The sequence below is a fragment of the Aulonocara stuartgranti genome (assembly GCF_965226115.1).
Source record: "Aulonocara stuartgranti genome assembly, chromosome: 17".
In the NCBI taxonomy this organism is placed as follows: Eukaryota; Metazoa; Chordata; class Actinopteri; order Cichliformes; family Cichlidae; genus Aulonocara; species Aulonocara stuartgranti.
The window spans coordinates 1957684-2029331 of record NC_138953.1 but is presented as its reverse complement, the minus strand read 5'-3'; the positions used below and the strand labels follow the sequence as shown (position 1 = coordinate 2029331).

The following is a 71648-nucleotide window of genomic DNA, read 5'->3' as shown; positions in this document are numbered from 1 at the left end:
AGTCAGTAATGCATGTAGTAAGGCTGTCGATGTCCTCTCCATGGTCGTCACAGATCACCTCCCACACAGTCGACTCAAAACAGTCCTTAAGAGCCTCCTCGCTCTCCTCTGACCATCTCTGCACTGTGCGGGTGGCTGGTGGCACCCTGCGCACTAAGGGCTCATACACAGGGACAAGGTGCACCAGGTTGTGGTCAGATTTGCCCAGTGGAGGGAGAGGTGATGAACTGTATGCCTCTTCAGCATTGGCATACAGTAAGTCCAGTGTTTTATTGTCTCTGGTTGAGCAGGTCACATACTGGGTGAAGGTGAGCAGTGTGGAGTCCAAAGAGGCATGATTGAAGTCCCCTGATATTATGAGAAGGGCTCTCGGAGATTGTGTTTGCAGTCTGCTGACCACTGAGTGGAGAGTGTTACAGGCTGCATCCGCGTTGGCCGAGGGGGGGACATACGCTGTTATTGCGATAACATGCGAGAATTCCCGGGGCAGATAGTACGGACGCATGCTAACGGCTAACAGCTCAATGTCTCTGCTGCATAGTTGTTCTTTCACAGTGATGTGCCCAGGGTTACACCGTCTGTCGTTCACAAAAACTGCCAGTCCCCCTCCTTTCCTCTTACCGCTCTCTCTCGTCCTGTCCGCTCGCAGCATCTGAAATCCCGGTAGTGTCACGCTTGTGTCCGGAGTTAGCGGTGTTAGCCACGACTCCGTTAGCATCATGATGCTACATTGCCGGTACTCCCTCTGTGACCAGGTTAGCGACGTGAGCTCATCCATCTTATTGGGCAAAGATCTTACGTTTCCAATGATTACAGAAGGAAGAGATGGTCGATAACGTCTCCTTCTCGGGCGACGGCGCTCCTTCCCAGCACGACACCCCCGTCTTTTCCTCCTCAGCTCGCTGGGAATGTCGGGTCTGTCCGCCGGCAGTACCGCTGCGGGACGCAGCGCTAACAGCTGATCCTTACTGTAAACAAAGGATCCCTGCTCTGGGTCCCCAGACACGTGTGAAAAAAGTAGAAATAAACGAAGAAAAACGACCAGAACTAGCACAAAACGGTAGAACATGGTTGCAGAGTCTAATTACTGATACGTTAGTTATAAAAAATTACGAGAAGAAAAGATAAGAAAGAAAGAAACTCAGAATGAGCAGAGCTGCTGTAACAGGCTGCCGCACACGGGGGGCGCCGGAGTGTGTGTGAAGGCGGTCTTCCACTCATCGCCCTCACGGATGCGAACCAGATGGTATGCGTTTCGCAAATCCAGTTTGGTGAAAACAGTAGCCCCCTGGAGGAGCTCGAAGGCCGAACTGAGGAGCGGCAGAGGGTATTTATTTTTTACTGTGATGTTGTTTAATCCGCGATAGTCAATGCATGGCCGGAGGGTTTTATCCTTCTTTTCGACAAAGAAGAAGCCTGCCGCGACTGGAGAGGTGGAGGCCCGAATGAGGCCGGCAGCCAGGGATTCCGTGATGTACTTGTCCATAGCGTCTCGTTCTGGAAGTGAGATGCTATAGAGCCGACTGGTGGGTAAAGGAGCTCCCGGGAGCAGTTCGATAGCACAGTCATAGGGCCTATGCGGAGGAAGTGACTGGGCGCGGGCCTTTTGAAACACCTCAGCTAGGTCGTGATAAACAGAGGGCACATTAGTTAAATCAGCTGATTTCAATTCCCCAGGAGAGGGCGTTTCAGTGCTTGGAGGCGAGGCAGCTTTAAGGCAGGTCATGTGGCAGTCCTCCCCCCACCCAGTGACACGCCCCTTTAGCCAATCTATGTGAGGGTTGTGCTGTTGTAGCCAAGGATGGCCGAGAACTAGTGGAGTGCGAGTTGCTTTAAACACCAAAAAACAGATTTCTTCAGAATGATTGCCAGAGAGGGTGAGCTCGACAGGCTCCGTCACCAGAGTGATGTCTGGAAGGCGTTGACCTGACAGACAACGCCGTAACACGTAATGCATGAGGCAGGGGCTCCAATAGTAACCCAAGTTGCCGGGCTAACTGACAGTCAATAAAGTTTTGTTCCGCCCCAGAGTCGATTAACACCGATAGGGAGCGGCTCTTAGAGTGAATGGAAAGCATGGTCGGTAGTGTTAAACGGGTAGGAGCTTCTTCCTGGCTCAGCTCGCCCACCAGTACTCCTACCATCACTGGCGGGCGCGCCCTTTTGCCCGCGAAGGGCAGGTAGCCACAACATGTCCCCTGTGACCACAATAGAGGCACTCACCGGCCGTAATCCTGCGCTGACGCTCCGCCGCGGTGAGATGGGAGCCGCCCAGCTGCATGGGTTCCTCTCCGTCCCCGCTCTCGTGAGTCCGGGAGGGGCCGGCATCCGCCATGGCGCCGGTGCCAGAGACTCCCGCAGCCTCATGGAAGTTGTAGTTCCGCTGCGACCGGTGAGCCCGTAGCCGCTCATCCACCTTAATGCACAGGGACATTAGCTCATTAAAGGAGGCAGGGAGATCACGCATGATTAGCTCGTCCCTTAATTCTTCTCTGATATTGTTCAGCAACGTGCTCCGTAGCGCCTCCTGATTCCACCCTGCCTCTTCTGCCAGAATCCAGAAGTCGATAGCGTATTCAGACATGCTTCTCCTACCTTGTTTGAAGTTGAGGAGACGGAGAGCAGCGGCCTCTGCCCCGGTGCCTGGGTTAAACACACTCTTAAATTTGGAGAGAAAGTCAGCGTAGGTGATGACAGGATCAGAGTTCAACACAACCTGGGCCCATTTTAGTGCGCGGCCCCTCAGAAGTTGAACTAAATAAGTGATCTTTGCCCCATCGTTGCTATGAAAACGCTGCAGCTCGCGAAACGTCAGAGACACCTGAGCCAAAAATCCGGCACATTTGTCAGACTCACCCGAGAATGGTTCCGGTGTGGGTAAAGGTCCGTCAGACGGCGTACCGACCCGCGGTGAGCTACCTGACGCTACGGCGGGCGGTGCCGCCTGGGGAGCCGGGCTGGGTGGCTGGGGATTCCCTGGTTGCGCATTTCCCTCCAGCGGTATTAACTGCGCCACCGCCAGGGTCAATGCGGCGACATCCTGCCGTAGCTGCCCGAGCATTTGTTCATGGCGGGCCAGCGCGGCTTCCTGGGCGGCTAGAGCCCGGCCCACGGGGTCCTGTCCTGCTGAGTCCATAATGGCTGGATCGTTCTGATAAGGTTTCCGAAAGAGACTCAGGCGCAGGCCAGGGTTTTCCTTTAAGCGAAGGACAGTGCGTTTATTTACAGTGAACACATACACCAAGTGGCTATATACAACATGCAGGGGAAACGGGTCCGGGTCGCCAGGGTCCGTGGGAAACAGGGTTGGGAGAAGGGTGTTCCACACTTTCTGTACAAAAACGTTCCCCCTCAATCACTCCTCTCCGCATCGGGTTCCAAAAACGATCTACACACAAAACGTCGGGTTAGCAGGATAATTATAAGAAATTCTCAAAGTACAGGTTAGCAGAAACACAAGTCTAACTGACACTGATAGCTCAACGATCCAGCGAAGACTAGTGCAGACTCGCCATCTAAGTAGTGCAGTAATCAGCTGGGATCAGCGGCCGGTGTGGTGATGAGCAGGTGTGTGGGCCAGCAGCGGGAGCCTGCAGTGAGCATCGCCGTGGCGAGAGAGAGAGAGAGTGAGAGAGAGAGGGCGAGAGCGAGAGAGCAAACAAACCACAAACATATTGCCCAATAGAGGATTGACCAGCGGGGCACAGGGACCATGACATTTAATATCGCTAAGACAGTCAAGCAGTGATTGACATGGGGAGGTATCCAAATGACTAAAAGGTAAGTAAAGCTGACAGTCATCGGCATACAACTTCTTGCTAGCAAGGGCAGCCTCCAGCACTGAGGCTCGCACTGAGAAACTGCCCTGGTCTTTATTTATACTTCAGTGAGCGTTTGTTCCTTACATTGGAATGTGTGTGTGTGTGTGTGTGTGTGTGTGTGTGCGCGTGTGTGTGCGTGCGTGTGTGCGTGTGTGTGGGGTCAGAGTGTGGCCCCATAAACGACTTCCTTTCACCTGCTGGTCTGGAAAATCCAACAGTTCATCTATATGTAAAGAAGCACTTAAACTAAAACTGACATAGTCCTACCGTAAAACAATAAGACAAGGTACGACCTCTCCCATGCTCCCAGAATGTGGGGGTGAACACCCTGGAATGTTACAGACCTCCTAGGATGAGACATTCTTTCAATATGCCACCAACTATATACTTCTAAACACAAATGATTACATGCAGCATTCTACCATATGCAAACTTATATCATTAAAAGATTATACTGACTACTAAGTACAATTTTCCATTGACATGGAGAAATAAAGGGAGAGTGGAGAATTATGGAGAAGCAGAGAGAGGAATGTGTTGTGAGAGTGCAGTTTGCGCTGTAAAGGTGGGCGTGTTGCCTGCTTGTCTGTTTAACAGTGATGAAAATGAAAGAAAGAAATCTCTTAGTGTGTTAATACAGGAGGCTACAGACCTGGACCAACCGCCCACCACAAGCACAGTGGCCGAAGCAAAATGATAGCAATGGGAGCCACACCCAGCAAGAATCAGCAGCTGTGGAAGAGACTGCAGTGAGGAGAGAATTAAAGGAGAAACTAAAGCTTTAAGAGTACACAAAATTGGGTTGGATTTTGGGCCAACGGACTTGTGGAGGTTGGGAAAGCGTCCGGAGCATCGCAACAAAAGGTGAAACAAAAACACACACAAGCAGAGAAATGTGAGAGAAAAGCACCTTTTAAGGAAACGCCTTGTTGGAGAAAAAGTTAAAAGTAACCCGCCTACAAATGCACACACACGCAATGAAAAAGCAGCTTACACTCATGGACACGTGAAGATTTTTTCAGCAAGATTAAAGCAGGGAAACTTAACATACACCTGTGGTTAAAGGATGAACTGTAAAGTCTCTGGGTTGCAGGACAACAACTTAACTTCAAAGAAAACAAAGAGACTGGTATGACCAACCAGTGTGTGTGTGTGTGTGTGTGTGTGTGTGTGTGTGTGTGTGTGTGTGTGTGTGTGCGTGTGCTGTGCTCACAGAAGGAAGGTCATAGCTCCTGCTTTTTTGAGTGCATTTCCAATCAGTTTTTCTTTTTACAAGAAGTGTAGCTCATACAATGGTATAAATGTATTCTTTTCAATACTTTAAAAATATGAAACTCTGAAGATTTTGAGTTCATGCACATTGTGAAACAAGAATATAAATATTTGTGTCACAATGATTTCTATAAAAACATGTTGTTTATGGGCATAATATGACGAATCTTTTGTGTCCCTATTAATGATCAAAGATAATTGAAGAGGAAGCTTGAACCCTGGCTCTGGACATTTGAGCCAGGGTTCAAGTGACAGCACAGACATTTGCTAACACGAAAGCATGTTTTGTCATCATAAAGACTGTGAAATGAAGCATTGTTAAAGTGTGACTTCAGTAATGGACGACTTAAAACACCAAACTCTAATTTCAATGGTTTATTTTAAGTTTACAGAATATAACAACTGGTAAGACGATGAGATTTACTTTTCACTGTCCGTGTTATGTGTATCCATTATCATGTGTGCTACTTTGCTCTGTGGACTGTAAAATGTTTCATTGTATTCATGAAATAAACCAGACTCTCACTGTCTGCAGCAGGGGCGATTCTAGGATCAGAGCTTTGGGGGTGCTGAGCACCCAGAGAGCTGCCCAGCCAGGTAAGATAAACTTTACTCATCACGATGAGATGTCTTCCCCGTCTCTGTCAGTCCCTGCATCCTTAAATGTCTCCAGTTGTCCCAAGTTGTCTCTGAATGTCTCCTTGGTGCATTTAAACCCCTGTTCCTCCCTGTCCTTGTCGTCTGTTATCTTCGTCTCTGCTATCAGTCATCATAATTTTACCATCTCTGTGCAAGTCTGCAAATTTCTTTATTAAATCATAAGATTCTTAAATTCATCAAGTCTCTCTGTGCCTGGGTCCTCGTCACAAAACATGACATCACTGTTTTGTACATTTTAACACAATTTAATCCCACATTTGTGAAAGAAAAGAAAAACACTTTTTTGAAAAGTCTGTAACAAAACCATCAAATCTGATAAAGGTTATTTAAATGCTGCAAAAGAAGAATGGATTGGAATAGAAAAATACACATCCTGACCTTAATTACTGGGAGAGAATAATGAACGATGCTCACAGTGAGTAAGAAGTAAACTGAGTGCATTTTTGGATACATACAAAAACACTCCCAAAACAGCATAAATTATTACAAATAAATTATTACAAAATATTAATTTAAAAAAACTATAAAAATGGAGGCAACTTTGCCTGTGGTAGAATGTCTACAATGTATGAAAAAATCGTTACTGCAGATGCTAATTTTACTAATTTAATAATACTAATTTTGTGTTGCAAGATTTATGAGTTTCATGCTTTGGTGCTTGAGAGAGCTTGACATTGTTATCAGGTGGCCCACACTGTAAAAAGTGTGAGAAACACTGATAAGTGTCTGTGTGCTTTTGGAAAACATTTAAAGCTGCTGTACAGAATCTTTGAAACAAGCTTAAAACACTTTTAGAAACAGAGCATCTGCTTCTCTTTACAGCTGCTCACTCCACCAGGGCTGTTTGGCTCTTTCTGATAGTGAGCACATGTGATGCACGTACTGCGGCAGTCATACAGACAACTGGACGGTCCAAAGGTTGGCCGACCTATTACTGGCTGAGGTTTCAGTAGAGTTGTGGCTGAACCCCATAAAAATATATCATTAATTTTAATCTCCCCAATCAGTGATAATGTTATGTTGGAATGTTGTTAAAGAGGGTCAAAATGCTTCAACCCAGTTTGTTTAGCAGATTCTGTATAGCAGCTTTAATATAGGGAGGACACAACTTCCAGACTGTGAGTAAAATCAGGTTTTTTCTCTTTGTCAGTTTAACAGTTTGTGTTGTGCCTGTCACTGCTCCCTGTCTGTTTGCTTACCTGGTTCTTCCTGACCTTGTACTTTCTCCTCACGTTCCCTCTTTCCTCTCTCCCTCTTTGGACTGACAATCATACACAAATAGATTGTATTCAATTAGATGAAAAATTACATTAATATGAAAAAATTCTATTACAGTTTTTTCTGATTGCGTAAGCACATTTTTTGTAACTATTGGCTAATTTTGCAAAACTCTTCACACAAATAAGAAAACCTGTCACCCAATCATCAAAACATTGTAGTTCTCTTGCAAAAGCAAACACAGCTAGATTAACTCTTCACACCTTCGTAAAAATGGTGTTTCCGTATCAAACAGTACACACAAGCCATCATCTACTAAGCACACAATGCGCCAACTGCACACTGATGGTATGAATACAAAACACATCTGGCTTTTGCTTTCTCTGTGCACAAGGTAGGCTATGTCAGTGTGAGCTCATACTTCTGTCATAGATCCATAAGCATAGAGGGATCCAAACTTCAAGTACTGCTGTTTATTCACACACATCAAAACAAACACAAGTGTTTATTTCCAAGTATAGGATTATTTGCAATCGCCATAATGACTCTATGGGTTACTTGGTCTGCAGTGAACATGCTTCCTCTGCCCCAGCATCTGGTCATCTAGCAATTCTGTAAAGTAACAATTTCCGTATTTTTACATCAATGGTATTGGTGTGTTTCTCATTGGCATACGGCAGTGCTACAAATCTTTGTGCGAAGTGACTGTACTCACCGATTCTCATTTCAAGATGTCCTTATGATGCTTGCTACAGTGTAGCGGCTCGAGTTAGGCTGGACCCGTTGGCCAGCTACCCTCAGGGTCATTCCACGGTTGATTACATGGTCCACTATTGTAGCTCTGATGTCATCAGCAATTCTATTTCTTACTCTTCCTACCCTTCCTCTCCCCCCTCCTCATCTTCCTCTCCCCCCTCCTCGTCTTCCTCTTGCTCCTCCTTGTCCTTGTCGTCCTCTTCATCCTACTTCTTCACCTCCACGTCCTCTTCCTCGGCCTCCTCTACTTCTCACTCTTTCTGCTCCCTCCATTGTACTCCGCACACACAGCTTACCTGTATTATAGTGCTTAGGCTGATTGCAAAGTGAACTAATTATCTAAAAAAGTTTTCACATGTGAAAGTGTGCCAGACAGTTGGCAAATTAGTGTTAATGATAGCCATACATGTGTATACTTTTGCTAGGAGTGTGTTGGAAATTTGGTAATTGAGTGTTGTGCAGTGAATTGTGCCTACAGTTTTGCAAAGTGTGTGTTACAAAATTGCAAACTGAGTGCAAAGCAGTTTTTGTGCTTTTAGTTTTGCAAACTCAGTGAGTGGTTTTGCTATAAGTCTGAATAGTTTTAGAGATTGTCCTACAAGAATCACAGTTAGGGTTTAAGCATTCAGAAAAAACTGTAAGATCACTAACAAAAAGTCCTCTCTCAGTGTACTTTCAACCAAAAGGAAAATAACCAAACCACACGAACATCTAATAAAAGATATAAATATTGAAACACTGATCCAACATTATTCCTGAATCACAGGTCATTTGATTTTACACTTTTACCTGAATGTGGCTCCTTTTTTGAAAAAACTTCCTTATATCCATTATGAACCTGTCTCTCTGTACACACAAACAAACACACACACACACACACACACACACACACACACACACACACACACACACTCAACACTGCAGGTTACCTGGTGTAATGTTTTTCAGCTAAAAAGAAACATGGTCTGATAACTACCTAACTATATAAAGAGTAACTGAATGTTAAATGCAGCTAATATGTCCTGTTTTAAGCCAGACACTCACACCTCCGCTGCGCTGCATCTCAGCCACTCGAGCGCTAGAATCACAGTAGGGGAGAGGCGAGCTGGAAGAAACCATTTTGGATTTCTATACTTTTGTTGTTAAAATGTTACGTCCCTCACACCAAAAAGCAATCGGGGCGATCGTGGCTCAAGAGTTGGGAGTTCGCCTATAATCGGAAGGTTGCCGGTTCGAGCCCCGGCTTGGACAGTCTCGGTCGTTGTGTCCTTGGGCAAGACACCTCACCCGTTGCCTACTGGTGGTGGTCAGAGGGCCCGGTGGCGCCAGTGTCCGGCAGCCTCGCCTCTGTCAGTGCGCCCCAGGGTGGCTGTGGCTACAATGTAGCTACCATCACCAGTGTGTGAATGTGTGGGTGGATGACTGGATATGTAAAGCGCTTTGGGGTCCTTAGGGACTAGTAAAGCGCTATATAAATACAGGCCATTTACCATTTATAAATATAAAAAATGAAATCTCCAAGAATATCACAAAAATAGCATTGAGGGGGTGTTACAGTGAAAAAAAAAAAGCAACCAAATTTTAATCTGAAGATGCTGAATTTTAGTAAAAACAATGCTCTGTAGGTTGATGCCGTCGTTACAGACAAAGCACATGTTTAAAGCCTTTGGATGTTATAATCTAACCAAAGGTTCTTTGCAGTTTTACATTGATAAACATTATCCTTAACATATTTGGTCCACATAAAGTACCATGGCCATCACACTGTCATTTATAATTGTTTAAATAACTCGTGTCTTAAGTCCTTCCATGACACAGAAAATAAAAAAAGCCACGTGGTTCACTTTTACATCACAAAATGTTAGAAATATAAGCCGTTCATAACAACCTGAAAGGCTGGGAGTTTAAAATGCAAACCATTCGAAGCAGAAGTAGAAGACATTTCCGAAAGAATGCAAAAGCATTGACATATATCTTTCCTTCCTATTATAGCCCGACGGGCAGGGCAGAGATAGATTTTGGTAGCCCGACTGGAAAAATCGCTAGCCCCGGGACGTCGGGCTAGCGATTTTGCGAGCCCTGCATCTTTTCCTTCCCTTCGCTTCTCTATTAATGTGCTTGGAGACAGAGCTCTGTGAATAGCCAGCCTCTTTTGCAACGACCTTTTGTGTCTTGCCATCCTTGTGCAAGGTGTCAATGGTCGTCTTTTGGACAACTATCTTCCCCATGATTGTGTAGCCTGTGTAGACTGAGATACAATCTAAAGGCTTCTGCAAGTGTTTTGAGTTAATAAGCTGATTCAATATTGAACCTTTTCAGTCATTCAATAATTTAATTCATAAAGGCACTAGAGAAAATGTATTGATATTCACCTTACAGTTTTACGGGTCAGGGTCACACATAACACAAAGCATTATGCAGGAAGTAATAAATGTTTTCACGCAGCAACAGTTGTTGTACAACCGTTTTTAGTTTTCTAATAAAGTTTTATTATTATGTTATCCATCCAGTCACTTCTGCTTATCCCTTTCAGGGTCGCGGGGGGCGCTGGAGCCTATCCCAGCTGTCATAGGGCGAGAGGCGGGGTACACCCTGGACAGGTCGCCAGTCTATCGCAGAGCCAACACACAGGGACAGACAACCATTCGCACCTAGTGACAATTTGGATTATCCAATTAACCTATCCCCACAAGCTGCATGTCTTTGGACGGTGGGAGGAAGCCGGAGTACCCGGAGGGAACCCACGCAAACACGGGGAGAACATGCAAACTCCACACAGAAAGACCTAATGGTAGAATTGAACTCAGGACCTTCTTGCTGTGTGGCAACAGTGCTAACCACTGTGCCATTATTATTTTACACATTGATCATCTAACTATGATGCACAATTCTATAATTCATAATCTTAGTTATACATTTGCAGTATTTAACTTAATTTTTTGCACACCTCAAGGTCTTCTCAACCTTCAGACACTTGTCAGAGATCCCAAATAGGGATGAGAAATAGGGAGAGAACTGGAAAGTACCAAATTTTCTGAATCCGGCAGGGCGAGAAGGTCACCATTTGGGCAACTCGGTATGCTTCTCAGAAAATTGGACAGCCTTAACATATTTTGTCTATGCTTTTGAGTTTAGTGAAAATGTATTTCGAGGAACTATTTTTCTGCAAATTTGAAGTTGCATGTCCAATGTTCATTTAGTTTGGTTTTGACTGAAGTAGCAATAGTCTACAGCTTCAGTTTTTGCTTTTCTCCAGAGGTTCTACAGTTGGGTCAAAGTTTATTGCAGTTCTACGAAAAAGTGCCCACAGGGTGTAGACAAATAAAGCATTATATTTACCACATAACCTGGTCATGTGCAGGTTACGGTGCAAGTTTTGATTTTCCGATGCTGACGGTGGATCAAGGAGACCAGCGCACAGGCTGCAGGCCCGGATGTCCTGTCTACATTGGCTGTCTCTCACCCTTTACCCCCCCTGTTGCTTGTCATGTGCTTCTTTGGTGTATTAAGAGTTTTTTCATGTGCAGAGGTGTTTTTTTTCTGTTCTCAAACTGATCTCCCTGTTGGAGCTCAGTCTGGGGGGAGTTATTTTTTTCTCCTTATCTTTCCTCATGTGGTGCATTTTCCATTGTTGTACCTCTCTGACCTGTCTTCCCCTTGTGATGTTTTTGTGTAACGTATGTATGGTCGGAGGGTAAGATGGCACCGCGTGCAATAGGTCGGCAGCCTTAACATGAAATTTCTCACTCGTGGGACTAATAAAGGTATCTTATCTTAAAATGGGCTGGAACCGCTTCCTTTGCACCTGTCGTTTTTATTTTTTCTCCTTCTGGACTTGACAACTGGCCTGCAGAGTATGACCTCAAATTACATTACAGCAAAGCGCAGACATGGAAACACGCTTTGGGGCTGTTTTCCTGTCTATCGCTATGTCCATGTCTATGGATTTTACATCTGTATTCTCTGCGATTATGCAAAGAATCTGCTATATTTTTCAGATATCCCCTCTCACTATTAAAATAAAACTACAATAAAAATAAGAGACTTTTCAGTTCTTTGTACGTGAGCAAACTAACAAATTCAGCAACAGATCAAGTACTTATTTCCCCAACCACAGGTGAGCAATACATGATGAAATAACAATCACGCAAATAACAGCGCCCATGTTTTTCTAGCAGAACATTGTACCAACTTTTATTCATTTCACCTGTCAGCGGTTTGAAACCTTCTGATGGGTTTAGGACTCACACAGGCACTGGGGAACATCACTTAAACAGAGTGAGCATAATACTGCATTTAAAATCCCGTGAAACAGACATTCAAACAATTGTGAATCTATTAGCACTTCTTGTAATAAGGCTTTTTTTTTTTTTATATGCAGCTATTTTAAGTGGTGCATAGAATTTTCTGAGTAAGAAAAAAAGCTTATAAATGAATAGATAAAAAAATTCAACAAACTATTTACAAAGTTTCAAGTATGAACAGTATTCAGAGAAAATACAGTAAACAGCTGCATGTTGGGTTTTCATACAGGCACTTCTGTTTCCAAAGAAAACAAAGAATAATGTTTGTATACTGCTCAGAAAATACGGGAACAAGTCAGTGTTTGCTTAGAATTAGAATGGACCCATCAAAACGTTGATGACTTTAGTTTCCATCCCATTTCCAACTTTCATTTTCAAGATTGTCTGGTGTGCAACTTCAGTGCTCCTGTATTTTTTGAGTGTATATAATATAGCAAGTACAACACATAAAATGCTGAACTTCTTATAGTTTTATATGTAACGTCACTTGTTTTACACAAGTGCTTTATTAAATCAAACACAGAACCAGTCATAACAAAAACAACAGAATGCCTCTTTGGCAGAGCGTTTTTCCCTTCAGTGGTGAGGTCTTGGAGAGCTGAACCTTTTCCTTGGTCTGCACACAGTGAAACACAGGACACACCTCAGAAAACCTGGTCATACTGTACACTGCATTGCTTTGACTTTAAAAACAAAACAGCAAGTTATCAATGACTCTTTACTCAAGCTCTGTTGTGAAGCCTCAAGCTAAGCATATTCACGTGTTATCTTAGCTATTTAAAACCAGACATAACAAGCCCAGACCACAATTTTCACATTATCTTTGACATGGCCTCATTCAACCTGTAAACTGACCAATACTAGTGATTTTACACAGACGTTAAATTGGTTAAATAAACCTTTTGGACTTGAGCATGAGTTAAAAAAGCAGATTCAAATTCAGCAGCAGATCAAATACTCAGAGTCCGGAGCCAAGGCAGTTTTCCCACATGTCGAAACAACTACAAGTTAGGGCTGCTCGATATAACGATATATATCGGATGACGATATAAAAACGTCTGTCGTTTCATTTTACGCTGTCGATTGTTTCGTGGTGTCGCAAAATAAACTGTTTACAGCGATATTTTTTCATTATCATTATTATGGTCACTGTAGCGGCTATATTCATTTCTTCTTTCTCTTATATTTAATATAACCACACTACGGACGGACAAGCGCCTGTTTTTATGCGTTGTCGTTAGCAACAACAACGGTAAAACCACCGCGTGTCCGCTTGTTTATTTTCCACATAAACCTTTCACAATAAAGCTCAAGATCCTGTTGAGACTTTTCAAAATAAACTGAATCACGTGAAAGAGCAGATTGTTTATGGATGAGAAGTAAAAAAGAGCCGCCAGGTGCTAAAAAATAAACCTTAGACTCAAACGTTAGAACAGGCTTTTCCCCGCAGCACGCCGTGTAATAAATACTCACAAAGAAAACTGCGGCCGTTACAACTTATGTCTAAAAATGTATCGTTTCATGCATCGGCTAAAACACTGGACTCCAGGTACACGACGCGCAGCTGGAAACACTTCACGCAAGTCGAGCTGCCCGAGATTCACAGAATTTACAGAAAATGTTACATTTTTGTGATTTATATCGTTATCGGACGATAGATGTCTTAATATCGGGATATTAAGACATCTATATATATGAGATTTTGGTCATATCGCACAGCCCTACACAAGTTACTTCTCTCTGCTGGCCAAAGGAAAGTTAGAGGGATCTCCGTATTGGTTTTACTGCTCATACCCGGAGGCTTGACCACTCTTTTATATGCAGTCGATATTAAATGTTGAGCATCACCTTTTGTCGGCCATGACGCTCGTTTCATTCTTCCACTTGTAGCCTTGTCTCAGAGGAAATCCTACATTTAGAAACATGCAGTCAAGATCAAACACATTTAAAATAACAATTTGGAACTTGACTATTATTAATATATGAATCAAATCAATTAAAACATTTTAGAGACTTCAAAAGTACACACTTCGCACTAATGGAGCGTCCTGATGTCTGGCCTTCGTTATCTGTATGGCTTCATCCTTGGGCCTCTTCATCAGAGGAGGTACAGACTCATAGGAGCTGTGTCTCCGTTTGTGTGGCTTGTCACATTGACTTGGTCCAGCTCTGGCTTCTCTTAGCGACTCGTAATTGTGCCTTGGTCTCAGGTTACTCTCCAGACTACTCTTTCGGTCTCTCCTGGTTGGGACAAAGCTCTTTCGCCAGTCACTGAACACTTGTTCCTTTGCTGATGACTGCATGGATGTGGAAGATGACGGGCCCTCTGTAGGAGTGCGAGACTGATGTAATGTTGAAGAGTTTCTGTCAGAGTGAGATCGCTGTAGTTTGGATGAGGACGAGCAGTGCCTGGAACTAGATGAGCTATCCGCAGACCTAGACAACGGTTCTGTATGGTGTGCATCACTTATAGGCTTTGGGTTGGATACAAGCTTTCCTTTAGCCCCTTGTTGTTTCTTCTTTTTAGAGTCAGTCTTGCTGGTTTCTGTGGGGGTCTCTGGAGTTGGCTGGGATTCATTTTTGCCTCGCCTTTGGACTGTAGACTGTTTTAGAAGTTTAAGGGAATCACTAGATGAAGAAGACTTCTGAACAACAAAGCGAGGAATCACGGGAGTCATAGTGGAGTCATCCTCGCTATCAGAACAGGATGGACTAGTTTGTGCATAAATTAAGGTATCATCGCTGTCCTCAGTTTGAGATGAGAGAACTCTAGTCTTTCTCTTCTGCTTCTTCAAGGCTTGTTTAACCTTCCTGTCCATTGTTTTTGATGTCATATGTTCACTGGCCTTTTGTTCAACATGCTGATGGCAAATGGAGCCCATTCCCTTGTCCGCAGACTGGGGGTTCTTGTGTTGGTAGTTCATGAACGGTGGACTGGTTTGTATATAAATCAAGGTATCATCGCTGTCCTCCGTTTCTGACGAGAGAACTCTAGTCTCTCTTTCCTTGTTGTTAAGGTGTTTTTCTACTTCTCTTTGCACCATTTCTGAGGTTTGCCTTTGTGCCTTTTGTTGAACGTGGTGATAGTGAGCTTTAGTGATGTCTACCTCCGTGTCCACAGACTGCTTCTCACAGCGGTTCTTTGATGATAAATTGATTTGGGTGTTTTGGCTGACATGAAGACTATTTTGTGCATCATCACGATGTTGTTCCATGATTTTTGAAGTAGTCTGTCTGTTGTCGTTTTGTTGAACACGCTCAGGACGCACTTTAACTTTAATCAGTTTTCTCTTCTTTATACTATCTGATTGGCTAAAGGTTACATCCTGTTTCTTTTCTTTTATCTGTGTTTGCTGAGGTTTGGACTGATGCTGTGACTTTGGTGAATCTGCACAAGGCATACTCGGCTTTCTGCTGTTTGCTTTAGGACTTCCCTTCTTTTCAATATCCCTCACTTGTTCTCCACATGAAGTACTGCCTCCACTCATTGACTCAGAGAATGCACCTTTCCTCTTTACCCGTCTGCTGCTTTGTTTTTCTTCATCATCACTGTCAAATATTACTATAACAGCAGGATCATCTGAAATGCTTCGTGCTTTTCTACCATGGTGAGATCCAGTATTATTACACTTTTCTGTCCTTTGTGAAAGGTCAGGGTTCCCACTCTGGATCACTTCATTACAACATCTGGATAAATCTATAGATGTACGTCCATTGGTTTGACAGTTTCCTTCCACAGTTTCAGGAGAAGGTTTCTTCAGTTGATTAAGGCTGGCAGCTCCACTGTTCTCTGTGCGCGTAGAGAATAATCTCTTTGTTTTTGTCTCTGGACAGCTTTGGACACCTTCATCCTCGGTGTCAGAATCAAGGTTGATGATGTCATCCTTTTCTGAAGACTTGCTTCTGTTCCCCGTTTGACTTGGTTGTAAGTTTGCCATCTCATGGTCTTCATTTTCTTTTACAGAACCAGAGTCATTTTTCTCTGCTGACGCAGGCGCTGACAGGTTACTTAACCACTGTTTGGACACGGTCAGATAGTTACGTCCTGAATCAGCAGAGTAATCGGAACTATCGTCAGTTTCACAACTGTCATCAGGAGCACTATGTGACTCCCTATTTTGTGGTCTCTGAGCTTTAGTCTCAGTTGTGCCCCAGGAAGAAGGCACCATGAAGGACTGTTGCATTGTCTCTCTAGATTGTATGACTTTTGCTAGATGAGAAGGTGTTTCAAAAACCTCCATCATGGAAAAAGCAGAAGCTGGCACATGGTTTGGAACAGATCCGGGTACCTCACAGACAGCTGGATTTGTGTCACTTTGTTTTACCTGGTCTTCATGCTCACCATCATGCTGTGAAACAGTTTCTGGGTCAGCCTGGCCTTCATCTGCTGGTTCCCATTTAACATCTAATACGCTAATAGGCATAACAAGCCAATCATCGTCCTCATCAGTCTCCTCTTGATCTTGCGCGTCAGAAAGGGGGCTCAAAGAGCAGCTTGCTTGCCAATCTAAATGTTTCTCACCGTCACATTTAGGACATAAGAAATGTTCAAACCCATCCTCAGTTTCAACAAAACATGGACAAGAGCAATCTTGTGCTATGCCAAGTGTTTGGTTCTTTGGAAGCTCGGCCTGACTCTGCACATGTCCAAACTGCGTATTACTGGCTTCAGACACGTCACATGAAGGTGAAGGCATCTCCTCGTCATTATTATCAACTTCTGGATTCTCATCTTCACTTATATCTTCATATGAAGGGTCCTCAAACCTTACTTCCTCTTGGTTTGTGTTTAAAAGATGCATGTCTGGCTTTGATGAACCCTGTTCATATTCTGGATCATTTCTAACTGCAGCAGAGAATGTATCTGCACCTTCAGGTCTAGATGGAGGTGTCTGTTCGTTTACATTTTGATCTTGATCTCCAGTGCCTTCGGTTTCTTTGACTCTCTCACGCTCTCCTTGTGAGGAACTGCAGCTGACCGTTAATCCTGGGTACTTCTCAGTCTCTTCTGGCACGGTGACTCCAGAAACTGCTGTCACAGTCACTGGATGCTCTGCTTCATTATTTATGCAAGTGGGAGCAACGCCCAAGACGACACGTTGATAATCTGTGGATGTAAAGAGATGAAAGTTACCCATGAAATGTCTTGATGCATGCTCAATCACCCAGATAAGTAAATCCCTAAAAGTTGATTCTGTCCATCGGGACGTAGCGTTTTCAGTGGAAGAAACGTTTCATCCAACTGACTTCTTCAGTCTGAGCTGACTGCAGGTTTCCCCAATCTTATAAACAGTACATTTGCATAATGACTGACACTAGCAGCACCGAAGGAACAATGGGCTAGGGGGTCAGTTCCTTGATCATTAAGATTGGGGAAACCTGCAGTCAGCTCAGACTGAAGAAGTCAGTTGGATGAAACGTTTCTCCCACTGAAAACGCTACGTCCAGATGGACAGAATCCACTTTTGGGGGTTTGCCATGAAACAAGGTCATGTTTTCATACTGGTAAAATTTACACTGGAATACTTCTCAACATTTTTATGAACATGTCTTGAGCTGTCAACAGCAGAGTTTGGTGTACCTGCTACATGTTTCTCTGATGCAGATATATCACATTTCTCTTGAGACGTGGGAGAGAACTCAGCTCCTTTGCTTTCCTTCACTTCATCTTCTTGTCCAGTTGCAGTAGTGCACTGCTCAGTAAGAACAGGGCTGAAACTTTGCCGCTTGGTAGAATATAGTAACGCAACCTCTTTCTCGATAAAGTCTAATATTTCATCATCTGTGATCCGTTTGGTTTTTTTAGCTTCCAAGACTTCACCTTCGGCTGGCTGATCCCTGAGAGAAGAAGGGGAGAGCTTCTGAGAAGGGGTGGAAACATTTCCTTCTGAATGATCTAGGATTTGTTCCTTCTGCTCACAAACTCGTGGGAGGAAACTTCCCACTTCCTGATTCTCAAAACATTTTTCCTCTGAAAAATCATCAACATTAGGTTCAATCTTGGAAGATTTGAAATGAGCAGATTCCTTTTTTGGAGAGATGCAAAATAATGGGGATGATGTGGAGGCGTTGTTCTCAGGTACAGAAGAAGACTGATCTTGTAAAGAAAACATTTGGGCTCTCTCTCTATGAAGTGGAGCAGCCCTTGCTTCAGCCCAGCATTGTATATTAGAAACTTTTAGGAAAAGTTAAAGTCTCAGTTAAAAATCCCACAAGCTGTCCACTTTTGTTAGAAGGCTGTCTTATGAAGTTCTCAAGAGAGGATATTCCTTTGTGTTAAACAAGGACATGTGCTGATGAACTCAAGCCAGTATTTCTTTTTGTTTGATTGTCACTGCTATACACACTAAATGCAAAATCCTTGGGTTTGGGGTGCTGTAATTCAGTGCACAATTGTGATTTTTGTAGACAGTGGATTCCATGGAATTTTGGTGGGATTGTGCACTGCTTTCTTGACAGCAAGTCACTTCTGATTTTTCAAGATGCAGAAAGGCTACCCTGATTTGAGTTCCAATTGTCAGGAGAACCAGGCTGTCCTGAGACTTCCTTGACTGTTGGAACATTCAGAAAGTATTGCCTGAAGAGCAGTCTTTCAAACGATGACTTCAGTTAAGTAGTCCCCTTGTCTAGGAAACAAGACAAATAAATGAAAGTGAAAATTAAAACTCTGCATATATTTAACAATAGACCATTTTTAAAAAACATTTTTGATCTATGAAGCTGAAATTTTACAGCAATCATGATACATGTCTAAACTGTACAAAATTAAATCAGAAATGACTGAGCAGAAGGTCCACAACGTTCTGAGAAGGAACAAACATGATCCAGCTGTGTGTAGCACAGACTAGTGCTGGGCAATATGGCCTAAAATCCATATCGCGATATAATTTGAAGCACGTGCGGTAACGATATATATCACGATATATTCTTTTCTTCTGTATAACGTATTTTCCACACAAAATCCTTTAATTTTCTCAAAAATCGAGTGTGCCTTATGTATGAATTCTGGTTGTGCTTACTGACCTCGAACCGATTTTGGCGTGCAGAAATCTGTTAAAAATGTTTTGATGGATTGTCAGAGCATTACGGCTGCCGTAGTGAGGAGCTTCGCGGAGTAATCTGGGTCCAAAACTCCGTCTGCTTCAGGTCCCAAAGTCAAACGAAAACTAAGAGTTAAAAACGGTCTAAATTCTTTCATCTTTAATTAAATCATCTGGTGTAACAATTAAGTTTAACATCCAGGCATCCATGAAAACAGAATTTATTAAATTTAACGGAGTTAGAAGTTAACAGGAAGTTGGCTCGCTAGTTTCCACCTAAACATTTCATACCATGTTCTGACAGAGATTTTTGAAACTAATTCAAACGTACAGCTCTGCTACCACTTCCAACATAAATGAAGACGGAAAACTAAACAGCAGTGGCGTTTGCAGGGTTACTGAAGTTGGACTACCTGGTATATAATGTTGTGCTACATGATTGCTAGCGACACAGCGATGTTAGCATAACATTAGCACAGTGAAGCTGGAGGATGAACGCCAACTTTTTTTCCACTCGATAAAAGTTAACGTGACGGATTCTGGTGGTCAAGGACAAATGCAGTCGCATAGCAGGATGCTGTACACGGGCCAAACTTCAGTCAAGAGAACAACTGAGATCATTCATCCACAATACGAGGTTAGTTATTAATATACTGCAACAACATGGGAACAGAGCAGCTGCGAGAGAATTCAACATTAATGAATCAATGTTACGGAAGTGGAGGAAGCGCAGTTTTCAGCTTTCCCCATATTCCAGAAGTGCTTCATCTCTTTGCTGTGACTGTCGCCCGCCACAATTTGCAGATGATAATGGTTGTAGCCGCTGCGATGCTTTCGACCAAAACAGGCGCAGCTTGATGACATCATCAACATGCGCTATCGCGATAGAGCGGTATAGTCAAAATCTCTATCACCCACCCCTAGCACAGACAAACCCTTTAACCCTGCATTCATCGTGTTCAGTGTGTACATCTACGATACAGGAGGCAGAGCGCTTTGTGCAGAGCGGATAAACTTGGAATCCTGGGACGTTTTCCAGCGGCAGCGAGCAAAGCACAGCACAAGCACGCCAGCGAGGAGTCCTCATGCCTGCTGACATACCTTCACACAAGTTTTGAAACTAAAACTACAGTCACCCTAAGTTCAAGCATGCAACGAAAACATTCTGTGCAGTTCAATGAACGTTATGACAGAAGTTTCCCTCCAAGCCGTTGAGTAAGTCATTCCATTCAACAGCTCTGGGGACCTTGGAAGGAAAGCAGTGTTGTGGAAACAAAGCAATCTGGTACATAACCTCTTTTTCATTAGTACCTACTTGGATCATCTCGCCACAATTTGCCACAATATTTAGAGTCAGACTGCGTGCCCCCGATTGGCTGATCAGTGGCGTCATTCAATGAGTCATGAGAAAGTCTTACTTATGCAAATCAAAACTGCCAGTTTTGAAACCTGGCAATGAGGGAAAATGGCTACAAAAAAAGCAAAAAAACAAAACACAAAACAAGGACATGGTCCCCCGAGTCTGACAAACAGCCATAGATCGAGCACCGGGTATATCGTTGCCTCGACGTCCACCTTTGTTGTAGGGTTCATGTCACATACTAATTACGTCATTGGACACTTGGCCGCATTGCTATAACAACAAACATGCATTGTAATGGAAAACCAGTCGATCTGAGTTTAGTCATGGCGAGCTGATCTTAATAAGTACTAATGAAAAAAGTAGCTATAGACCGGGCACAAAAAAACGACGTACAAGCAGAGGGCAGCAGCCAGCGCAGAGCATGCCGTGTCTTATGTGAAAGGGCCTTCAGAATTCTCAGATGATGCTATAATTCCTCCCTGCCTAAGGATAGAAACTAAAACTTTATTAAAAAATATTATAAAGACACTGAGATACTTTACTAACGCTAAACCTCCCAGAAACTCTCTGGAACTATCTGTGGTGGTCATACTGACGAATTTCCTGCAACAACAGCAGTAATGGCAAGAGAAACTAATTTTGGACAAAGTTGTTAATTCTGATGTACTTTCAATTTTATAAAATAACGATAACCAAAATTTCACAAAAAGGTATTTAAGGTTCAGTTTTAAGGTTTTGTTAGCTTAAAAATATTGATTATTCAGGGCTCGCAAAATTTCTAAATCCCTGGTAGCCCTTCGGGCAGGGACTCTTCAGTTTTTGGTAGCCCAAAATAAATTTAAGTAGCCCGAATAAAAAAAAGAGCAATTTTTTGATTGATGTTTTGTTTCCTGTTTTGTTTCCGTTACAATATTATACATTAATGTACAATATTATACATTAATGTATAATATTGTAACGGAAACAAAATATTAATCAAAAAATTGTTGAAACACAAATTACAACATTGTATAAAAATTACAATCATCAACTCAAATACTTGGTTCTGATTGAACAGACATTTCTATGAACTTGTAAGAACTGTGTAGGACATGAATCAGTCTGTGTCAGATCCTGAATTTGAAATTTCCACTGAAGTCTCGGGTAAGAGGCAAGTGGAACCAAGATCGAGGCCATTTGCTTTTTAAAGTTTGCAAAGACTGCTAAATTGTGCCAGTGGTAGTTCACTCTTTGCAACATAGTAGCTGTTTTAAACTGATTTTTCAGGTTTATTTTTAGTATGTTATTTGCAATTGGTGTTTGTTCTGGGAAAGATATTGCAGACTGAGCAATAATGCATTTCTTGCATTTCTCATGGGTTCTAATGGGGCCTTTCTTAAAATGACTGGTCCCAGTAACAAAGGCGCTTGTCGACTCAGAAATCGAGAGAAAACCAACAACACACCCGGCAGAACATTATGTTATTTACACGGGTGCACATAAGTGGTCCGCATTAGGGCTGGGACAACGCGTCGACGTAATCGATTACGTCGACGCAAAAAATACATCGACGTAAAAAAATCTGCGTCGATGCGTCGTCACTTTCAAAAAAAGACATGGCGGCAGCGAGTAGCGGAATCATGAGTGAGGCAGTTGCAGTCAACTTAAATCACTCCACCCGAACACGCAGTTCTACAGTATGGGGATATTTTAACAGAAAAGGAAGTGATTCAGTCGTTTGCCGGCTTTGTGAGGTGGAAATGGCCTATCATAAAAGCACGACGGCTATGCACCAGCACCTAAAACAACTGCATCCAGGAGCCGCTTCTGCAAAGGACAAACCACCGTAAGTTTTCAACTTGTTTACTAACGCTAGTTTTTACCCGTTAATTCATCCAGACCCCCCCCCACGTAGACGTACACTCACTCATAGACACAGAGATAAACACAGAGATAATCACACACAGCACACATCTGTGTGCTGTGTGTGATTTATGATTTCAGGAATAAACAGAGAAGTCTGGAGGACTACTGTCAGAGAAGAAGTACACCATGCACCCCCCAGGAGGTGGCTGTACTTACTGAGAGCGTCTTATCTATGATTTTAAAAGACAAGAGACCACTTGCTGTGGGTGAGGGATTCAAAGAAATGCTGACCACTTTCCAACCAGGTTACACTCTGCCATCTAAGCGTCATTTTACAAGCATGATGGAGAGAAAGTATGAAACTTCAGTGGAGAAACTAAGGAATGAACTAAAAAAAGCCACATCCAAAATCTCCCTTACCACTGATGCTTGGACAAGTCTGGTCACAGAGTCCTACTTAGGGGTAACTTGTCATTTCATTATTTGTTCAAAGACGCCATTTCTGCTGTTTGTATATTATTAATTTTTTGCTATGATTTCCTTTGTTATATTTGTTTTGCAAAACATTTAATTTTTTGTTAAAAACAGAAGATTGTAGTACAATGTTATTGTGGATTTTGTTTTGTGAATGAAGAGCACTTTTTGGCAGAAAGCAAAGTGAATGTTACATTTTGTTTGTTTAAAGACACCATTGTTGCTATTTATTTGAAATGTTTTGTTAACTTTTCCTTAATTTTATATATGTTTGCACATTTCATTTCTTGTTAAATGCTATCTCTATTGTATTGATTGTACGACCTCTACAACTTTATTTTGCAATTTTTTTTTATTAAAAGGTCTTCAAATGAATAAATTTGTGTTTTTCATTTATATACATAAATTAGTAAATGTGAAATTGCTATACAAGTCAAATAATGGGGAAAAAAAATCGTTAATCGAATCGAATCGAAATCGAATCAGATTGAAAAATGAATCGTTAGATTAATCGATTAGGAAAATAATCGTTTTGCCCAGCCCTACCTCTCACATGTTTAAGTTTGCTGCGGGAGATTTCACTTGTCATGTTTGCATAGTAAGCTAACGATTGATAAGACGACGTCAGAGGGATTGGTGCACAAATTATCATCACTCACAGATCAGTGCTGTCGCTCTCTATACACAGTTCGCGCGATTGCAAAGTGAAAGCAAAAAACAAGCGCAAATTCAAACACGATTTCAATATGTCACATATTGACAGTGGCTCACCGATGCCAATGACATAATTACCCAGCTACATTTCCGAAAGAACACAAAAGCATTGACATATATTTTTCCTTCCTATGATAGCCCGATGGGCAGGGCAGGGCCCGACTGGAAAAATCGCTAGCCCCGGGACGTCGGGCTAGAGATTTTGCGAGCCCTGTTATTTCATTACAGACTAATATTAAATATATATTCAAATTCATGAATCTGCAAAGGATGCAACAAACAACAGCTAACCCATCTAAGTAATTTAACTACAGTAGAACAACAAAGTTATGGAAAAGTTCAAAATTAACTTCAGATAATGTGTGGTATTTATTAAACTAAGATGGATCGAAGACAATCACCAGGACACTGTACAGGAAGAGACTGAGAATGCAGAGCAAGAAAAACTACACTTCTGTAGAAGAAACACCTTCAAGCCAGACTAAAGTATGCTAAGGATAACTTGGGAGAAAGATTCTACACACTGGTAGCACTTCCTTTCTCACATGAGATGAAACTAGAGCTCTTTGGACATGGAGACAGTGCTCATGTTTAAGAAGGGAGAGGCATACAACCCAAAGGCAGTTGGTAGAGATGTGGAATGAGTACCAAAAGGATCAAAGCAAAAATGCTGCACAAGATGATTCTGAATTAGCACTCTGCAGGCACCAACCGCTTTGAGTGGTAGAGACTGACGCTACAACCACACTAGCCTGGATAAATGTGAAAACGGCGTTTTCGCCTCCGCGTCCACACTAGCATTTTCAGTCGTTTTCACGGAGTTGAAACGGCTGAAAACGCTTACGTTCCAGTCCTGCGCATGCGTGAAACGCAAGAAGATTCGACCTGCCTCATTTCCGTCTGCCGTTTATTTACTTGTTGAAATGTGGCAGCAAAATGTTGAGGAAAAGCAGCGAGCTTTTTAAATGGACTAACAATGAGGTGGAGTTGTTGCTGCGAGTAACACAAAAGTACAAAGTTGCAAAAGCGAGTGAGAATTAAAGAATTTGAAGAAAAGCTCTCTGGAGCATGTACAGACTGATATTATGAACAAGCGTACAACAACAAAAGTCAGTCACATTTATTTATATAGCACATTGCTGCTGACTCAAGTGCTGCAGCAAGCAGTCAGAACAAGCAGTAAAGCAGTACAAGAACAAGTAGTCAGAACTCATTCTGCTTTAGAAGCCAAGGAATAAATGTGGGTTTTCAAACATGTTTTGAAAGTGCCTAATGTTGGGGAGGTCCTGATGTGAAGAGGCAGTTTGTTTCACAGTTTAGGAGCAGTCACAGCAAAGGCCGACCTCCTCTGTGCTTTGGTAGTCTGCAGATGATATTGAAAGATCTACCAGTTCAAAAGATCAGAAAGGTATGAGGGTGCTAACCAATGTAGCTGCAGTCAGCTAACAGACGACAAAAGTCGAGATACAATGAAAGCATGGATCGCTCTCCAAGTCTCTGAAACAGAGGAATGCTTTCCATCTACTTGCAAACGTAAAGCCAAAGACAGTAGATTTGATTACAGCCTGAAAGATTTTAAAAAAGTAGCACAGCCAGTGGCCGTAGTTACAATTTTCAATGTTTAACACTATGTCTGTGAAGGTTCTCAGTCATCCAGGTCATTGTAGTCAAACACTGTTTCTCTTAGGCCTTCTATACGTTATAACTTCCCTCTCCTCCGCAGCTGGAGCAAGAGCCGTCCACGGACCATCACAGACTTCCTACACTGCCTCCATCTGACAGCAGAGGAACAATACAGCGAACGCGCCCCCGCAGCTCTGCCATCAAAACACCAGTAAAACAACAGGGGCGGCAGGCAACGGAGCTAACTAGCAGTAGCTATCTAGCCCAGTTCAGCATAGGTGTTCTTTATTAAGGTGAAGAGTGCAAGAACTGAGGGATGATGCCATGAGCGGGAGCCACATACGTCATCGTAGCTGTGGGGTTTCAGCCAGGGCACCCGGAAGCGTGATCCCATATGGAGTGGGTCGACTGAAGGGGAACCATGAGTACGTTGGGGAACCATTTGAGTTAAACTGGTTACCAGGAACGCAGCTCTTGACTTTCGCATTTCAGATTAAGAATATGTCACATGCTCAAGAACAAAGACTTTGGCTCAACCTACCTACGCTAACGGGGCTGTGTGATTCGTTAACGTCCCGTTTCGTTGCCCTGTGCATGTGCATGTGCAATGACAATAAAGTTGAATTCTATTCTATTCCATTCTATATTTTTAACTTCTTCTTCTTCTTCTTTTTAAAGAAAACGCGCCAGTCACGCTGCGTCACATGCAAACAGAGGCGTGTTATGTCTTTTGAACGGTAATTAAAAGGTTATAAAAAACAAACACGTCGAGGTGCTCATGTCACTCATCCTTACCGCGTTTTTCACAATGCAATTCTCATCGTCTTTGAAGCGTGCACACAAAACAATGCAACGGCTGAAAGATCAAATTCAATGATGATGCTTGCTACCAGCAAACTTACGTACCACAGTAAATACGTTTTTATATCTTGGTCCCGCTGAACTGTCTTCTTCCGTTTCTTTTCGTTTTCTTCGGACGTTAATGGCGAGTGGAGAACCGACTGGCATGCGCATTAGCGCCACCTACGGGAAGGGCGTGTGGATGGAGTACAGCGTGCGGTGGGGAATATAACTAATTCTCGTCTCTCTTCCACATGCTTTGTGCAATTGGTCCATACATGTTTAACGCTTTCTGGTGTATTACGTTAAAGACAGAGACCTGTTGGGTGTTTTGCTTTTTTATGGAGTACATGGTTTAATCCTATATGTTCTCTTTTCAAGGGAGTAATAAGCATCGTGTTCTTTGAGTTCCTGCCTTATTATATTCAACTCCTTTTGGATATTGTTAGTTATATACACCAGTAATTTTCCATATATGATTCTAAATGATATTTTATCCTCAGCTCTGCTTGTTAACTTCCTATTATTTTAATGAAATGTGCATTTGCATCTCTACCTTTCCGTTCCCTTTAACAGTACATGAGCAATAATTTGGGTAAATTACATTTCTGAAACCCTGCTGTGGAATTCCAAAAGCATGTGAAAGATGTGATAATAATAATATTCAGTCTACATGATAATTTTCCAGACTGATTGAAATGTGCTGAAAAGCTATATGTATGATGGAACTTTGATTTTGGTTACTTTCTTTGACCTACTGCAGTGCAAACATTATTCCCATTACTTTTATGCTGTATCCTGAAAAAAGATCTGTTCTATTCTTCACTGCTACATATTGAGGGATATAAAAAACAGTACTTGCAGTACTCATCAGTAAATATATATTTTCTTTGAATTGCTGTTGATCTTTATACTCTTGTATTAAACCCCGATTCTTTTGTCCCCATGACAGAAGAAACACAACATAATTCCTAATTTATCCCATTAAGTTTACTTCAATTCAATCCAATTCAATTTTATTTATATAGCGCCAAATCACAACAAAAGTCGCCTCAAGGCACTTCATAGATACAGAGAAAAACCCAACAATCATATGACCCCCTATGAGCAGCACTTTGGTGACAGTGGGAAGGAAAAACTCCCTTTTAACAGGAAGAAACCTCCAGCAGAACCAGGCTCAGGGAGGGGCGGGGCCATCTGCTGTGATTGGTTGGGGTGAGATAACAGAGACTTTGAAGAGAGAGACCTAATATTTAATAATCCACATTTCACTGTTTTACTCTTTGGTTCAGATGTGGATTCTGTATTGTTCTTTCGTTGTGATTGTTTATGTTTACGTTGTTTACTGCTGGCTTTTAGTTTGTTTTTGTCTGTTTGGGAGCTGACACAGTCTCTATGGAGATGGGTTTTATTTGGGGTAGCATTAGGAGAGAAGCTGCAGAGAGGCGTGTTCCATGTTAAAAGCTAAAATATAACAAAAAAAATCATGCTAAACAAAACAAAACCTTTCAATTGCCCAACCCTATCTGTCCCCTCAACGGGTTGTATGTTTTCAATGTTTCCTTATTATTTTTGTCATAAAAATAAATCAAACAAATAAATCAAGTTGCGAGACAGCACCTTGCATTTACGCCAGGCTGTGAGCTGCCCTAAATCTACGTCCTTCACCCCCTTTTCAACTAGAATCCCAGTTTAAAACTATTCCTGACTTCCCTCAGTGTACACTGTAAACTCCAAAAGATACAATTAGCTTTTCCTGGTAAAAGGTCCTACTTTACTCTTGTCACTGGTTTGGAAACAACCTCTATAAAGTTAACCCGTTTCATCTTTAAAACTTAGTCCTGGTTTCTTCGTCCCCTTTAACGGGTAGCGCATATCCTGAACTTGACACTTATTAACCCATAAAATGACCAATAACCTATGATCCTGTGTTTTCCTAAACACACATTGGTCTCTTTTCTCTCTTACCACAACATCTCATGTTACTTTTATCTCAGTACTGTCTTTTTCTCACAGTGTCATTATCCTTACTTCAAAGCTTCACTTTATTCTCAAGAATTTAGTTTTACCACTACTGAGCCAATTTAATAGTTAAGATCATCCACTCAGCGAACAGATAATTTAGAATTCAGCCAATATGCACAAATTTGCTTTTTGAACAGGTTTGTGCCTACCTTTAAATCTCTTTAGACCGGTCTTCTGTTCGCCTCATATCAGATCCAACCTTCGGCCACATTTGTTCTCTCTGTTACACGAAGAACCGGGCGGAAACCCCGATTCTTTTGTCCCCATGACAGAACAGAGAAAACCGACTCATAGTGTGTTAAAACATTTATATTTCTTTTTATTCAATCATCTTCCGGAAGAGAGAGACCCCTGCACAGCTCAAACGCCAGTTGCAAGAGCTCTAACATTTTTAGCTCAACATGTGTCTCATATGGTGTTATTTCTGTACTTCAGACGTCACATAGTTTCAAACATTGCTTATATGGAAAGTTCCTCTTTTCTGTGTCTTAGCTATTAATATGGCTGTGCACTAAAACTTCCTGTTTTTCAGTCTGGCTGAGCACTTAGTTTGTGAGTCAAAAGTGGCCTTGCTTTACAAGCCTTCATTATTAAAGTACATAACACAATCTAATAGGAAAATAAGGATATTGATTTCATGACACTTGTATTATTGCACCTTCTGATATTCTTTTTGATTTTTTTTCAGGAACAAGAGAAAGTGGTTTAATGGTTTAACAAATTTTCAGGGAGGAATAGGTGACAATGACACAATCAGACTTAACCACCTTTGCCAAGGTCACAATGTTTTTGCTAGCGTGTGTGTGCATGTACGTCATTCTGTTTGTAAACACAATAACTAAAGCTTTGAAAAAATTGTGAAACGTTGTTATGTTGTAGAGCAGGGGTGTCAAACACATATACACAGTGGGCCAAAATTCAAAACTGGAACAAAGTCGCAGGCTAACGCTAATATTTATTGAAATATATTTATTCCTCCAGATATAAGAATGAATCTTTTCTTATGGACTCAAACACGTTTTGCTGAAAAACTGAATATGGAACAAGCAAAGCTTAATACTAAACAATATATATATATTAGCTGTATAATACCAGTAGGCCAGCTCTGATAATAATTTGGTGTGGCTTTGCGGGCCAAATGTAATTAGGCTGCTGGCCAAATTTGGCCCGCGGGCCAGAGTTTGACACCTATGTTGTAGAGTGAGATCACTGTAATAAATTTATTGGTCTAAATTTGACAGAAAGCCTTAAGTTAGACACTATGATTCTTGCAAGTGTGGTGTGTATTCTCAATATGTAGAAAGTACTTTATAAGTATATTTTAAAATATATCACCATCGTCCTTTTGTTAAGCCATAAAGAGCTGCACACACTCCCTTGTGAAATGGCATTGTCAGCTATATGTGTACTGTCCAACCAAATGAGGAAGTCCAATACCCACAATTTACCATTTACTCATAGTTTAACCTGTTCACTCCAACTTTATCATATTTGATCTATGAGTTTTTGAAACGTCTTTTTTTTCTAACTAAACCTAAATAAATTGCATTTTAAGGAATAAGTTGCAAAAAATGCATGAAATAGCAAACGTGAAACAAATTAAAACTCATATGCATTTATCAAAAAGTTTCCAGATTTTTTAAGACAAGTGCAGGCCCATTTCCAAACTTTGATTCATTTTAAAAGAATGGATTGTTAATGATTTTCGGAATTCATTTGCACTAAGGGTACATGTAAACACTCTCAAAAAGGAGACAAAAGGTGATCTGGAATCTTTTTTTAGTAATATAAAGTAATAATATAAAGAAGTAAAAAATAGCAATAATAATAAACAGAACAAGTATTATTATTAAGGTTTGTTATACACCCACAAGACAAGCTCGGGTAACAGGACAAGATGTGCTGTTCACATAAGAAAAAAAATGTTTCCCAGTCTTTTCAAATTTGTGCCCAGTACCAGATAGGGTCAGTCTGATCTTCTCCAGCTTCAGATGATAGAGCACTTCCTTAACCCAGGCCATATGAGAAGGTGGAACTGAAGAGTACCACCTCAAAAAGATCAGCCTGCTGGCCAACAAAGTTAAGGATGCTATCGAGTCTTTATGTAGATTGAGTGAAGCTCATGATACACAAATTATGCAGTCACAGCATTTAGAACAATATTTCTCCCAGTTACCTTGGACAGGGCATCAAAGACTCCAGATCAGGACACCCTCAAAGATGGAGAGTGCCAGAATATATGAGCATAATTTGCAGAAGAATGACGGAGACATTGGATTATATATTTTAGTGAGCCAGTCCTTAGTATAATGAGTACGGTGTATCATCCTAAACCGAGCAAAATAATGTTTAGCATAAATAGATGACTAAGGAGAACAGGACAATCTTTACATGAACGGTGAACAAAGTTTTGGACCTGGAAGTATCTGAAAAAAATGGCTCCTAAGTAATGCAAATTTTGCGATCAATTGTTGAAAAGATGCAAAAGATGAATCTAAATATAGATCTGCAAAAGTCCCAATGCCCAACCTGGCCCATCCAGTGAATACACTGTCTTGTAGAGATGGGGAAACAGATGGTTCCCTATTAATGGTGCTTCAATAGAGGGCCCCTGCAAACCAAAAATGTGTCTAAATTGGGTCCAGAAAGCGGAGCACTCATGACTCTGTAACCATCATTGACTGTCGGCTTGCTCTCACACGTGTGGTAATAAAGGTATTGACTTCAGCTGGCTGTGTTTGCATACTTTGTCAACAAAATCCATAACAGAAGGCTTTCATGCTACACAGTCTTTCTCTCTTTGGACCAGCTACTGGAAACCACATGTTCATCCCCTCCCTGTCAGGTGGAGGCTTTCAGGTTTTGTGTAAAAATAGTATTCTGTCAATACAGGACATTTATATAAGAAACAGTTTTCCCTCTTTCAATCAGCTGGTAAACAGGTTTTCCATACCCAAATCTATTTTTTTATGCTTACAATTACAAAACTTTGTATCCTTACATACAGATTGCTTCTTGTCAAGAGATTTATTCTAAAGACACTTCTTCAGCTGAGAATCTAAAGGTAGAAACACACAGACATTCTCTGCGACCTGCTGGAGCGGGGGGGCTAGGAGGAGGAGTTGGCCGTCCGACTGCGGTCTGGAGTGTGGGGCCTCCCTGCTGCTGCGGAGTCGGGGCGGTCTGCCTCCCCCCACCGCAGGGAAAAGGGTAACACCACCTGGGTCTGGGTGCAGTTCCCCCCTCCAGGGGCAAGGGTACCTAGACCCGGTTCGTAGAGTACGCTTGGGGAGTGTGATCGTGTGTACAGCGTCTCTTTATGTCTGTATCCACGTTGGTTGAGTGTGGAGTGAGTGCATATGAGAGCATGAGGGTGGGAATGGATGTTTGTATCTGTGTGTGCCTGTATGTCTGTGTCTATATGTCAGGTTGGGTATCAGACGCCACCTCTCTGGGGACACCTCAGGCCCTCCAAGGTTTGGAGGCCTATCTCCCCCTACCACCACTTCCCCTGCCAGTGGTGGACTCCCTCAGACATCAGTGCGTTGGTGGTTCTTTGTGTCTGGGGGTGGGCGTCCGGGTACACATCGGCTCACTCCTTGGCGGCCGCTTATCGGGGCCTGGAGCCTGGGGCTCGCTCGGGCCACTTCGGAGGTGGGGTGCCCCCGGCCTCTCGGCCTGGGGCTCGGTCACTCAGGCACGGCTGGCTGCCGGCGGAGCTCACGGGCGCGTCACTGCAACTCCCCCTGGCTTCTGCTCCGCGGCTGCTGAGTGAGCCCTCATCTGGGACTCTCCTCAGCTCTTTCTGGGACAGTGGCGCAGCTGCCCCTCTGTTGGTCTTCCTTGGTCTCTTGTGTTCTGAGGGTCTCTGGATGTCTGGAGTCTTGATCTCCTCCATACCTGCTTCATGCCCTGGAGGACGGGGCTGTGGCCCCCCCACACCCTCTAGCAGATCATTACATGAAGGAACCTTTAAAAAAAAAAACAAGCGTGTCCATGCTCACAGGTGTACACACAGGTGATCACACCCACAAACTACACCCTTTTTGGCTCCTACCTCAAAGCACACTGTGTGCTGTTGATCTTATGTGCTGCACAATAATGTTTAATATTTAGTATTTACTGTCATATTCCCATATATCATTGTGATGCTGTTTATTCTATTACTCTTGTTCTCTTCTGCTTGTTTTCTTTTTTCTTTCTCAGCAGGTGATCCAGGTGATTGATATATGCATTTTTTATTTCTTTTTTTTTTCTGCTCATTCTGTTGGTTTTTGTCTTTTGCCCTTCTCCCCCGTCCCTCTTCTCAGCTGTTTCTCTTTCCCTCTTTCTTTCTCCCCTTCTTTCCCCCAGTCAAGTCTGTCCCGTATTTAGCAAGTGAAAATAAAATAAACAATAAAAGCTGAATCAAATGGACCATTACGGCAAGGCTGGGATGGTCAATTTGGTAAAGTAAATCCGTTGGGCATCTTTCTTTGCCTTTAGACAACAATTCTGATGCAAAAGAGCCAAACGGGACAGGCAAAAAACAAAAAAAGAAAAAGAAAAAAAAGAAACACACAGACGCTGCAGCTTTTACTTGCAAGGGCGATCACAGAACGCTCACACCAGAGTGGGGGCCCTGTGATCTGCGCTCCGTTCCTGCACTTGTCTTTATTTAAATACAAAAATAATACAACAGTGAATACTTCTATTCATAGGAAGAGGAATGTTAGTGTGTATGTAGGTGTGTGTGTGTGTGTGTGTGTGTGTGTGTGTGTGTGTGTGTGTGTGTGTGTGTGTGTGTGTGATTGTGAAGGACGTGGCCCCTCTTCTTGTTAGGGAGCGCAGATAAAAGTGTCCAGCTCTCCTCTTCCTAGCAGGAGTGAAATAATAACAGCTTGTTCAGCTATTATCGCTGTGAGAAACAGTCTTGTAGTGGACAACAGTCTAAGTCATAAAAAGGTCATCATGCAGTATTCTATCATATGCAAACTTATATCATTTAAAAGCTTATACTGACTAATAAGTACAATTTTATATTGACATTTCCCCTCTCGTCCAGCTGTTTCTCTGCTAGATGATACTTTTAAAGTAGCATTTGATCAGAATTATTGGTAACATTTTAAAAAACGAATCCACAGCTCAACCACTCTTAATCACGTAAAAGTAAAGTTTGAAGTGGATTTAAATGTTGAAATCTCCAGGGAAGACTGCCTAAAATTTATAAGTAAGATTTGTTCATCATCAATTTGCCAATGTCATACTCGTCAAAGATTTGTCCCGATTTAGACCAGATCTGGATTCTACCTGTGATAAATGTAGGCAGGCTCCAGCGATCCTCCTACATATGTCCTGGACACATTCAATGCTACATCAGTTTTGGCAATTCTCTACTCTTTTTAAAATTTGATCCATGTTGCTTTGTTGCTCTATTTGGTACCACAGGGGAGGCATCTGAAAAAACACAAGCTGAAGATGCTTTTGTCCTCTGTTAGCCAGGAGACTTGTGCTGTTGCACTGAAAGACTCCTCACCCCCTTCATGTTCACAATGGATCACAGAAGTTATGGAGTATCTTAAACTGGAAAAGCATGTCTTTATCCTGTCTTCCTTCTCTAACCCCAACCAATCACAGCAGATGGCCCCGCCCCTCCCTGAGCCTGGCTCTGCCGGAGGTTTCTTCCTGTTAAAAGGGAGTTTTTCCTTCCCACTGTCACCAAAGTGCTGCTCATAAGGGGGTCATATGATTGTTGGGTTTTTCTCTGTATCTATGAAGCGCCTTGAGGCGACTTTTGTTGTGATTTGGCGCTATATAAATAAAATTGAATTGAATTGAATTGAACTAGAAGCCAAATGCAAAACTAGTGAAAACAAAATCGTCAGAAAAAATGATTCAAGATTTAAGATTCTTTATTTGTCATGTGCATAGTTATACAGGTATAACACGCAGTGAAATGTGACCTGATACGCTCCTTGACTGTGCAAAGACAAAGAGAGAGACAGAACATTATATACAGTGCATGAGTATACACAAAGGAGGAGGGAAAGGTCAGTGGCCTCCACCTGTAAAACCATTAAATTACCTCAAGAGGACTGACCGTTTGGACCCCAAGTCATCTCTATTTGGCTCTCTGGGAACAGACCACCTAGTCCATTCCTAGAGATCTCTTTCAGCCCAGCTGGTTCCGAGTACACCTGACTTTGAACTACAGTCTCTGACTGACCTGTCCTCAATCCCTGATTGGATTCCACCTTTTCTGATTTTGAAGAATCTTAAACTTCAGTGTAAAATTCCCATTTTTATTTTAGTTCTCCTTCTATTCTGCTATACCACCAGGGGTGTCTGAGACCCACAAAAACATCTCTATGCTTTCTGTATGACACAATGTGACCTTGTTTGAACCTGCTGGGAGTTGTAGGTGTGATGGTTGTGCTATATTTGTACATACTTGAATAGATGTTTTTCTTTTTAGGATTTCGGCCTTCTCTGTAGTCTAAGGAGCTTGGAAAGAAAAGCGTCTGGACTTCTTTAAGTTGCTTGAAGATGTTTCATCTGAGAAGCTTCTTCAGTTCTAGGGTTGAATGGTGGAGAGTCCCAGATTTAAATCCTGTGGGAGTGTCCCCCCAAGAGGGTCATGGACCCCTTATTGATCCTCTACCTCAGTGGTCTCCAACCTCTTTTGCGCCACGGACCGGTTTATGCCCGACAATATTCTCACAGACCGGCCTTAAATACAACAAAATAAAACTAGTACCGGTACCGAAAAAAAGAAGATTTATTCATAACACACGTGAAAAGACCCAGGAAAACCGAGTTAACGATAAAAACGATAACAAAATCACGCTGGAAACTGATAAAAACCCTGAAAACCAAACATTTCACACCTGAGCCTCAACTCTCGCGGCCCGGTACCAAACGACTCACGGACCCAGTGGACATAGATGCTTCTTTCGCTCCTCTTTCTAACCATCTGTCTTCTCTGTCCAGAATGTGAACATTGACCTTTGTCCTTCAGATGCAGATGGACAGCCGAGTCTTGCCCCGTCGAGGCAGCTCTTCTCTGTTATTCTATTCTTATAGCTAAGAACAGAATTGATCCCCTTCCAAGGGCAAATTAAAACTTTACAAAAACAACTTGTTTGTGTAGTTTATGTCATCTTATAGTTAATGAGGCAGCTTAAGATTCACCATATCAATCAATCAATCAATCAATCAAAATTTATTTATATAGCACATTTTTAAGACCGAAGTACACCAAAGTGCTTTCCATTAAAATTGCAGTACAAATAAAATCACAATAAAATATAAATTACAAATATATAAAATAAGATAATTACATCATCTAAATACAGAGCCAGATGTAAATTACCCTAATTCGCCTTAAATGCCAGATCAAACAAATACGTTTCTAAACGTGATTTAAAAGACTGAATGGAATCTGACGCGCGAATATGAAGAGGGAGAGTATTCCATAGCCTGGGTGCAGCAACGGCAAAGGCACGGCCTCCTCTGTCAACAGAACCTGTGCTTGTAGTCTAACACTGAGGTCTGCCTTTAGGTGGAGACAGCCCGGCAATTCCTCCTGTGAATATTTGAGAATAAAGGCGGGAAGGGAAAAGGGGGAAAAACAAAGAAACCAAAACCTCTGCTTTTTTGAATTTTAACACATGATTTAATTAACCCTGTCCTGTCTGGCAGCTTTTGCGATTAAGATCTGCTTGCACTGTTGTGCCAAACACATTTTGCTTTTCCTCTGTGACCATGTCCCACAGGGACCCAGGCCCAGCCACACATACCATTCACTCACTCATACATACCCACCAATGACACACAGACACACGAAGCCACACATGCAGACACAATGACCACTTGCCCCCCCAGCAAGCAGACTGTTTAGCCTAACTGTTGAACAGTAGCGCACATCCCCTGTCATTGTCTAAGATGCAGATAAAAATGAAGGGCAGATAACAGTTAAGGGGTGAACGGGGCCACTGCAGCAGTCCCACCCACAAGCCTCTGGGGGGGCCCCTCAAGGGCCTGTGAGTGTGTGTGGTAATATGTTGTGAACTGTAATGGAGGATGAAGGAACTGATACCAGTTACTGCCCCTCACACTCAGCTGGCCTATAGAAAACTTCTGGGACATTGAATATCAGACGTCAGTAGGAGAAGTCAGTCATACAGCGTTTGGACGTAGTGTTTTCTCCCACTGACAACGACAGAATCAGCTTTTTTGGATTTCCTTACCTGGATGACTGAGCAAGCATCAAGACTGTGTGTGTGTGTGTGTGTGTGTGTGTGGGGGGGGGGGGGGGGGGGGGGGGGGGTGGTGTCATACAAAGTACTGACTATCATTTTTCTACCAAAGTGGACCCTCTGCTGCAGCATCTTTCCACTTTGTTTCCATCATTCCTAACACATTAGACTCACTGCTGCTTTCTACTCTACCTGAGCACTCAAGGCATTATGCAACCCGACTTACCCTTTCATACAAGCGCTTTTTTTCTAGGCTGAAGTACTTTTAGCTAACATGCATTAGTAGATGCTGCTCTGCCTCCTGAGCTACAACCAACTCTACCCCTCACATTTCAGGATAGCCTGGACTCAAACCAGGCCTGTTCAGAATGTGTACATCCTCATCACTGAAAGACTGGCCACTGAGTGTAGGTGTAAACACTGCAGAGTCCTGGCCTGATGAGTTAGCTCTTCTGTGGTGTGTCATCCTCTTAGCCAGAGGCTGTTTGGTTCCCCCAATGAATAAAACACAGCAATCCACTGGCTGCTGTATCTTTGGGGATGGTGTTCAGTCGGTGTTGTATTATACTGACCAATTTAGACCCATTTGGGGGTGCTTGAGTATCATCAGAGCACCCCTAAAATAACCATAGTTAATTCACCCAGTTGGTGCTCCCATTACTGATGGCAATTTCACAGTCTCAGCCTGAGACTAAAAAAAGTCACTTGGGACGAAACATTTCTCCCACTGAACACGCTGCATCCAGATAAACAGAATCAACTTTCTGGGATCCTAATAGGGCCTGCATCAACACATATCACATGTCCAGTAGGATTTTTTCTTTGATGGAGTTTCGAACTATATCTTTCATTTTTTGTATGCAGTATATGTGTGACGTCTTCTGAGCTACTGTCTGCAGGAACTGCAGAACAATGTCAGCCGTGTGTGCATGAGGAAACATACAGCAAAAGAAAGAAAAAGTAATTATAATGACACAGATGAAAGAGTACAATATGGCTTTAATGAACAGTGAAACTAAAGAGATTACATTTATACTCTCTGAGAAGCCTGAGAGAGAACATCAAGAGAAATCATTAACAGAAACTGAAGTTTATCCATTTTTAATCTCACTGTGCAACACAGAGTTGACAAGGTGTTCCTCTATACGACTCTACGAGCACACAACCAGCAGAGTATGCACAGTTGTTATCTCGCATACAGGGAGTTCCACCAAACCTATGCAGCGCAGATGGATAAGGGGAAGATTTCAGCAACTTGAAGCATGAAAACATAAACTAAAGACACTCCTCCATCATGTTCGGTTAATCACATGATTTGCGTGACAGGGCACTCCTCAGGCTGATCCAGGAACAGCGTCTGAAACATGTGGTTGTAGAAGTCAGGGTGGTAGAGGCAGGCCCGGGCACAGTCTGGGCTGAAGTTCAACTCTAGGATCTGAGGTTGTATTATACGTTCACCTGAAGGATGAGAACACAGTAAATAAAGTTTTAGTCTGATAAGCTGATATGTGCAATGTCTTGTTACAAAACTACACCTGTTGTGCCGCCAACAGGTGTAGTTTTGTAAAAAGACTGTAAATGGGCCGAAATAGCCAAACACTTTCCAAAGACACTGTCTCATTAAGCTCTCTGAAGCTCACAGTAAACACATTTCTTGATGCCATATTTTAAGAAGACTGGATAAGCAGAAAATAACTGCAAAATATGGCATGTCTTTATCCTGTCTTCCTTCTCTCACCCCAACCGGTCGCAGCAGATGGCCCCGCCCCTCCCTGAGCCTGGTTCTGCTGGAGGTTTCTTCCTGTTAAAAGGGAGTTTTTCCTTCCCACTGTCACCAAAGTGCTGCTCATAAGGGGGTCATGTGATTGTTGGGTTTTTCTCTGTATGTATCATTGTAGGGTCTACCTTACAATACAAAGCGCCTTGAGGCGACTGCTGCTGTGATTTGGCGCTGTGTAAATAAAACTGAATTGAATTGAAGTCTAGATACAGACACTTTATTCTGGTTCAGATGCACCAAGGCACGATTACAAGGATTCAGACTCTGGGGTAGGGTCTGCATGTTTTGTTGTAAAAAAGGGGTTTTGAGTTTCTTTTCTTTAATCTGTACCCTTCTCCTGTCACTTTCATGAATCCTTGTTTTACTCTGAGCCTTTGTCTTCAAAAGACCTCGAGCTCAATAAGGCCTCTGAAATGTTAATAGATACTACAAGGGCTCATTTTGATTTAGTCGTGAAAGCGACCTCTTTTACATATTTACTACACAAATACAGACATTCACTCAATTCTAGCTGTGCATCAGGGAGAGTGTTAATCACATGGAAGAGTCTACCAAGCAGCTAAATCATTTAAGAGAGAAAAAACCTTGTATCAGAATTGGACAGCTAACGTCCTGTGTCACTGACATCCTGATTTCTTCACACGTGGAGCGAAGGATGGAAATGCCTCTCATGCAGCCTGACACCAGCCTGATCTGAACTTGTGACGGTGGTTCTGAGAGCCAGTTTGCTGCAAGAGATGCTGCTAAAATGCAACTTGCTTGTTAAGTATTTAAACTTATAACCCACTTTAACCTCTTTTCTACTGTCAGGGCTGCTGTACATGATGATCCTTTTTATCTTGCAATCTGTACTTGTACAGTGTGGATTTCCTCCGAGCTTTCCAGAAAGTTGAATGATGGTAAAATATGCTTTGCACAGTTTTTAAATGAGTCTGTGTGATTCTTTTCTGCCTGGGAATGCATAACGGGACAAATTTGCAACCTCTCCTCCGCCCTCTCAACCTTGATTGAAGCAGAATCTCAAAGTTACAGAATCTTGTGTTAATGAATTTGGGGAGACAAAATAAATGTAGAGAGATGCTCCCAAAGGTCACAGAAGAAAAAACATGAGCCAGGTCAAATGAAGAGAGCTTGCCTTTGAAACAAATGTGGTTAAGGTGCCATTCCTCTGAGGCTCAAACAAATGTTACTGGCTTTGATGATCAGTAGGATAAATGCTCACCATTTTGTCCTCTACTCCACTTTAGCATGAGGTCTACAGCATAGATGGCCCGGGATGAAGGATAGGGACAAATACCATATGGTGCCGGTCTAGAAGTGGCTGCCTCAAAGAGCTCCTTGAAAGCTTTAAATAACTCTCCCTGTAAAGAAAAATGGACAGAAACCCAGATTTGAGTACGATAACCATACTAGGATTAAGGCCTTAGAGATACTGTCACACGTGCTTCACAATCTGTGCAGATGCTTCTACCTAATCTGCAGATTCAACAGGTGGTGTGAGGGCTTTAGATACTCCTGGAAGAATCATAATTTGTGCTGACATGCCACTGATGACTGAAAACATCAGTGACCAGCTTGGTATCACTTCTTATAAACAAACCATTTCCCTAAACTCTCAGAAAGAGCATCCTAAACTGAAAAGCACTTAACATTTTCACTCACTTCCACTTCTTTCCATGGATGCTGTGGGTACTGCTTCTCAAACATTGGGATGAACTCATCATAGTGCACCTACGAAAGGGACCCATCCAAACTGTTATCACTAGACTTTGATGACGACAACAGCTATGGCAAGACATACAAATTAAAATAGAGAAGATACCTGCTTAAGCTCCACCCCCTCGGCATAGTTCATGACAGTGAAGTGCTTTTGGTAATCATCAAAATGGTCCAAGGAGAACGGTCTAGGCAGAAACACCGAAAGATCAGCACCAGCACGGCAAAGGGTCAAGGATGGAGGAGCAACAACAAACTGCCAGGTTTAACAACAAACAGGTTTAACTTCGTGAAGAGCCAATCGATGGATAAGAAACAAGACAATCTTTGAATATGAAAGAATAGACAGAAACATTATTTTGCTAGTTTTGTAACTTCTATGTTAACTTTTGATATATTTAATTAAATTGTGCTGTTATTTTTTACATCAAATGGAACAAGAACAAACAAACTAATGAGTGCCACAAAAGCAGTGTGAGCCATCATCTGCCTTTTCCTGTCTGACTTCGCTTTGCTTAGTGTCCACAGATTATTAAGTATGGATGTAATCCATACTTAATAATCTGTGGACACTAAGCAAAGTCTGAGGAATCAGACTGTGCAGAGAAAGGTACCCTACAGGAAAGAACTCTTTCTGTATGTATGCATTTCTTACCTGTTGGCAAAGCGCAGCCAGAAGACATTATAGGCATAGAGACGCAGAGGCTGCACAGAACGCAACATCAACATGTAGCGAATGTCAAACTTCACCATTCCCACTTCCTCCCTGTTGAACAGGACTGGATCTTCGAGATACTTGCACACCACCTGGAACATGAAAACAACTGTGAGCTTTGTCTGTGAAGGTTCTCAGTCATCCAGGTCATGACAGGATAAAGGACACTCTTTCGAGGATGCCAATGTTCACATTTTGGACAGAGAGGACAGATGGTTTGAAAGAGGAGTGAAAGAAGCATCTATGTCCACTGTGAGCAACCATCTTTGAACAGAGGCGGGGGTTTACGACACCAACTCTCTGCCATCTATAATCCAGTTTTGAGATCCCTTCCCAGACGCCTTAACGCCCACTCACATCCTGGGCCATCTGACCTCAGGAATTCGCATGATAAGGTGGGGCCAGGTTTCACAATGAACACACCCGAAACTCTGGCTGATTGGGACCCACGCCCAGTTTCCCACCTTGGCTCAGGCGATTAGAGGATCATCAGGGGGTCCTTTTGTCCCTCTGTGGGGGGAAACTCCCACTAGGTTTATATCTGGGACTCTCCACCATTTGACCTTAGAACTGAAGAAGCTTCTCGGATGAGAGGTGAAACGTCTTCAAGCAACCTAAAGAAGTCCAGACGCTTTTCTTTGCAAGCTCCTTTGACAACTGTGAGCTTTACAGTCCTGACACCGTGTGAATCTTAAAGTCATGCAGCACGGAGTCTGCAACTCTGTATCCCTTTGAAGATTTCTGTGATGGAAATTTGTTTTACCTTAGCGTATCGATCCTGTGTTCTGATAACAGTAAATATAAATATATGAGTTACAGATAGAAAGGATAGCATCATATATGTCTTATGTGGTTAAATGGAGTGGTCCCTATACAGCACCTTTCTACCTGATCACTGTTTTCTGTGCTAATCTAACATTCACACTCTCGCACTCATACCCGATGGACGCGTCAGAGAGCAGCTTGGGGGTTAATCTTGCCCAGAGATATTTGGCATGCACCACGGGAGCAGATGGGATCAAATCAAACCTTATTAGCAGATGAACTGTTCTAGAATTACTGTATTATTTTTGTAAAGTAATGCAGTGTTATAAAATGAGAATATCTATTAGTTAATGAAGTTAACAATAGTAGTTAATAACAGCTAATCATGCATAATTCTGATGTGTGAATGTCATTGTGACTGGTTGTCTGTAACTCTGTGTTAGCCCTGCGACAGGCCAGCGACCTGTCCAGGGTGTAAGACTAGTTTATGGTCACTCTCATCACACTGCTCTTCTCGTTTCCTAATTAATTATCAAGTCTTCTACCCATCTTTCTTTGACCTCATCCACCACTGAGGTCAAGTGGAAGCGGTTTGGAAAGTGATACAGAAGGCCCTTTCTGAACACATACACATACATATACAGTGGGGCAAAAAAGTATTTAGTCAGCCACCGATTGTGCAAGTTCCCCCACTTAAAATGATGACAGAGGTCAGTAATTTGCACCAGAGGTACACTTCAACTGTGAGAGACAGAATGTGAAAAAAAAATCCATGAATCCACATGGTAGGATTTGTAAAGAATTGATTCGTAAATCAGGGTGGAAAATAAGTATTTGGTCACCTCAAACAAGGAAAATCTCTGGCTCCCACAGACCTGTAACGTCTTCTGTAAGAAGCTTTTCTGTCCCCCACTCGTTACCTGTATGAATGGCACCTGTTTGAACTCATCATCTGTATAAAAGACACCTGTCCACAGCCTCAAACAGTCAGACTCCAAACTCCGCCATGGCCAAGACCAAAGAGCTTTCGAAGGACACCAGGAAAAGTATTGTAGACCTGCACCAGACTGGGAAGAGTGAATCTACAATAGGCAAGCAGCTTGGTGTGAAAAAATCAACTGTGGGAGCAATCATCAGAAAATGGAAGACATACAAGACCACTGATAATCTCCCTCGATCTGGGGCTCCACGCAAGATCTCATCCCGTGGGGTCAAAATGATCATGAGAACGGTGAGCAAAGATCCCAGAACCACACGGGGGGACCTGGTGAATGACCTGCAGAGAGCTGGGACCAAAGTAACAAAGGTCACCATCAGTAACACACTACAACGGCAGGAAATCAAATCCCGCAGTGCCAGACGTGTTCCGCTGCTGAAGCCAGTGCATGTCCAGGCCCGTCTGAAGTTTGCCAGAGAGCACATGGATGATACAGCAGAGGATTGGGAGAATGTCATGTGGTCAGATGAAACCAAAGTAGAACTTTTTGGTATAAACTCAACTCGTCGTGTTTGGAGGAAGAAGAATACTGAGTTGCATCCCAAGAACACCATACCTACTGTGAAGCATGGGGGTGGAAACATCATGCTATGGGGCTGTTTTTCTGCCAAGGGGACAGGACGACTGATCCGTGTTAAGGACAGAATGAATGGGGCCATGTATCGTGAGATTTTGAGCCAAAACCTCCTTCCATCAGTGAGAACTTTGAAGATGAAACGAGGCTGGGTCTTCCAACATGACAATGATCCAAAACACACCGCCCGGGCAACAAAGGAGTGGCTCCGTAAGAAGCATTTGAAAGTCCTGGAGTGGCCTAGCCAGTCTCCAGACCTCAACCCCATAGATATCTGTGGCGGGAGTTGAAAGTCCGTGTTGCTCGGCGACAGCCCCAAAACATCACTGCTCTCGAGAAGATCTGCATGGAGGAATGGGCCAAAATACCAGCTACTGTGTGTGCAAACCTGGTAAAGACCTATAGTAAACGTTTGACCTCTGTTATTGCCAACAAAGGTTATGTTACAAAGTATTGAGTTGTATTTTTGTTATTGACCAAATACTTATTTTCCACCCTGATTTACCAATAAATTCTTTACAAATCCTACCATGTGGATTCATGGATTTTTTTTTCACATTCTGTCTCTCACAGTTGAAGTGTACCTCTGGTGCAAATTACTGACCTCTGTCATCATTTTAGGTGGGGGAACTTGCACAATCGGTGGCTGACTAAATACTTTTTTGCCCCACTGTATAAGTTTATATAAGTGTCATTCTTGGTTTCTGTGTATGTGTGCCATCACCTTTGGTGTACTCTCTCGCTGCCTGATTATGTAATCCAGGTTGTTGGTTATGTGTGTGTCTAGTCCACGAGCTAAATTCCAAGGCTTACAGATCCAGTGGTTATCTTCTCCCCTGAAAAATATAAGGCAACTTTTAATTATCCAGTTAATAATGATAATAACAATAATAAATACATAAAAGGAAACTTCAATTATTTCTTCATTGTAACACTGCCTGTTTATGGTCCACACTTGCATTCGTGGGTTGTTCCCTTTAAAATCTCTGCTGATGCCAAACAGCTTAAGCTGCTATTGACTTTTGCTTGCTGCTGTTTATTAAATTAATGATTGAAGTCTGAAGAAAGAAGAAATATAAAGTTTATTATTTTACAATTCAATTCCATTTTATTTATATAGCACCAAATCACAACAGCAGTCGCCTCAAGGCGCTTTACATTGTAAAGACCTTAAAACATTAATAAACATGTGGAAGAACCATACCAAGCCACAGACTGGATCTCTCCTGTTCACCAGGACGGTCACACACTGTTGTGGGATCCCACCCTTCAATCTGCATTTGTCACAACATGCCCAAGCAGACCCTGTAAGTGTTTAATGGGACGGAGGTCGGGACTGCAGGCAGGCCCTTCCATCCTCTAATCTCTGATAAAGATGACAACACAGGGTGGGGTTTAAGTTCAGTCCCAGACTGTGGCAGTAGGTCGATATCTCACCATCACACTGCCTCTACCAGAAGCTGTTACAGTATAGCCTGGATTATACTTGGTTGCTGGTGACCCACATGTACAGCTTCCAGTTCCCTTCTTTCAGCACTTCTCAAGCTTCTCGTGCTCCTTTTTCCTGATATTGCTGCCATTTGATAACAACTACGACCGTCTTCCTCTGCTTGTCCAGCATCACTATGTTAGCCATCACCACTTTGTCTGTATCTGGAAGTCCCACAGGATCTTAGCTCGGTCATTCTCAAGCACCCTAGGGGAGCGTGTCCCTTTTTGACCTCAGGACTTCCAGGCCATACTCAGCACAGATGTTTCTGTATACTATTCAGGGTGTCTGTGTGAAACACTGCGGTTAAGTTCTTCCTTCCTTTTATTATTCGTCATAAAAACTAGAGATGACTAGAAACAAACAAAATCAGAATCCCAACCTTTGTTGCTGGTAATGCTTGATGAACTGTGGCAGCTCTGTCTGTAGGTTGAAGGTCTGCGGTAACCAGTCGGGTCCTGGGCTGCCTTTCACCCTGCGAGCCACAGCAGCCAGGCAGTCCTTCACCGTGATGATGCTCTCACAGGGAAACTGGTTCAGCAACACATGAGGCCGCTCCACACTGAGTTTGCTGCCAAATCAAAACATGATACTTAACCTTTCAGACAGTCCAACAGCAACCTCACCTAACGTTGGTTCATAGCTGCTTTATCAAGTGTCAACATAACTTTGCTGATAGACTTAGAATAATCCCATGTTTGAGTTTGAGATTAACTCATGAACTCTGACTTCTTTTAACTTTCTGGTATTTATGAACTTAAATACCTCCCCAGCATGAAAACAGGTCACTTTTTAAAATTGTGTTGGAATCAATTAAAGCTGAGATTAGGATGTTTATGCAACAATGTAGCGCAGCCTAGCAACAAACATACAGAGTTTATTATTAATTATTTACTTATTAAGTCACACAAAAAAACATGTTCTTGGCATTCACACACAATAAAGCCTGTTTTCATAATTCCTGCCTGACAGTTGGTCAAGATCAGTGTTAGCTTTGAAATAAAGTCTAATAAAGTCTTTCTATTAGTCACTCAACACACACACACACCAACAGAATACACAAACTGTGAGTTAACATATAATAATATTATAACACAGCCAGGATCATACCTTTTGGACAACTGATCTCTATTATTGTTGGATCTTTACATTACAATATTAAGCACCTTAGGGCGCTATATAAATAAATCTGTTCACCACAAACATGAATCAAACAATCAAAATGTGACTGATGTGCAGACTTTCAGTGTTATTTTGAAGAGTTTAACAAACGTTCAGGTGTTTAGCCGTTTTTACACACAGTCATATTCGTTTTCAGAAGCTCAAAAATAAGTTGGCAAACTAAAATAACTTCAAACTGAAAAATATCTAAAATGCTTGAATGAAAACCCTTTGCAACGTGACCCATGGACATCACCAGTGTTGGGAAGGTTATTTTTAAAATGTATCCCACTACAGATTACAGATTACATGGCCCAACATTTATTTTGTAAGGTATTCCATTACGTTACTCAATGAGAGTAACGTATTCTGAATACTTTGGATTACTTAATATATTGTCATGCTACATGAATGTACTATTGCTGTGTGATTTATTACTATTAAAGAAGGTTACTCGCCAACCAGTACCAACTGTGATGGTTTTGTGTTCACTGAATACAACCTACTGACACAATGATCAGAAAAGCACTATACTTAGTGCATAAGAATTATGCACAATTCACTGAATTCTGTAGCCTAGTGTATAAGGCCCCAAGGACCTGTGTGCTGTGACTCTGCAGAAATAGGTGTTTCCTGGTTTCCTTGAGCACATGTTTTTTTAATCCAACAGCTACCATGTATGAAACAGTCACTTATGAAGAAATCATGTCTGTCTAGCTCCATAATGTCACCGAGTTATGAATGCAGCTTCGCTTGCTCACCTGTAGTCTTTGATGTGATTATAGCGCCAAATGATATCTGCCTCGTCCTCATCCTCTATCAGCTGGAACCGAGGGTGGCTAAGGTTGTTTGTTACTTGTGACATTTCAGAGTAAACCCTGGAAACAAATGAACAAAACAATAACAAAAAACTCTTTTTGTTGAGCTTTTTAATTAGCACTTAAAGTGGACATGAAACTCTTTATCTATAAACTGAGCGCTGCTCTCAAAAACAGACTGTCTGTGACGCTGGATTTAAGAAATTAGGGCTTAAAGTTTGAAAACATGTTTAGCGCCATCTTGTGTCAGTATATTATGTGACATCATGGGTTGGTTGGTTGCGATCAGTAGACTTGCATTAGTTTATGTTAGGTAATTGGTAACAAACCCAATAACTCAGGGAAAGCGAAGGGACGTAAACTAAAAATCAGTCTCTGGTGGCTCTTCGTTGTTTGGTTAGCTATACTGAAACGGGAAAATACACCTGCTAGCTGTAATGTTTGGATTTGTAAAGCACTTTGTAAATGAAGACTGTATGAAGGAAAGCCTGTTTGAGTCAGATGTCTGCGGAGTCAAAAACAGATTTTTCCTTGTATGTAGCGAGTGGCACAATCAGCTAACACGATTATATGTATTTTATGCAATAAAGGAATGTCTGTTCTCATCCAGACAGTTTACAACCTAACAGCTTAATACAGAGCTTCCCAAAGTGTGGGGCCGCCACCTAGGGGGGGCGCAGGGCCATTGCAGGGGGCGGGCGCCGTATGAAAAGGGAAAAAAAACGCTTGGACACTGCTAGCACGCACTGGGCTGTTCAAATCACGGACGAACAGGATCCCACATTCTTGATTTTTAGTTCACAAACACTTGTTGCAATGACTAACTGCTCCTGACATTTTGGAGATGTTTGCTCTTTATACAGTAAAGTTACAGCTGGATACAAATAACATCAGGCTGATCCTGCCACGATTTGTTCCCCTGTCTAAATCACGGACGAACAGGATCCTACAGCTGTTTATGTTTTTGAACCCATTTTGCACAGAGAGGCGATTTTGAAAAAAGTATTGACAGCAATGTTGAATATTATTACACAGGAAAAAACAACTACACGTAAAATAATGGCACCGTGACGCCTCTGCCTTTGTAAATGGACAGTAACTGTTTGTGTATGTAAGCGTGTAAAGCCTGCAGACAGTCAGATTAACAGGATTTTGTCTCTATCTGCCATTCTGCAGTTCATCTCATGTAAACAATAACGTGGCCACAGCGTGATGTGGAAAAAGGCAAATATTTTATCGTCCACACTAAATGCAAAAAAGGAGTTTTAAAAAATCTCCATTCATGGTTTGGGAACCACTGGGTTATTACATGTGCATCACAACACAAACACAAACTGTTCTTCTTACCGAAGCACGAATCCTGTCACTATGTCCGCAGCAAAAATAGACTGATGTGTTCGATGGAGAGACGAAAAACCAAGAAGCTGTTTTTGGTTAACAGTCTGGTTTAAAATATAACATCCAGTCAGTCTCATTGTATACTCTTGTATATGTTTAATCGGCTTCATCTGATATATACGATCTCAAAGAGATTGATCTCTTCCAGCTTATCTTTACCCACAAGTGGAGGAAAAGGATTAAACATCCAGCCTTTTTATGGGGACGGTGACACAGAGCGCTAAAGTAGAGTTTACTTAGCAGTGACTTTGCTAATAGTTCAACATATTTAATTCTAATTCAAAGTATAATCAAGACCAGATCTAATCACCAGGATGAGTAAGAAAATCATGTTTGAGTAATGAACGCCTGACTTTTTCACCCAGATTCCCGAAGCATTCTTTTGACTACAGTGTGTCCTCGGCTCCCTCTGTGAATGAGAGCACAGCAGACTCTGTGTGTGTGTGTGTGTGTGTGTGTGTGTGTGTGTGTGTGTGTGTGTGTGTGTGTGTGTGTGTGTGAGAAAGGCACCAGAGTCCAATGTGACTGTGATTTTGAATAACAGAAGTGATGCTGTGACTGACAAACACAGCGTCATAAAGGGAAAAAGCAGGTTCAGTTCACATGAGACTGAGCTAATGAGAACTCATGTTGATATAAAGCAGCATATAAACTGAATGAGACATGATGAAGAGCGACAGCATATATGAAGCGATTTGCTGTATAAAACCCTGAGCAGAAGTTATTTTGAGTTTCTTTAAATTCAGAAAAGTTTTTCTAGCTGTAGACGTAGCATGAAACAATGAATCCTGTACATGCACCTTAGATTTCAGTTGAGCACCAACTATGTATTCAGATACATTCCACCACACACTGAAATCTGGCCTCTATGTTGGTAGAGATTAAAATATTATCTATAGTCAGACAAACACTACACGGAGATCATCTCGACCTGCAAATTCCCAACAAAGTAAATGTGTTATCTTTAGTGAGGGAGAGAGTGGAGGCAGGCAGCGACCTTCCTGACACACATGAACAGGCGTGAACAAGCAACGTCTGAAGCTGTGGACCAGCTCAGTATTTCTCCTTCATATTCAGATATCCACTTTCTCTGTGTCACATTATCATTATTATATTATCCAAATACAGAAGTCTGCAGCAAGTCAGTGCCCAACTCAGAAAGGCCCTACAGGTAAATATAATAAAAAAGATTTCTGTAACAGTGACAAACTTACTTGTAGACTTTGTCCTTCGGAACAGTGTAAGGCTGTATTTCCACGGGAAGCTGCTCCTTGTTTTCCCGAGCAATGTTCTGCAGACACAGAGACGACCCAACAATTAGGCTTCAGTTCAGCTCAGATATTGACTGTGGATACATCACATACAGTGGTGGGAAAAAGTGTTCCTGACTTCATATGTTTGTCAAACTTAAACGTTTCAGATCATCAAACAAATTTAAATCCAGGACAAAGATTTCACCTCCTTTAAAAATGCAGTTTTAAATGTTTCTTATTAAGGGGAAACCAGCTGGGCCCACTCATCTTTGCAGGATTGTTGTAATTCAGCCACACTGGAGGGTTTTTCAGGTCATGCCACAGCATCTCAAGATTCAAGATTCAAGAACTTTATTGTCAACACAACAATATACACAGTATACAGCGTTTCACCCCAAGCCCCCCTGGTGCATTTATATGAGTATAAATAATATATCTCCAAGAGATATAAAACTAGGATTTACACATAAATAATAACTTGCTAAATTTGGGTCAAATTACGTGATAAAAAGGTACTATTACTAACTTTATCTATGTAATAAACACAGACAGGACAGAGACAATATGGAGTGGATTGTGCAGCAGGTACTGAATACAAGGTTGAAGTTATGAGTCAGGATATTTTAGACGAGAACGGACGAAGACGTGCAAGAGACAAAATGTGCAAATATATTTGAGATGTGTTCAGTAACTATGTGACTGAGTGTGCAAATAAGCAGATTGTTCCCAGGTCCGGTTTGTAGTGCATTTGTGGAAGTTTGTGTTGTGTTTGAGTCTTTTGGTGAGTACTGTAAGGTGTTTGTGTTTATCAGTCTGGTGGTAGTGAGTTGAGGGCTCTGACTGCTTGGGGGGAAAAGCTCTTGCAGTGTCTGGTCGTTACAGTTTTGATGCTGCGAAAACTTCTGCCAGATGGGAGGAGGGAGAACGGTGCATGTGAGGGGTGGAGAGTGTCCTTCACTATGCTGTTCGCCCGTCGGATTCAGGTCAGGACTTTGACCGCGCCTCTAAAGTCTATATGTTGTTTTTCTTCAGCCACTCAGAGGTGGACTTGCTGGTGTTTTTTGGGTTGTTGTCCTGTTGTAGAACTCAAGTGCGCATCAGCTCGAGGTCACAAAGAGCTGGCCGGATATTCTCCTTCAGGATGTTTTGGTAGACGGCAGAATTCATGGTTCCATTTACCACAGCAAGTGCTGCAGGTTCTCAGGCAGCCACACAGACCATCACACTACCACCACCATATTTTACTGTTAGGAAGATGTTCTGGTTCTACTTAAGTGTCTTCTTAATTCAACAGGTCTGCCAGTAATCAGGCCTGGGTGTATTTAATCAAACTGAACTCACCTTTCAAAAACACGTGGTTAATCACAGTTGGATCATAATTTAGGAAATGAGGAAGGGGTGACTGGACTGTGCCTTAGGTACCGAATGAAAATACTTTGTCGTATTTAAATCTCCTATTAGTGAAACTTATTTAACATTATTTACTACTTTGTGAACTGTTTGACTTTTTTTTTTTATCAAGAATCCAAAAGACTGAATCTGAGTTTGAGATGAGAATAAAGTTTAATAGAATTCTTGAGGCTGATAAATTTATGTGGTACTCCTCACCTCAAAGAATGAGTCCGGGGGCTCAGCTGTGACGCTGCTGACCTCTTCTAGATCACTAGGTATCCATGGTAACAGGCGGCACTGCCGCACCAGAGGGTCTGGCTCTCCATATGTATAGTCACGGGTAACTTCATCTGTGGATAATAATGTAATAAAACATTATGTCATCCAATCATGTTGCATGTTTTAACAGGGAAACTCTATTTCAGGTATCTTGTATCCAAAGACAACCAGATGTATTCATTTTCTGAATTGTGACATGGTGATCGCTCCGTGTATGCTGTGTGCGCTTTCACCTCCTTCGTGCAGGTCCTGCAGAGGCCAGAGCACGGTGTAGGCTAACTGGCCCTGCACGTAGAAGAAAGGAGCCATGCTGCAGGTCGGTTGATCAGAGTGCCGCACCTGAGAGCCAAACTCATCCATGACGTACCACACGGGAACCTTGTCCTCTGGGGACTGCACAGGAAAACACGGGAGGAAGTGAGGCAGAGGAGGGTCAGGTTCTGGCTTTCAGGTCATTATTATCACAAACTCCCTTTTGTTCAAAGTGTGCGCAGCCCTCGTAAGGACAAGCGTTCAGCAGGTTTGTGTTACACATTAGCTGCTTTATACTGAAATAAGTTTCACATCATGTAGCTCCACAATCATCTAATATACAGTATTAGGAGAATCATGTGTAGTACATATCTAAGTGATAAGAGCAGTGTTTTCTCACACACCCCCTGAGAGAGCTGATAAGTCTGGTTGTACTTCCACATGCGCTCCATCACCAGCTCCACCGTGTCAGGGTCGGGGACCTCACCATGGAAGTCCAGCCCCATAAGGGCTGCCATTCTGGGCAACAGGCCTGGGATCTGTTCCAGCTGCTGCCGGGCATGATCCACGCGGTACGTCCACGCGTGATCCACCAGGAAAACGCTGCAGGAATATGGAGACAATCTCACGCTAGATGTTCGTTTGGAAAATTACCTTTAAAGAGCTTTAAAATGCTGACAATTAATAAAATCTTAAAAATCTCTTTATTCACATAAAGAAAGCGCTGATGGAAAGTACCAGCAGGAAATTTGCCCAGAAACGATGCAGTTAAATATTTCTGTGGCGGTGTAATATGACTAAGCTGCAGCTGCTCTCCCCCTGGATTCCTTCAAGCTGACACCCTGACCTGCAGGGCACTTTTATTAATCATTTGTAGTCTATGAAATATTACTGGATGAACCTTTAACCTTGTCACTAAAGCAATAGTTCATTTTAGCTCGGAAAATGAAATGTAGTTACAACCAAGGGTTAAAGGGATTTCCATGGTTTTCTTAAGAATTCCAGTTGTTAACGATGTTCTCTTCTCACTATTTTGTTATAATGTTAATGAATTTAAGGTTTTCTGTGTCATTTTGTTTATATAAATACAAAACAGTAAAGGACAGGGTCAGGATTTCAATGTTCACAGCAATAACACAACAAACAACTATCCAGTTATTCTTGTTCACCATGAGGTAAGACAACTGATTAATTTCAGCTATTCTGAACATCACCCCATCCACTTCCTCTAACTACCTGTTCAAGGATTAACAGTTTGGAAATATGAAGCAAAACAGTACTCAGCTCATATAAATATACCAGATACCTGGACTTTGGCACAGCTTTGGAGGAGCAGAATCAAAGCATCTCAAAATATCAAATATGAAAAAGTATGATGTAACATCCAAGAGGAGAGGAAAAGCAATTTTCTGTTAAATAATTTATCTTTTACTTTGTTGATTTGTTAGTTGGAGGCTGGAGATCATCATAGCTATGTCCTTATCACGGGCACGGCTATTATAGTTAACAAAAACTGAGCTAAAAAGTGAAACAAAATGTAAAAAAGTTTTAGTTTGAAATCAAATAAAAAAAAAAATACTGTTTTTGTTTATACACCACATCATTAGTTAATCATTCGTTATTATTGTCTGGTCCTCTTGCTCAATTGTCCCCTCCCATCAGACCAATTGGTCGCAGCAGATGGCCCCGCCCCTCCTTGAGCCGGGTCCTGCTGGAGGCTTCTTCCGGTTAAAAAGGAGTTTTTCCTTCCCGCTATTCCCAAAGGGTTTCTCAGGTTTTCTCTGTACTATTGGAGGGTCTTTAACTTTTAATATAAAAGGCCTGTATTTAAACACATTATATAAATACAACTAAAGTGCAGCCCGCACCTTTGACGTGCAGTCTGCAGTCGTATATAGTGACATAAATAAGACATTTAAACACTTAAATGTTAAGGTCGTAGCATTCCTTTCCTCTCCAAGGAGCACAAAGACAAACATGCAATCAGTGGAAGAAGAGTTATCGTTTGGCGCCCTCACCTGGTCGGCTCCGAGGCTTGCAGACCACTCTCCCGGGTTACAACCACTTTACATCTGATCTCATCTCCAGGATTGTCCTTCTTCTTCTCCTCTCCGTTTTCTTCATCTCCCTCCCTCTCATCTTCATCTTCTTGTTGGAACTGCATTATTCCGAAAACTTCCCCGGCATCATAAATCTACGGAAACAGACATGGCATGAAGGGGCCTGCTGGGAGAATGTCTTTTAATGTGTGCACGCCAAACCCCAAGGTGCTGCATCTCAGCGTGTATGAAATGTCAGCAGCAGCTTTTTCTGCAACAGTAAACAAACAGTTATTAGGACTGAACATGTGTTTCAGTGCTTCGTGATGTCAGAGCACACCTCGCTGGTGATCTTGTGGTGCAGGCTCCTCCAGTAGACCGGAGGGATAGCTGAAGCCTGGAGCGCTGCGCTGTGGAGAGCCACGAACACTCGGAACTCCTCGTCCTCCGCGCCATTCGGAACCGTGGGGTTTGTTGACATTACTGCACTGGAAGTGTATCTCACGTGGAGACGGCGTTAGTAAACCCGGAAGAAGGAGGAGTTTAACAGCTACACAGCTATGCATTGTGGGAGAGTTTTTCGACTATCTGAACTAAAACATACTTCACAAATTAAAAACCCATTAGGTCACTTTTAGAAAAAAGTAACTGGGTTAAAACGCAAAGTCTCACATGTCAGAACAAAAATAAATATGGTCTTTAAATTAAGTAAATACAACCTGAGATGGACAACAACATAATACATGTTGGTGTGTCATGTTAGTCATTATTTATTTAACAAAATGCAGAAGCAGAGTGTGAAAGACCGAGTCCAGCCCCTGGTTGTTTCTGTCATTTCGCTTTTCAGACTGTCTCTGCATGTTGGCTTAGCTGCTGTTCTATGATAGTGACTGTGTAAAATGTCATGATTATCTGAGGCTATATTTGAATAAGACCTGCTGAGGACCAGATGACTTCATTTACATCCCGATATGTAAAACCTTAGGGAGGTGTTATATGTCCTTAGTACCATGACTGTAAATGCTTTCTGACACGGACAAAAATCACAGTTCGTGCCCATTAACACAAACACACTGACTGTTTGTTTTGCCCTAAGGCCCGGCTGTTATACATCTGTCTGTAGCTTCTGTTTTTATCAGCAGCGCTAAGTGGCAGAAGCTCAGGCTGGTACAGATGCTTTATATCGAATTTGGTTCAGTTTAAGTTTAATCAAACTTTTGGATAGCTAACCCTAACTAACCTAGACAAACACAACTAGTATCTGCTGGCTGGCTGTCATGAGGGGACCTCGACAGCAGACCTAATCACTGAAGTTGTGGACACATATATGTGACAGACACAGAGGTATCAGAGTACCTGTAGCGTGTCTGAAATGATCTGAGATGTTTGTTTCTCATTTGGCAAATACAGAATTTCTGTGTCACATTAAAACTTCTGTGTTCTTCTCTCTTTGTTGTCAGGTACAGGATAGATGGACACTTTTGTCTAGCTGCAAACATCCCGCTGCAGCGCGACACCAACACACTTCATGAAATCCTCAGAGAAAGAAGCTATGAAGAAAAAGTGAGGACAGTCATTGAGGAAAGAAACTCTGAGAACAGTAAAGTTTATGTAGGCAACAACCTGGTTATAGCCAGGGTTTTAAAACCTAAACACGCAGAATATCAAGTTCTTCAAAAACTAGAACAATTGAGCCAAAACAGCGCTGGAAACTTCCTGCTCCTCTACTCTTATCTCTCCCCGTGTAGCACGTGTACAGACATATATGATAGCAATAACATCCTTAAACAGACTGACATGTACATTCACAAATGGGCAGACAGTGCCTTTGTGTTTACAAAAGTTTATGACAAATCAAATTCTGAAACTCAGTCTGAAGTTGATGTCAGCACACACACCACCATAGACAGAGGGAGTTGACAGAGTCACTTCTCGAGCTCGCGTGGTCAATGGGCAGCCTCAGCCTCGCTGTGATAAAACGAGTAATTCTGAGTTAGTGTCACAGCTGCTATACAGATGGCAGCTATTCTGAGTTTTGTATTAATAATAATAACAGGCAGGAAACCATAGACGGGAAAGGAGACAGAGTGAGAGCAGCAGAGTAGAAAGAAGATGGGGAAACAGGAGCAGCAGTGGGAGCAGGCCCAACAGAAAAAACATGGGTGGAGGCAGCAGCAGCAAGCGGAACATGTACAGGAGTCAGAGTGAGAGCAGCAGCAGAAACAGTAAAAAACACAAAGGTGGAGGCAGGAGCAGCAGGAAGAGAAGCAAACATAGTAGCAAGAGAAGGAGCAGAGGAGGAAGTACATGAGGAAGCAGGGGGAGGAGCAGCAGTAAAAACAGAGGTGGAGGCTGCAGGAGGAGCAGTAGCAGTAAAGGTTAGAGGAGTTAAAAACAAACCATCATCCCTGGAGACAAACTTCCTTCACACTTTTAAATGATTTTTTTCCCAAACAGCATTTAAATTCTACTTAAAACAAAATATAAAAAATGTTCTGCCCTGTTTTTTCTGAATAAAGTCTTCAGCTTCAAACCTGCTCTGTGTCTGTCTCTGTTACACCGAACATCTGCAGGTTAGACTCGATTTACTGATGTCAGTCCCACGTCGAGATATTTATTGAGGCACTTACCGTTATTCTGTTTATGATCCAACAGTGCACAGTTGAATGAAAATACATTGCCAGGCAGGTATGTTGAAGTCCATTTTTTTGACATGGAATAAATAGCCATATAAATATATATATAAGAGCGCATCACAGAGACTTTATTATTCCCAGAGGAAAGATTAGTTGTCATAGCAGCAAATACACAACAAACATCAAGCACACACCAATGAGTTAAACTACAGGAATGTCTTCAAGACATAAAGACCTGATGACCTCTAACTTTCTGCTTCTTAATTCAGATAAAACTGAGGTTATTTATACTCGGCCCTGAAAATCTTAGAAATATGGTATCTAACCAGATTCTTAGTCTGGATGGCATTACCTTGGCCTCCAGTAACACTGTGAGGAACCTTGGAGTCATTTTTGACTTCCATGCACATATTAAACAAATATGTAAGACTGCTTTCTTCCATTTGTGCAACATCTCTAAAGTTAGAAACATCCTGTCTCAGAGTGACGCTGAAACACTAGTTCATGCATTTATTACTTCCAGGCTGGACGACTGTAATTCATTATTATCAGGAAGTCCTAAAAACTCCCTGAAAAGCCTTCAGCTGATCCAAAATGCTGCAGCAAGAGTCCTGACAGGGACTAGAAAGAGAGAGCAGATTTCTCCTGTTTTGGCTTCCTGTTAAATCCAGAATTCAAAATCCTGCTCCTCACATACAAGGTCTTAAATAATCAGGCCCCATCTTATCTTAATGACCTTGTAGTACCATATCACCCTATTAGAGCACTTCGCTCTCGCTCTGCAGGCCTACTTGTTGTTTCTAGGGAATGTTTCTTGCTTCATGTGTGAGCGGTCCCTGGTCCGAATCCCAGATGAGTCTGTGTGGTGCTATAACAACTCTAGGAAGACATTAGATTAATTCTCCTTTTTTTTTAGATTGTATAACTTTGATTTTTTCTTTCATTTGTTTAGATACCAACTGAAACCACAAAGCTCCAGTTTCACACCCCAAACTAACCAACTGTAATGCTTCTTTTCATCAGCACAATAGTTTTCAGTTTTCAATTTCACATTGGTCTACACTCCCCACATTCTGTTATGTCCTTATCCTCATTGCAAATCAGAGATTTGAATATAATCAATTCATTAATTAACAATTGAATTCCACGCTTGTGTTCATCCACAGCAGCTGGACAATAAAGTTTATTGTGACCCTGATACTGCAGCAGATCCTTCTGATCCATTTCCTGTTATCACTTCAAATAGAAATGAGGCTGCAGAAAAGCAGCTGCAGGGCTGCTGAAAATACTTTTCTGCACCAACTTTCAGCCAGCAAACGCTCAACTTCTCCCAGCGTGCTGAGCTAATGATTAGTTGGTGTTTTTCTCCAAACACTCTCTCACTCTTCTCTCAACGTGTTCACAATAAACTGTGAACAGACACCGAGCAGAGCAGCAGAAGACCTCATTCAGGAGCTAAACTCAACATGAACTGAACTCACAGTAACGTTAGCTCGGTGCTTACCTTTAGATGAGCGCACAAACTGAGAGACACTCTACTGTGGCAACACCACCAGTTTATAAAGAACAAGAGATGACAAAGAGAAGTTTTTTTCCGGAAAGAGCAGCAAAACAAACTTAGTGAGGAGGAGGGAAACCTCTCAGACAAACCCAGACCCCTGCACAAAGTGCTGTTCAGACAAACTCATTTATATTTCAGGTTTTGCAGTGTGGCACACCACTACCAGGTGAGCCATCACACTTCCTCTTTATGCCACAGTACAGGAAGTGTCAGCTCGAAGAATTTTATTTACTTTAATTTTTTTAGTTCATCTATTTATTTTAAATCCAACAGTTAAAAATAAAGGGCCGAAAATTCACCCCGTTCCTTTTATTTACTGGAAGAGATCAAATCTGAGACTCTGTTGTGTTGAGCTACATGAAGACAAGAAGATTCAAACTTAATACAAAAAATCTGATATACATTACAATATTTGTAATTAAAGGATCAGTAGCTGCTGGCAAGGCTCTCCACTTGCTCCTTCAAAAGTTGTGTTGTGAAAACCTGAGTTGTTGTTGTTCATATCGGCAACAGGGTTGAATTCATAATTGCCGTTGCCTGGTAGCATCGACCAGCCAAACAACTGGGGTGAGGTGGGGAAGATCCATTGAGGTCCAACCGCAAAATTGCCCACAGCCTGATAATTTGCACCACTTCTGATTAAATTGATCTCCAGGTGCTGGGTGTACTGCTGCTTGAGTGGGGGCTGTCCCTCTCCCTGAAACTGAATCACAGACAGCACAGTCAGTAAAAGTACAATACAAAGTTCTTGTTTCAAATTCAACACATTTCAAATGAAATTAATGAATGAATTACCCAGATGTCTGAATCAAAGTTTAATAATAGGAGATACTTACATGAAATGGGACACCCTGATTGAGATGCTGAGGATGTGACCTCCTCCTAAACTTTCTCCTTCTGTTTTGAAACCAGGTTTTTACCCAAAGATGGAAGAAAATAGAAAACATCTAATCAGTTCACTGGAGACAAGATTGAACACAAATTCAATTTCTTATGTTCAGTAAGCTGAAAAACACTCACCCGTTTGTAGGTCAGTCCTGTCATCTCTTCCAAATATTTAATCTCTCTTGGCTCATGGTAATGCTTCAAATGAAACGGGTGGACAAGAATATTTAACTGTCTCTCTGTGAACACCACCTTTAGGTTTCTCTGGAGCAGTGCTGGGATCGTGCAGAGTGGCAGTGATGGGACAGCAAAAACCTGTTTCTGCTCTGACACAGAGCTGGAAACAGCCTCAGAAGTATCACTGGTTTTGTTGCTCAGCTCCTTTTAAAGAGCACTCTCCACCCGTGAGGCGAGTTCTTCCAAGGGAAGACTCCCTTCAAGGGAGACAGGGACATTTCTCCCATTGAAACTAGACCAACAAGCCAAACAGTTAATTGTGTCATTTTCCCAAAGTCACACATCAGAGTAAAAAAATGAAGAAGAGTGTATGAAAGATTGTTTTGAAAGCTCAGAAAGTCATCGGTTTCTGTGTTTGATTCTAGTTTTTATTCTAGGATTAATTCCACAGAGATTGTGCACAGTGTGATGTAAAAAAGTAGAAGCTAAAAGTAAAAATAGTATTTTATATTAAATTCTAGATTTAACAGGAATCCAGTGGAGAAAAGTCAATATAGGAGAAAAATGCTGTCTTTCTGTTTCCTGCCAGTTTTGCTCTGAAGCTAAACGCTTTCCGTGGAGTTTTTAGGACATCCTGATAGTAACAAATTACAGAAATCAACAGGGAGGCGGCAAAGTCTTAAACAACAAATGGGCTCATCTGGGATTTGAACATAAGAAACTCAAACTGAGGATCATCCCCAAAAACCAAGTCACAGGAAACAGCTCCTTTTTAAAATCTCACATTTCAGTGCAACAGTTTCCAACAATGGCAGCCGCTACTAAGTTTTCATATTACTCTAATTGATCTTTCTGCGTCACAAAATAAACTTTTAACATATTTTCAGAAAGTAGCCGTATGAACTTCAAATATCTATTTGGTTTATCAAGACATCGCATATTTGCAAAAGTGCTGTGACGTTTTCGGCGACGTCTGTTACCCAGTGCTTATCGTGATGTGCTCGCGCCGAACGTGGGTCTATACTTTCTGTTCTTTTGTTCATATTTAACAAAACAAAAATGCAGACATAAGTGTGCACATTAGTTTTGACTGCTAGTGAAAATAGTTTTCTTTACAAATAACTCTCTTGCTGAACTAACAGCCAGTCCCTCGCTGCTCATATTGCCTTCATATTAAATCATTTTGTGCTTTTTAAAGATCTTATTTTAACATTGCACTTAAAGGAATCCAGGAACTCATCTTTCCGATCTCCGTAGACTAACAGGCTGTGGATGACTGAGAACAGACAAAGCTTATATCTTTTAGGCACTGCTGGGAGTTGAACCCAGGATCTCCTGTTTTCTAGTTTAACACTTACTAGACAGGCACTTTAACCAACTAAGCCACAGCGCCACATACACGCCACACAGATGAGTGACTGATGAACACTGAGAAAACCTCCACACATCAAACCAATTTGAGCTTACACAGAAACACATGAAAGGTAATCTTGTTTTTTTTATATTAATCACCAGAGGTTGTCGCATCAAAAGAGACGACGTCTGTCAAAGTCAGGGGTTAAAAGTGCGACGGTGTTTTTGTTTTGCTAACTCTCCACGACACTCTAAACTCCAGGCTCATCTACAGTCAGCCTCCTCCATTGCCCCTTGATGCCCACTCACACTAGTCAGCTTCTGGGTGGGAATCCTGCAGAGTTACTCTAGTTTTGCATTTTCATTTTCTTCATTTGTTTTTAATTTAGTTTAGTTTCACTTACGTTCTATTGTGAGTTTATGTATTTCAGTTTAGTTTAGAGAGCAAGAGAGTAATAATAACTAACTGAGGAAATAAAAGTAAAACCCTTCAAAGTGCTGCAGAGAAAGAAAAGATTTCACTCTTGTCAGTCTCCTTAAATGATAAAAACTGGACTTCACCACAGGCTCTAACTTGGCTGTCCAGTTTAAAATCACTGTCCAACTGAAAACCAAGGTCAGTAAGAACATCCAGGAGTCCCAAATCAGCAAGGACCACTAGTTCAAAACACCAACACCTCTGTTTTCTTATCATTAGAATTTAAGAAGTTTAAAGCCAACCAAGCTTTAATGTCATCTAGAGATGCCAAGCGAGGTTTTATGGAGATGCCATCCTTCTGCTTTAACAGTCATCAGTGGAACAATGAAAAGAGATCCCATGCCTTTTAAGGATGAAACCCTAAGGCAATATATACAGTAAAAAGAGCAGTGGCCGTAAAATTGACCCCTGTGGGACGCCACATGACAGAGAAGCAGACGATGATTTGGAACCGAGAAGCTGACAGAGAAAGTTCTATTTACCAAATAAGACTAAACCAATTAAGTGCAGTGCCACCAATACCCACTAGATCATTTACCGTAATCGAGATATTAGAATTTTGTCTTCTACTGTGTCAAAGGCAGCAGTCAGGTCAAGCAAGACCAGAACAACGTGGTTACCAGAATAAAAACCTTTAAGAATGCAGATTCTGTGCTATAAAGGGTTTTAAATCCTGATTGAAAAACCTCAAGGATGCCATTACATCTATAAAATATTTCAGTTGACACAAAACAATTTTCTCTAACACTTGGAAAGAAAATGCAGCTTGGAAATCGGTCTATAATTAGCTAAAACTGTGTGATCAAGGCCAGGTTTCTTAAGCAGTGGCTGCACTACTGCATGTTTGAAAATTGCAGGAACCGCACCACAGGACAGACTGCTGTTAATAATGTCAAGGACAGACTGCCCTATACTAGGAAAACCTTCTTTTAAAAATTGTGGAGGGAAAGGATCCTGGGGGAACCTGCGGGGTTAATATGACACCCCGCATCCTCTGAAATGGAGAGAATCACAAGCTCAGACTGAGTAAAATCAGCAGTGCAAGGGACAGGGACAGAGGGGTCGGGAGCTGTGATAAGAGGCCTGGCGGTGCCGACCTTTTCAATAAAAGGTGATCATCATGTCTGGCGATTACACCTGAGCAGAGACTTTGTTTGGTGAATGACACAGGTCAGAAATAATAGAAACAGAAACAAACTTGGGCGTGACAGATGAGCAACCGCACACACCAGCGCCATCTTGTTACCAGTCAGGTGTGAGGAACAGTTGGACCAAAGGTTCATTCAAGACTTTTTATGTGAAGGGAAGGAGTTTAAACTGGATTTATCAGAAAATCAGTTCTGTTAGATCTGTTTCAGGATGGCTGAGTGGTCTAAGGTGCTGTGTTCAGGTCGCAGTCTCCCCTAGAGGTATAGGTTTGAATCCCACTTCGAGCAGTTTCTGCTTGGTATGAGGACTCTGATGGGTTTAGATTTTATTATTTGTATTGGGAAATATTTAACCATATATGCTTAGAGGTATATAATCGAGTGTGTAGTGATAGGATGTGTGATCTTTAGCAGTCTGCAAAGGCTTTGTGTGCATTCCAGAGTGCTCTGGCATTCACACCCACACCCTGGGAGCATGGGAGAGGTCGTACCTTGTTTTATTGTTTTATGGTAGGATAAACGTAGCTATGTCAGTTTTAGGCTAAGTGCCTTTTGTTTAGATGAACTGCTGGACTTCCAGGCCAGCAGGTTTAGGGAAGTCTTTATGGGGTCACACTCTGACCATTAGAGAAGAGCCTGAGTTATGACCTTGGCTCGCTGTTTTTTCTGCTTCTAACAAAGGTGGGAGTGAAGCTCCCGTGCAATGTGCTCTGTTGTCTCTACTATCAGGAAAAATAAATAAATAAAAAAGGCCCTGACTCTCTGAACACAATATTCTCTTCATAACTCGGCAGTATGAAATGTCATGAAACAGTGTAACTCACTCACAGTAAGTCAGCAGTATAGGATAATACAAACCTATCCAATAAATCTCATGATTTTCACACTCTTTTAACTCAGAAGAATGATGCAAACTAAAACTACATACTGATTACACAAGAAGTATGATGTGGCCTACAGCAGTATCATGATTCACTCATTTTGATTACAGGTATAATGTAATATATAACAGCACAATAATCTCACAACTGCTACAAGCACATTTGCCTTTCTTAACATATGCAAGAGAAAGGCAGCTGTTAAGAAAATGCCCTTTTGGGTGAGAGAGGCCCACAGGCCCTGCATGCAAGCGTACTAACACACATACATGCACTGAAGAACAGCTTACACTATAGCACACAATATACATGCACCTATATCTCGCATTGGTGTTAGGGCAGGGATAGCTCAGTAGGTAGAGTGGTGGCCCCATGATCGGAAGGTCGGGGGTTCGGTACCCCTGAGCAAGGTACCGTCCCTACACACTGCTCCCCGGGCGCCCAGTGGCTGCCCACTGCTTCACTGAGTGAATGGGTTAAATACAGAGAGGGATTTTCCCCACGGGGACCAATAAAGTACACTTTCTTTCTTTCTTTCTTTCTTCTAAAGCAGGGAAAAACTTAACAGAGTTTTGTTATCAAATGCTGAATCTCCAGCTTGCAGGACAACAGGTGAAACGTTTGTGAAAACAGAGAAGGATAAAATAAAGACACAGAGAGTCTGGTATGACCAAGCAATAATCAGACAATAGATTTAGTTGGTAATACAATACATTGTGACATGTTTTCTGTTTGATTGATGCAACACAAGTCATTTACTGTATGAAGGAAATTCTCTTTTGTGATAATATTTTGAACGTGCATTTCTGTTGACCTGTCAACTTAGCGCATTATGAGCTGATAGGCAAATTAGTTGATACTAGATTTGGAAAAATGACTGGATTATAAAATAAGTGAATAAGATGTAACAGAGGGTTGAAATTAGTTTCTTATTTCTAGTGTGTGGAGAAAGGTTTTATCATGGCACACATCTGTTTACATGGGAGGAAACTCCTCATGTGCAAGCACTAGGTGCGGCAGTGGATAGGAAAAACTCCCTTTAAAGGAAGAAACCTATGACAGAACCAGGCTCTAGAGGGGGCAGTCAACTGTCAGGACTGGTTGGGGGGTGAGGGTGAAAAGAGAGAGAGGGGGGGGGGAGGGAGATGGGGCAGGTATTAGGAGTTAAAGGGAGACAGGGGAGGGAGAGGTGTCAGGAGAGAAAGGGAGAGGAGAGGTGAAAATTAAGATGGAACAGAGGTGGAGGAAGACGAGGTGACATTAGCAGTAGAAAAAGTGGAAAAAGTAGAAAAAGTAGAAAAAGCAGGAGTGTCCCTCCTCCAGAAGAAGCGGAAGCGTTTTTTCCTCTTTCCCATGAGCTTTTCCACGAGCACTTTTTTCTCTAGGATGAGGGTTCTCAACTGATCGATTGTTTCTGAGTTCTCCTTCTCAAGTTTCTTGCATGTTTTCTCCACTTCTTCTAATTTGGCTTGTTTGTCTTCGAGCCTTTCTTTCATTTCTTTAGATGTTGCCTCCTGCATTAGCTTTGCCTCGTGCAGCTCTGTATAACTCTGTTGTAATTTGTCATGCGTGTCTTCTAACTGCTGACTTCTGCTCTCAATTTCCTGAAGTGTACACTGCAGGTCTTCGTTTGTTTTCTCTAGTTGTTGCTTTAGCACCTGCATCTCAGTGTTTTTGCACTTCAAGTTGACTGAAAGTTCCTCAAGTTCTGTGTTTTTTCTCAGCATGTCATTGAGCTCACTCTGCATCTCTGAGCATTGGTTTTGCAGTTTTTCCTTTTCCCCTTCCAGTTGAGTTGTTTTGTAGTTCAATTTGTTATAAAGTTCTTGCAGCTGTTGGTTTTTCCTCTCAAAGTCCTGGAGAATTTGTTTGTCTTCTTTCTGCTTTATTTCCTGTTGTTCTTGGTCTTGAAGCAGCTCTTGATATTTGTGCAGTGTTTCATCAAGCTTTACCTGCAGCGCTCCGTATTTTTCCTGCACACCTTGGAGTTGGCACTGCATGTCTCTCTGGTTAATGTCCAGTTTTTCCTTCTCTTCAAGGATTTCTTTATTTTGTTGCAGAGCTTCATCAAGCTTTACTTGCAAGCCTTCGTTGTGTTTCTCGATGTTCTGAAGCTTGCAATCCAGATCTTTCTGTTTCATGTCTTGCCGTTCTTTCTCTTGAAGGAAGTCTTTATTTCTTTGCAGTGCTTTATCAAGCTTTATTTTCAGCGCTGTGTATTTTTCCTCCACGTCTTCAAGCTTGGAGTCCATTTGTTTCTGTTTAATTTCTTGTTGCTTTTGTTCTTGAAGCAACTCCTTACTTTTGTTCAGTGTTTTATCAAGCTTTACCTGAAGCGCTTTGCATTTTTCCTCCATGCCTTGTTGCGCTGCTTTATGTCCTGTTGATGTTTTTCTTGGAGGAGTTCTTTATTTTTTTGCAGAGCTTCATTAAGCTTGATTTGCAAGCCTTTGTTGTGTTTCTCCATGTCCTGAAGCTTGAAATCCATTTCGTTCTTTTTTATCTCCTGTAGCCTTTTTTCTTGAAGAAACTCTTCCTTTGTGTGCGGTCTTTCATCGAGCTTTACCTGCAGCGCTCTGTATTTCTCCTCCATGTCTTGGAGTTGGCACTGCGTGTCTCTCTGGTTTATTTTCAGGTGTTCTTTCTCTTCAAGGATTTCTTCATTTTGTTGCAGAGCTTCATCAAGCTTTACTTGCAGCTCCTGATTCTTTTTGTCCTTCAGCACTGGTTTTTCGAGTGCTTTATCAAGCTTTGCTTGGAGCTCAAAGTTTCTTCCCTGCATGTCTAGGAGTTCCATTTCTTTCACCTTCAGAATACCTTCCTTTTCTAGAAGCTGGCTGAATGATTTGTTTTGATCAGGAAGTTGAATTTTGTCTTCCTGGGCCCTATTTCAGGAAGCCGGTTTAGTGCAAACTCTGAGTAAGTATACCCTGAGTTAACGAAAACTCTGGTTTTTCGGTTTCACAAAGCGAGTTTAGATTCATTCTGAGTGAGTTACTATGACGACACACTCCGTGAAGCTAACCTGCCCCCTAGCAGGTTTACTTCAACTAACCCTGACGTTCTCCGCCTCTTTGTCGGAAACCTGACTGTAGGAAGTGTCAGACATGGCGTGCTCCTTCCTTGAAGAGCCAGTAGATGTTGAAGCCCAAATTCTCCGCAGAGCTCTCCGCCGGGAGAGAGTGATTAGAGCGCGTTTGGACATTTTATCATTTCCTGATGATTTCCTGTGTGAACGTTACCGTTTTTCAGCACAATCTATAATTTATTTGAATAACATCCTCAGGCCTAATATTGCTCATGCGACACATCGCGGACATGCTCTCAGTTCATTACATATTATTTGTATGGCACTTCGGTTTTTTGCAAACGGGAGCTTTCTGTATAATATTGGTGACGCTGAGCACGTTTCCAAGGCTACCGTCTGTCGGGCAGTCAGGAATGTTACAGTTGCACTGAAACGTCTCCTGTACTCGTCTGTGGTGTTCCCCGGTCATAGACCCACAAGATTTATCAAAGAGGGATGCCACAAAATTGCAGGTATCAGGATGACCAAAACTTAATGTATGATGTGGTGATATTTGAACTACTACTTAAATTGCACATTTATTTTCAGGGTTCCCAGGCGTGATTGGCTGTATAGATGGCACTCACATTCCAATCATTGCTTCTTCAGTAAATGAAGGAGACTATGTGAACAGGAAGTCTTTCCACAGCATTAATGTGCAGGTACATAGTTCCCTGTAGCATTTCAAACTAACAAATTATTTCATTATAGTAATGGATGCTAATTTGTGTTCTCTGCACTGTGAAGATCATATGTGATGCTGCCAACATTATCACAAATGTGGAAGCCAACTGCTCAGCCTCTGTGAGTGGTGGTGGTGGAGGACCCCCACCTGTTTTTCGGGCCTCCGCTTTTTTTCTGTTGGCTATAACGGGTCACATTTGAGCATACAGAGCAAATATGTACTTGTAATGTGCTCAGATAATTTCAATTAGTGCTTACAGAGGGGAAATTAATGTAGCCTCTAACTGCAATTGGTTTACATCGGACAAACAGACCAAGCACTATGGCTCATAATACAATTACACCTTACCTGTTTGGACTATATTTTTATATTTCATTTTTACTTGCTGCCAGGAACGTTTGGGGCCTGTTGGGTTGCACCTGCGCTCACATCACATCACAAAATAAAATGTATAAAATAACAAATAAAATAACATATGATAAAATAACGTGTTAAATGGGTGGAAATCCCTAGATCAATGTTTAAATTAACACTCACGCATTGACTCTGTCGGCTATGTTTTGCCATGCATGCTCTCTTTCTTTTGCAGCTGTGGCTGTGTTACTTTTTTTCCGCGGAATTTGCATGTTATCGGCATATGCTGCCATCAGAATTTCGGCCTCAAGCGCTGTAAAATACATTGACCGCGCCTTCTTTCCCTCCGTCTCCATGGTGACTCGCTTAATCTGTGCTCCACTAATCAGGGCTTTATGTATCCTCGTGCGCGCGCTTAATTTGGGGTTAAAGCAACTCCGCGTTGACTGAACTAATTGTTATCAGCCTTTCTGAAACCGAATATTCCGAGTTGGACAGTTCGGGGTTACTCAACCCTGAGTATCGTTTTTCACTCTGAGTTTTCTAAACCGGCTTCCTGAAATAGGGCCCTGGTCACAAAGAGGAGAGCTGGGCTTTACTTTTTCTCTTTTTGTGGGTTTTCTCTGAGACATGTTTGAATCTGTAAACTGTCACTCTGAAAAGGATCCAAATGTTTTAAAAGATTTCTCTGGCAAACGTTTGAATGCTGCGAACATAAATGCTGCAAATAACGGACTAAAAGTCATTGCGTCTCACCCCTATTTAAGGGTTTTTTAAGATCAAAGGATCAAAGCACAAAGTGGTCGTGAAATTGTAAACGTGTCATAGTTGCCAGCAGATGGCAGCAGTTTAGTTTAATCATTCTTTTTAAATCATAATCAGGTTACCACAAATTGTTTTTGAATTTAGTAGTGTCAGTGTCAGTCGGTCAATAATTCGTAATGCACAGTCAGAAACATCAAGTTATTCTTAGTACTGCATACTTGCAATGAATAAGTTGTCCTAACAGTCGTCTTCAGTAAACGTTACTCAATTTTTTGGAGGTAATGAGTTTGCATAGTTTTTTTTAGAAATGGCAAAAATGTGGAGCTGAAAAAGTTACTCATGTGATGTGATGTGATTATAATGGTCCAGCTGGTGTGCAGCCATCATATTAGAGTTCACTTTCTTCAACTGATTTAATCAACTTTTTCTGTGATGGTGTCACATTTACAGTGGTTGCAACAATTGCACCTAAAAGGACCCTGAAAAACTGGTGCACAGCCTACAGAGTCTAATAAGTGTCACCACTGTAACCACTGCAGAAATGCAATACACTTACTTTCTAACAGGAATCTGCAATCAGACGTTCCTTAAACTAAATCCTAACTCTGTCACCGGGAAGATTAAAAGAACAAAAACATGTTTGTAATGTTTATTCACCTGAACCTCTAAAACAATCAGAAAAGCATCAAGACTTTGACCTTTCCATACGATGGAGTGACCTATGTAAAAAATTTAATAACAACAATAATAGTAATAACAATAACATTTTAAATAATAATATAATATAACTAGTACTACTACTAATAATAATGACAATAACAACAAACTTATAATAATAATAAGGTCAAAAATACCAGTAATAATAATAATAATAAAAATATAACCATATCAACATAAACAACAACATTACTTCTACTAATAATAAAGATAAACAAATATATTTATAACAATAATAATGATAATAGTAATAATAAAACTGTTATTTATTTATTTCTGCAGTGTTAAACTCACCTTACAAAAAAGCCATCTGTGCCACCAGGAAGCTTTCTTTGCTTTGTTCCTCTGAGTCTCAGCTGGAGGTGAGACTGGTGCAGCAGAGGTGGCTGGAGTCTCGAGGACCACATGTTGATCCATGAGATCCTTTCGTGGACTCGCACTGGAAACACAACGATAACAGAGAAGATCAGTCTGCTGTAATGCACTCAAACTGCACTCAGTGCCTTAAGAAAGTCATCTGAACCTCTGGCGCCGGTGCCCACCTCTCAATTTTAAATCCATGTAGACATTGAGGGTTCTCGAGAGGGGCCGCGCTAACACATGCTGCTCTCTAGCAGCAGCACCATGCTCTCCCGTGTTTTAAATGCACCTTAGAACAACACGCAGCAACACTACACATGAGCGAGAGGAGGGAGGTTTGGGGTCTTCACAGATCCCTGTTCTCTGCTGGCCATCGGGGCGGGGGGGCTGGAAGGAGGTGTTGGCCATCCGATTGGGATCTGGGATGCGGGGCCTCCCTGCTGCTGCGGAGCCTGGGGCGGTCTGCTTGCCTCCACCCCGGGGGAAAGGGTAACATCTCCTGGGTCTAGGTGCCGTTTCCCCCTCCAGGGGTGAGGGTACCTGGACCTGGGGTATAGAGTGTGTTTGGGGAGTGTGATTGTGTGTACAGTGTCCATGTAGGTCTATCCCTACGTTGGGTGAGTGCTGAGTATTTGTATATGTGTGCATGAGGGTGGGAATGCATGTTTGTGTCTGTGTGTGCCTGTTTGTCTGTGTCTATATGTCAGGTCGGGTCTTAGACTCCACTTCTCTGGGGACTCCCAGGCCTTCCAAGGCCTATCTCCCCTCACCACACTCCCTGTCGGTAACTGATGCCCTCAGGGGTCGGTGCGTTGGTTGTTCTTGGTGTCCGGGGCTGGGCGCTCAGGTATGTACCAGCTCACTCCCGGTGACTACTTTGCGGGGCCTGGTGCCTGTTGCTTGGTCAGGCCTCTTCCGGGGTGCGGGGGGCCCTCGGGCCTCCGGCCTCTGGGCCTATGGCTCGGTTCACTCTGGTACAGCTGGCTGCCGGCAGAGCCGGCGGGCACATCACTGCAGCCCCTTCTGGCTTCTGCTCCGTGGCTACTGGGTGACCCCTCATCTGGGGCTCTCCTCAGCTCTTCCCAGGAGGGTGGCATGGATGCCCCTCCGGTGGTCCTCCTTGGGCTCTCGCACTCTGGGGCCTCTGGATGTCTGTCAATACGGCAAGGCCGTGATGATTCATTTGGCAAAGTAAATCCATTGGGTCTCCTTGTTGGTCTTCAGACAACAATTCTGACGGCTAAAGAATCAAATGGGACAGGCAAAAAAAAAAAGAAAGTCATCTGAACCGACTACATGAAGCTGTGGACTCCACAAAGGGAAGAAATCTACAACTCACACAGTGTTACGAAATAAATATATATTCTTAGCGCTTATTTTCTATTTATATTGTTTTATAGGGGCCAGTGTAGGAAAACGCCACTTTGAGTTATAAAGTGTATAAAAGGTCACAAGGAAAACGACTTAGAGTGCAGCAAAGGTCGATGCAAACACGCTTACAGACACAGACAACACGTAGATTCATTTCTAGGTCAGAGGTAAGACACGTTTTGCTTGAAAGTGCATTTTGTACCTGCATAGCAACAGTCTTGGTACAGGACGTGCTCATGATGTTCCAGAGATAAGGGTGAAGAGAATGAGCAACAGGAAACGCCTGGAGTGAAGACGGTGAGAACGGCTCTTTAAGTGTGTTAAAGGCTGTCAACAGTGTCGCTTACACACATAAATAATATTGAGACTAATCATATATAAATAATAGAGCTCTGAACATGATAGTCTGAACTAACTTTGAATAACTAAAAGAACAATAGATGAACATATTAGATTGAGGTGTCGCAGAGAGGTGTTTTCATTTTCTGTCCTTTACAGAAGAAGGAGCAAATTCCAGAACCACAGCAAAACCACGAAGGGGTTGTCGAGAATCCAGGAAGCACCAGACCGAACGGATCTGGCCAAGAAAGGGGCCCCCAAAAGAAGCATAGAGCGCAGAGAATCGCCCGTTCCAGAAAATTAGCTGTTTCAATTGTAAAGAAGGTCAAAAGCTTGTTAGACAGAGGTTATAGTGTGAACACAAAGTAATGAAGAGTAATGGGAAGAGTAGCTTTAGTAATGGTTTGTATGATTTGTATGTTGTGTCAATTGCCCAAACACAGTGGTAAGGCCGGATATGGTCTACCCGTTAAAGGGGGCAAAGGGACAATGAAGAGCACTGTAAGTTGTGTGCTTAGAAACCAGGAGTAATTTTTAAAGAGGAAACGGGTTAACTCTATAGAGACTGTTTCCACAGATTGACCAAAGTAATCTAGGACCTTTTACTAGGAAAAGCTAATTATATCTGTTTGGATTTGAGCAGTGAGGAAAGTCAGAAGTGGGTTTAAACTGTGATTCTGGGTAAAAAGGGGGTGTAGGAAGTAAGGTAGGACAGCTCACAGCCCGGCGTAGACGCGAGGTGCTGTGTTAGAGCTTGACTTATTTGTTAGATTTATTTGTTGTGGATACAAGTAATTACGCCACAATAATAAGGGAACATTGAAAATACACAACCCATTGAGGGGATGGATGACATATATGGTTGGGCAACTGAAAGGTTTCATTTTGTTTAGCAGGATTTCTTTTGTTATACTTTAGCTATTATTCTCACATGCAAATAAACTTAATGGGATAAATCAGGAATTATGCCGTCTTTCTTAGGAAAGATGAAAAGGGGGGGGGGGGACTGTTACGAAATAAATATATATTCTTAGTGCTTATTTTCTATTTATATTGTTTTATAGGGGCCAGTGTAGGAAAACGCCACTTTGAGTTATAAAGTGTGTAAAAGGTCACAGAGTACTGACAGGAAACTCTGCACACTTTGTGCAGAGAACAGGAAGCGGTGCAGACAGAAAAGTGAAACTAGGCAGAGTGCACTGCAGAGTTGTTTTGATTGAAACTATGTGTGACGTATGACTGATTATGTTATGCTCGTTTTGGCTTGTGATGCTTCAGACCTGTGGATGCTTGCTAGCGTCTGCAGCTCTCCTTTTCTGGGAATGTAGAATAAAGATGATTTTGTGAGCTTTGACCACACTGAGTCGGTGAAAGAATTTAAAAGAAGCGGATTTGATAACAGTAAAAACTGATTCAGCTCAAATATTCAGACAAATATTTACTTTCAAATGAGAAAACTGTTGTTGGGTCTAAACTCAGACCCCGCTGTATCCAGGATTTATTCCCGTGAAAGAAAAACAAGACAACAGCGATCGATCGTTTACTTGCAAGAGAGGCCTCGTCTGTGTCTAACAATGACCCCGACGATGGCCTCCTCCTGCTGCCTTTTATTGAGAAACAGTTCACACAAAACACATCACAGCAAAGCAACGCCCACATGGTTCTAAGACAAGGCATTGTATGTAAATGTGTGAACTTCTGTATAATAATAATGGATTGGATTTATATAGCGCTTTTCAAGGCACCCAAAGCGCTTTACAATGCCACTATTCATTCACTCTCACATTCATACACTGGTGGAGGCAGCTACGGTTGTAGCCACAGCTGCCCTGGGGCAGACTGACAGAAGCGAGGCTGCCATATTGCGCCATCTGGCCAACACCAGCAGGCGGTAGGGTAAAGTGTCTTGCCCAAGGACACAACGACCAGGACAGAGAGCCCAGGAATCAAACCGGCGACCTTCCAGTTACAGATGCGCTTCCCAACCCCCAGCGCCACGGTCGCCCCAAGTAAGTAGGTAATTAAGAATGTGTGTGTGTGTGTGTGTGTGTGTG

At 42.1% G+C, this 71648-nt stretch overlaps 2 protein-coding genes, 1 long non-coding RNA gene and 1 pseudogene across 5 annotated transcripts; 1 reads left to right on the top strand and 3 right to left on the bottom strand.

The window, feature by feature from the left end:
* Window positions 1-4446: 4446 nt before the first annotated feature.
* LOC309692824 lies at window positions 4447-11822 on the top strand. The gene is made up of 3 exons (XR_014272468.1): window positions 4447-4685; window positions 5629-5690; window positions 10261-11822. It is a non-coding gene; the product is annotated as an uncharacterized lncRNA (long non-coding RNA).
* An 83-nt stretch (window positions 11823-11905) lies between these two features.
* On the bottom strand, window positions 11906-26105 carry LOC309692796 (uncharacterized protein). Of its 2 annotated transcripts, none has more exons than XM_082511604.1 (5): window positions 25997-26105; window positions 17613-18657; window positions 14061-17138; window positions 13880-13940; window positions 11906-12647 (listed from the first exon to the last, which is right to left on the bottom strand). In XM_082511604.1, the coding sequence occupies exons 2-5, from the start codon at window positions 18142-18144 to the stop codon at window positions 12608-12610; spliced, it is 3711 nt and encodes a 1236-aa protein (XP_082367730.1). In that variant the 5' UTR covers window positions 18145-18657; window positions 25997-26105; the 3' UTR covers window positions 11906-12607. The 2 variants fall into 2 exon arrangements, with proteins under 2 accessions (XP_082367730.1, XP_082367731.1); XM_082511605.1 differs by lacking the exon at window positions 25997-26105 and adding an exon at window positions 25886-25990.
* Window positions 26106-37171: 11066 nt separating this feature from the next.
* Window positions 37172-53378, bottom strand: ttll12 (tubulin tyrosine ligase-like family, member 12). Its single transcript, XM_082511614.1, has 14 exons — window positions 53161-53378; window positions 52800-52975; window positions 51186-51384; window positions 50763-50922; window positions 50467-50600; window positions 48820-48896; window positions 46151-46267; window positions 44611-44799; window positions 43464-43575; window positions 40344-40495; window positions 39795-39876; window positions 39635-39703; window positions 39195-39333; window positions 37172-37650 (listed from the first exon to the last, which is right to left on the bottom strand). The coding sequence occupies exons 1-14, from the start codon at window positions 53299-53301 to the stop codon at window positions 37499-37501; spliced, it is 1899 nt and encodes a 632-aa protein (XP_082367740.1). The 5' UTR covers window positions 53302-53378; the 3' UTR covers window positions 37172-37498.
* Window positions 53379-57435: 4057 nt separating this feature from the next.
* Window positions 57436-64718, bottom strand: LOC309693064 (annotated as a pseudogene). The gene is made up of 4 exons: window positions 64503-64718; window positions 58038-58283; window positions 57854-57937; window positions 57436-57720 (listed from the first exon to the last, which is right to left on the bottom strand). The product of its transcript is annotated as an uncharacterized misc_RNA (transcript).
* Between the last annotated feature and the right edge of the window lie 6930 nt (window positions 64719-71648).

What these genes read in the sequence shown, in the direction of transcription:
- LOC309692796 (XM_082511604.1), bottom strand. Translation starts at nt 18,144, where the DNA reads ATGTTTTCTTTACAAGATCAGTCTTCTTCTGTACCTGAGAACAACGCC. An exon ending in ATCAGAGAAACATGTAGCAG is followed by an intron (nt 17,139 to 17,612) that starts GTACACCAAACT and finishes TTACATCCACAG; the next exon opens with ATTATCAACGTGTCGTCTTG. An exon ending in GGACGCTCCATTAGTGCGAA is followed by an intron (nt 13,941 to 14,060) that starts GTGTGTACTTTT and finishes TTCTAAATGTAG; the next exon opens with GATTTCCTCTGAGACAAGGC.
- ttll12 (XM_082511614.1), bottom strand. Translation starts at nt 53,301, where the DNA reads ATGTCAACAAACCCCACGGTTCCGAATGGCGCGGAGGACGAGGAGTTC. An exon ending in AATCACATCAAAGACTACAG is followed by an intron (nt 44,800 to 46,150) that starts GTGAGCAAGCGA and finishes TTGATTTGGCAG; the next exon opens with CAAACTCAGTGTGGAGCGGC. An exon ending in TGGCTGCGCTTTGCCAACAG is followed by an intron (nt 39,877 to 40,343) that starts GTAAGAAATGCA and finishes GTTTCTGCCTAG; the next exon opens with ACCGTTCTCCTTGGACCATT.